This window comes from Diadema setosum, chromosome 17, assembly GCF_964275005.1.
Source record: "Diadema setosum chromosome 17, eeDiaSeto1, whole genome shotgun sequence".
In the NCBI taxonomy this organism is placed as follows: Eukaryota; Metazoa; Echinodermata; class Echinoidea; order Diadematoida; family Diadematidae; genus Diadema; species Diadema setosum.
This window is the reverse complement of record NC_092701.1, coordinates 29,838,367-29,910,455: the sequence shown is the minus strand read 5'-3', so window position 1 is coordinate 29,910,455 and position 72,089 is coordinate 29,838,367. Positions and strand designations below refer to the sequence as shown.

Sequence of the window (72,089 nt, the reverse complement as noted above, 5' to 3'; positions counted from 1 at the left end):
CCATAGCGGCATTTCTAGTCTCTATATGTCTTCATAGTATTAGATTCATGATATTGATATAAAACAGGTCTGTTACGGCACATTTTGGTAAATCGGCACATTTTGGTAAATTACCAAAATGTGCAGTTACCAAAATGTGCCGTCACTAAATAATTACCAAAAATGTGCACATTTTGGTAATTTACCAAAATGTGCCGATAGTGCACCTGACGGGATCAACTGTTACCAAAATGTGCAGTTAAAAGTGGATTTGCCTGCACATTTTGGACAATCTGCACATTTTGGTAACTGAACTAAAAACCCATGGATGGGCTTGAGATTATTCATAATACGGTCAAGGAATTAAGGTGATATGGTCCTGCTGCAGCAGTAAAGACAGGCAAGACATTTATTTAGCTCATCCGAGCTGAAGGCTCGAGTAAGCTATTGCGATTGCTTTTCGTGCGGGTATGCTGTGTGACCTACGTGCCAGGTGCGTGGGGCTGACAACTCAGTGAAGGAATTCCTCTGAAGGAATGGCGGAAGTGCCACAGAATGTCATTAATTTGGCCGAATACGGGGACTGCGAAATACATGCGTGGGAGTTGCCTGCGAGGTGCTGCCGCTAAGGGCCTCCTACTGGAGTTCTGCGTGTACCTCTGCGGGCAATTCCCATGACTCACTCATATCGAGAAATACGAAAATAAAATCGAAATTGAAATTGAAATTGTAATTGAAAATACAAATCTGTTTAGGAACTCTTGGATTTACGCCAACTCCAGCGCCAGTGGCAACACGCCAGCTCTCTAATGGCTGCATTGTACGATAATGTACACAGTTCTGAGAATTTACCAATCTCAGTTAATCGTGGGTAAGAAGTGATCTGAAACTGCCAATACCTTTGCCATTTTTCATTGTATGAATGAGCATTATTCTTCGTGGACATGTTGGAAGACGAAACAATAAAAGCCTATCTATATTTCTTTTTATCTTTTTAAACTCAGGTTCTCTATATTATGGTACGTGGAAACTCGGGGTGTTGAAAGAACATTGTACAGCATCCAGTTGGAGAAGCGCCACCTACCTTGTCAGCGTCTATATTGGTTCATCATCCCTCAACATGTTCAAAGTAGGACTTATCTCTACTCTGCTATAATCCTCTCAGATTCGCTGCTTTACTCTGAATAAATAATGCTTATATTATTCCGTGCAGTTAGTTACCAATGTTTATACTGAACATGGTCGATGGCGAGAAAGCGATCAGTATGGGATGTGTGTGTGTGTGGAGGGGGGGGGGGGGCATTTCATAATTCTTTTTTGTCTGTCATTGTCAGACAAATTTGCGCTCATCCAATCGGATACAAGGATTTCATCATACAAATAGTGAGTGGTCAAGAGTGCGATGGTACAAGATTTTGCACGAGGTGCAGGGGCGGATCCAGGAATTCCGTAAAGAGGGGGCGTGTTTACAAAATTAAAGGGGGGGGCGTACGCACCCCTCCCCCATTTTTTTCTTTTTATTTCTTTTGCTTCAACAAAAAAAAAAAAAAATAAAGGGGGGGGGGGCGTGCGCCGGTTGCGGTCCTCCCTGGATCCGCCCCCGAGGTGAAAGATAGAGGCGCTCTATTCAACGAGGCGAAGCCGAGTTGAATAGTGCGCCTCATCTTTCACCGAGTGCGACATCTTGTTCCAGTGCACGAGTAAAGACCATACACTAATTATTTTATGCCACACCTCGGGCGTCAACGGATGTGGCCCACACAAATTCTTGAATTCGGCACAGAAATAGCAACCATATTCCGTGAAAGATGAACAAGTAGCTGCACAGTCAGTCAGCCGTGTTCAGTCGGGAAAGTTCGACACAGGTTGCACCCGGCCTTTTTTTTTTTCACTGCTTGAGTACGACGACGCCTATTATGCAAATACATTATTGTATTCTTTAAAAAGATTTTTTTTTTCGTAGTGATCATTGCCTTTCCATGAAAAGAGTATCTTGTTTGTGTGTGTTTGTGTGTGTCTGTGTGTGTGCGTGTGTTTGTTTTGTTTCATAATGCAAGAAACGCTCAACCGAACATTTTTTTTTTATCAGTGTTGTGTCCCTCTGACAAAGATGCCCTTTCGACAAACGATTTCTCAATGTTGAAACGAGAGAGCGTGAAATGTGATATGATTATAGGCGGTGATGTGAAATGCTATTTAAAAATGAATGTCAGGATGTAGCAAACGGCAAAATGCAAAGTAAAGGAGGCAGGTGGTATGACGCGGGTGACGCATTATCCATTCATCATTCGGCAGTTTTACAGCAGCGAATTAGACGCTAATGCTTAAACATATTTTTATGCTCTTGATACTGAGAAAACCAGAAGAGTTACTACTTGCGAGTATGTCGTACGAGGGAAATCGCACCCCCATTCAAAGCATCTCTTTAAAGATCCGTCGGCCATGATTATTTTGTCTGTAAGTTTTTCAGTCATTTCTTATCCACTGCACTGCAAGCCGGTCGCAGAGGAATCAGCTGCAGCCATGGATAGTCCATAGTCCATAAATAATATTGTAAATGAACAGAGTGATTTTTGTTTAAAACTGATGTATTTGTTGAGAGGGTAGTATAAAAAGAGTATAGATAATCCCTTTTATTAGGAGCTTTAGATATGATAACGGTACATTGTTCTAGATAAAGACTAAGCGCACCGCGTGACAGCTGTGGACATCATAACCCTTTGGATATTCCCTTCGCTGCCTTGAATAAAGACTAAGCGCACCGCGATTTTCTGATTTTCTGATTCTCTACAAGCTTTGGAAATTCTTGTTTGGACATTTTATTTGATTTATTTGATATACAACCTCAACCTGCCGCGGCATATGGGAGACGAAACCCTGAACTTTCTCACAACTGTTATTTGGACATTTCGGGTAAGCAAACATTTTGGGCTTCTCTTCGCACAACTAACACCCACCTAATTAACCATTTCGTTTTCCCCGCCAAATTGGCATCTGCCAATGATGGCGGCCAGTGCTTCGCATACCCAATTTGATGGGGACTCTGCCCCTTTTACTGATCAGGAGGGGGACTTTCAGACCGTCGGATCAGCTAGAAGACGGTCAAAAAAGCGTAAAACGCGCGAAGGTAATAGCCAGAGTGTGGAAAACCTTTCTTTTAAAGGGATAGTACAGTATTGGTGGAGATGAGAATTGGGCTTTTAACTTTTTGCGAGATACCAAGAAAACACTTATGATATAGTACAGAGCATACCATTTTAAGAGGAATTCAAAGTTTATTTGATGAAAATCGGGTTTGGAATGACCGACACATCAAAAAACAAAGTAAAACAAAGCGATCGTAATAAAGTGTGGGTCCCACACTTTATTAGAATCGCTCTTTTTTGATATCTCAGTCATTTCAAAACCAATTTTCATCAAATAAACGTTGAATTCCTCATAGAATTACATGCTCTTTCATATTTTATAAGAGGTTTCTCATTATCTCACCAAAAAATGTTAGAAACCTGAAATTAGGTCTCAACCGAAACTATACAATCCCTTTAAGGCAGATTCGTCATCCGGATCTGAGAATGAATTCCAAGATGTCAGTACATTTTGTACCCCCGCCACTGATTCGAGAACCCCAAATCTGAAAGTGTTTATTAACCCTATCAGCAAAGAAAAATCCCTGAGAAATGTCAGCCCACTTACAATCGCAACGTCTGTTCAAACTTGCTGTGGATCACCCCCAGAATTTATCAAAACTACAAGGACCGGAATCCTGGTGAAATGTGCCAATGTCAAACAAGAAAAACGACTCCAAGAAATCCAAATGATAGGAAATATTCCTTTAGCAATTAATAAGCAGCCAAACTTACAGAGAGGTGTGATATCAGGAGTACCAACGGAAATGTCAGAAAAAGAAATAGAGAAGGAATTGAAAAGTCAAAGAGTAACAAGTGCTAAAAGAATTGTGAGGAAAGTAAAAAAGAACTCAGACACTGACATGGGAGACGAACAGGAAACACCAACACGCAGTGTAATTCTTTCCTTTGATGCAAAATCCCTCCCAGAGGAAATTTCGCTATGTTTTCAAAGAATGCAAGTCAAAGCATACATCCCTCCCGTGAGGAGGTGTTTCAATTGTCAGAGTCATGGACACACGGCAGCAACATGTCGTGCAAAACAAAGATGTGTCAGGTGCGGGGGTGAACATACGTTCGAGGCCTGTACCAAAAAGGATCAGCCAAAATGTATCAACTGTGGAGGGTTACATTCAGCCGCATATCAAGGCTGTGAAAAGGCCAAGAAAGCGAACAAAATCCAGAGAATAAGAGTTGAAAACAAATTAACATACGCACAAGCAGCAAAAGCATTCACCGAAAAACAACAAAACCACGACACATCCCCAACTTCAAATCAAGGAAACGACATCAACACAGACAAAAGGAAAACCCAAACCATTGTACAGGCACAAATTCACAGAAATCCAGAACCCAACCCATCAGCTGCCGAACACAACCCCGCCAAGTCTCGGCAACTCCCACAAGTACCTATGTCCAAACAGCCAATTCCACCAAAAACCTCGCACAACGAAACAACAATGGAAGAAAAGGCTTCACCCCCAACACTGCTGAAAGAGAACTTCCTAACAACAGACACCAACGAGCAATTGATTCTTTTCCTCGTCAAGATCCTGGTTATCTTCGTTAAAGACCGGTCAGAAATACTCTCTTTCATTACCACCGCCGCTGACCAGTTCTCACTGCTATCTCACCAGGTACAAGCAAGTTAAAGGGAAGATAAACCCCAAGAACAATGTGGATTGAGTGAAAGCAGCAACATTAGTAGAACACATCAGTGAAAGTTTGAAGAAAATCGGACAATCGATGCAAAAGTTATGAATTTTTAAAGTTTTGATGTTGGAACCGCTGGATGAGGAGACTACTAGAGGTTATGACGTATGAGTGGACAACAATACCAAGAAAATATAAAGAAAATTCTGCAAAAATCAATTTTTCATGAAAATTACAAATTCCATCAACTTGATATTGATATATGTTAAGGGTAGCAATTATTCCCCCTGCTTTCTGAAAGCGGTTGTTCCATTGTTTTTTCATAATTCTAGAAAAGTGAATTTTTGTTGAATTTCCTTTATATTTTCTTTGTATTGTTGTCCACTCATACGTCATATCCTCTAGTAGTCTCCTCATCCAGCGGTTCCAACACCAAAACTTTAAAAATTCATAACTTTTGCATCGATTGTCCGATTTTCCTCAAACTTTCACTGATGTGTTCTACTAATGTTGCTGCTTTCACTCAATCCACATTGTTCTTTGGGTTTACCTTCCCTTTAATGAACCTTATCGTACCCACCCTCTTCATACTACAGTGGAATGCGCAGGGCATGCACGGGCATGGGGATGAACTGGTAAAGTACTTAGATTCTAAAAGAGAAGAAATTATTCATGTGATATGTATACAGGAAACGTGGTATACAGAAAATCAAATAACACACATCCATAATTATACCTGTCTTTCAAAAATCAGGGACGCCCGTCTTAGAGGTGGATGCGCTATCTACGTACATAATTCCCTGAATTATGATTACCCGAGCTTGAAAATAGATTGTGAAATGCAGTTGATAAATATTTATTTAGATGATTGTATCATCTCGATTATTAACTATTATAATCCATGTAATAAATTGAAAGAAGAAAATTTGAACGAATTGTTGAATTGTGTAAAAGATGTATCACATTTATTAATACTTGGAGACTTTAATTCCCATAATAAGTTATGGGGAAGTGTAAGAACAGATGGTAACGGTCGCATAATTGAAAACTTTCTTATGCAGAATGACTTGGTCATTCTAAACGATGGATCTGGAACTAGAATCGACCCGCATACCGGCAAGATATCTCGCCTTGACCTATCCATCACTTCACCGTTCCTAGCAAATAAATGTGAATGGCGAGTTTTATCTGATAGATTCGGAAGTGACCATTTTCCCATTAGAATATACCTGTATCTCAGCAATAAACAATTTACATGTGATTCAAGTTATCATCCCACAAGGAAATGGTCCTTTAAGAGAATGAACTGGAATGAATTTGAGTGTATTAGTGACAAACATTTTCGAAAATTTAATTCAGAAACATATAACAGATTAGATGTAATGGAAATTTATGAATTATTTATGAAGTCTCTTACAGTTGTACTCGATGAGTGTGCGCCACTGTATAAGAAATGTAAAAGGAATCCTGTCCCTTGGTGGACAAAAGATTGTTCGATAAAGATTAAAGAAAGAAACAGAGCAAAAAATAAGTTAAGAAAGTGTCTCTGTGAAGAAAATTTGAAACTTTACAGGCAAAAGAAAGCAGAAGCCCAAAGAACAATAAGACAAGCAAAACAAAAATACTGGCAGGCCTACAGTGCAAAACTAGATAGATTTACCCCAACCTCGCAAATTTGGCGTTTTGTTAAAAGACTAAACGGTTTATCAGTGAAAAGACCTAATAAGCTTCCTGTTTTGATCATAAATGACAGATTCATAATCAAAGATGAAGAAAAGGCAGATGAATTTTCAAAAAGTTTTATTTCCATGGGGAGAAACAATACTCATAATAGAACGGATAGAGAAATTGATGAAGAAATTAACAGCCTCCCTTTTAGGGAAACAGGTCATATGATGCTTTCAATCAATGAAAATTTCCAAATGAAGGAATTAGAGAAGGCCCTGCAGATGAAATCTTCTACAACACCTGGGGAAGATCAGATAGGATATCAGGTACTGTATACAAGAACCTTCCAAAAATAGGCAAAGACATGATGCTTTCTATAATGAACAAAATATGGGTGACCGGTGAAATTCCAGCACCGTGTATGCACTCAGTGCTGATTCCAATTTTGAAGCAAAACAAAGACCCGACAAAAACACTTTCATACCGCCCTATTGCTTTAACATCGTGTTTTATAAAAACAATGGAAAGTATGGTAAAAAAACGACTCCAGTTTTATTTAGAAAAGTATACTTTTTTGCCTCCAATACAGAATGGATTCAGAAAGGGACGCTGTGTAGTAGATAACATTGTTCACCTGGAAAATGATATACAGAAGAATTTAGAAACAGGAATAAAGACAACAGCAGTATTCATAGATTTAGAGAAGGCTTTTGATTCCCTGTGGGTCAAAGGACTTTTATTCAAATTGAGTAAACTTGGACTGAGGGGTAACATACTCCTTTACTTACGTAATTTATTGTTACATCGTACATTTCAGGTACGTGTAGGAGATCAGTTATCTCCCGCGAAGGAAATCAGTCATGGTCTTCCACAGGGTAGTCCACTCAGTCCAGTGTTGTTTAATGTAATGCTTCATGATATCCCCACTTCACCCACTGTGCATAGTCTGTTATATGCAGACGACTATGTAATTTGGAAACCCGGAAGTGATTTGAGAGAATCCAGCAAATATGTCCAAGAATATTTGAATACGCTGAATGATTGGTTTTCATCATGGGGCTTAAAAATATAATATGAGAAAACTGTTCCAATGTTGTTTTCTCGCTCAAATAGAGAAGAGCACCTTGAGATAACGCTTGATGGAAACAAACTCATCCCTCAGAAAGAACACAAATACTTAGGTGCCATATTTGATAGTAGACTAACTTGGAAACCGTATATAGATGATATAGCCCAGAGATGCAAGAAAAAAATCAGCATATTGAAATGTATAACTTACTCTCATATTTGCACCCATGGTTCAAGAAATTTTACAGGTGTATAGAGCCATTATACGTTCCCTCATGGATCATGCTTGTGAGGCATACGACTCCGCATCAACAAACGTAAAGAATGTTTTGAATTCCATTCAGTATCAGTCTCTGTTAGTCTGTGCTAGGGCAAAAAAGGGAACCTCTCTCAGAACCTTACAGGTAGAGTTAGGGGAAATCCCTTTAGATTTACGTCGTGAAATGTTTAGTGTAAGATTTAAAAAAAAACAAAAAAACGTGTTGTTAGTATCCCGAATCACCCTCTCGCAGAACAGTTGGAAGATTGCTGACAATTCAGTGTTCAGAAAGGTAAAAACACACGAGAACCTTTCGCACAGAGAGTATTGAATTTGTCGGAAGATTTGAATTATAATGTAGAACAACTATTTATGACAACTCCAATGCCGTTGTGGCACTATGAAACGGCGGTAGTATCCACGGAGTTAACTGATTATATTTCAAAGAGTGATCATATTTTGTATCAAAGACAGCGAAGTTTAGAACTGATTAATCAAAAATGGGCGAATTATCTCCATATATACACGGACGGTTCCAAGTCTCCAGACAAAGGAAAAGTAGCTGCGGCTTTTTATGTCCCACATTATAATCACGTAGAATCTAAGAGACTCCAAGACAATATTTCTTCATACAGAGCTGAATTAGTAGCCATTGTGCTTACTCTACACTGGCTAAACCAACTGCCATGTTTGCAAACGGGGGCAGTGATATTCTCCGATTCTCTTAGTGCTATGCAAGCAATAAAAAATGATCGGGAAGAACAGATCGTCTACGAAATATTGATGTTGTATATACAAATGTACGCCATGAAGGAACTCAGGTATATTTCGAGTGGATCCCAGGTCACTGCGAGATCCATCCAAATGAGGTGGTAGATAGAGCGGCTAAACAAGCCTTAACACACAATCAAGTGGAACTTCAAAACCAAATAAACAAGAGTGAGTCAAATAGCATTATTCGATTGTATTGTATGAAAAAATGGCAAAAAAGATGGGAAGAAACAATCTCCCCCCTAAAAAACATACAAAATAATGTATCAGTGACATTTAAATGTGTATTAAAGCAAAAAAAAAAACAGTGAGACAATTTTGCACTGTTTAAGAATGGATAATATTGGCTTAAATTATAATCTTTTTTTATTGCAGAAGCATGATACCGGGCTTTGTGAAAGATGTGGAGTATCAGAAACCACGAAACATTTTCTAATCGAATGCCCTAGATTAATAATAGAAAGGACAATGTTGTTAGCAGAAACAGATTGTAAGGAAGTAAAGAACACTTTGAGACTTTTAAATTCATCAGAATATTCAAACCAAAAAGCATTGGTGGCCTTCGTAAGAAGGACACAGAGATTCTCCTTCCTATAATTATTAGATACAATAAATCGTTGAAGATAATATTATGTACGTATGTATCTTATATTGTGTAACTGCAAGTGTGTGTATGTTTGTATGTAAAACAAAAATGTACGTAAGAAGCATACTATGATCATCTGCACCTCACCAGAAGCCCAGAATGTCTGCTTTGATTTTTATGTTATGATGGTTTCAAAATTATTATATTTTGTTTTTTTGGTTTCAGTAATTCAATCGGAAAAGGAGACATTGACATTAACAGATATCATCCCAGTCTTGGCCGGTATTGGAGGGGCCTAGGCTTGCACGCGCGCATGAGCAAGCTGAGAAGCCTGTTCACGACGAACCGGGCTGGCCAGAAAATACATTGTACACAAAAACGGCCAATGATGGGTGGGTGACAGTCTGTTTATAAAATCTCCACAATTGCAGCAATAATGCAGCGAAAAATTTTGAATTAGTGATGAATAATAATAATCATAAAGATATTATTTTAACAGGCATTAGGCGTAAATATTCATAAATGAATGATACACGCCAAAAAAATCAAAATAAACAACAACAACAACAACACTAGAACACCTGTGGACATACAGAAGACAGTGCTCTTCTTTGTATAGCGGTTAGTTTCGATTCAGAAGTATAGGGATATAAAAACGAGACCAAATTGGTTAAAAATTCATTTATTATGACTCAGCTACTCATTTGGAAATGCTATCATAGCTTGATAAGCATATCTATGCCCGACAAACAAAATGACACCAAAAAGGTTTTGCCACCTCAGGTGGTACCAATAACCCATTTTTCGGGTCTTGGCCCATGGACTAGGAGTGAATGCGCTCATGAACGAGATTAATTATCACCGTAGGTGGCGCTATGAGCGAACTCACTTTGAAAAACATTGAACAAAGACATCAAGCGGCCCAATCGGTGCACGGCAAGAGATGACAATACAGTAGATGATGTGTGATATTCGTCTTATTATATATTATCGTATCCGATAATTAACTGAATTTGTATGAATATAATAATACCAACAAGTGCATCTTACGATTTCGTTTCCCTCCACAGGAAATGTGCCAGACTGCATGGATTCCTGTAGTCATTGCAGTTCTCCTGTGGCTGATGTCACTCCCATTAGGGCGCTGCGTCGCAATGACTGGTATGTGTTCTTATATCCACTTTTATAGGAAATCCAGAAGCAATCGATGCGTTTAATTTGTTCAAAAGACTTAAATGAGAGACAGCGGTGTCGAACTCTGATCATCAAAAGCACAAATGCACTTTTTTTTTTCTTTTGGTCATCCATGAAAAAACTGACAGCTACTAGTATGTGAAGGATTACAGCCATTTGGAACTTCCGTGATACATTACATGCGTTCGCATGAGTCATGCTTCGCACGAGTGAGTTGGTATTGAATTCCAAAGATGAGAATTAATGATTGCGTTGATACAAGAGAGAAGGCCTGAGAAAAATGTGGCAATCAAGCGTCACCCAACTAATGACTTTGACGCAAATAAGCTGTGTTAAGAAAACGGTAGCTGTGAATAATGATATGAGGCCAATTATACCAGAGAAATTTCTGGTAAAGAGGTAGAAAAACATAGTTCAGCAATACATATCGTCTGAGGTACAAGGTCAAGGGTTTTAGATCAAGTTCTCCGAGATATTGATTGAAATGTCATTTCTCCACCTTAACTTCCATGCGCTAATCATTATACGGCTGTCCATTACTTGTTTACTGTTCTCTATAAAGGCATCTACGACTTCACATAAAGGTGATTTGTTCATTTTTTTTTTGTCTTCGTGCAGTATTTGGAAACTCAAAGAATAAGAATAACCTATATGTTTTGTATATTATATAATACAATGGATATGTTTGACTTCCGTTTCTTGATTGATCTCTTTCGATGCAATTTATTTTTTAACAGATTATGAACTTGACTGCACCGAGCAAAGAGTGGTAAACTTATATTCTCTAAACTTTCCAGAGCGGTACGAAAATAATGACCGCAGGACTTGGAGCGTTAGAACCACTACTTCCTCGAGAATAGTATTGCATTTTACGTCGTTTGACATAGAAAAAGATAAAGACTTTCTTCGTGTCGTCGACCGTCATGGTCGGGAAATAATATACACCGGACGACGGTCCTTCCCACCGTACGTGTCTGGCTCAGGTCACATCACTATCAGATTCCAGACGAACAGAGCGGGCAGAAGAAAAGGCTTTAATCTAACTTTAGAGTGCCATCAGCCACAAGGTTAGATTGAGTCGACATGCAAATCAAGCGGCGCATTCCATCTCAAATCATAATTATGCATTTTGACTTTAACTCATTGATAGTGAGTAATACCAAGAAATGAAAAGTGTGCATTATTATAATGTTATGCAAGAGATCAATCCTGGCGGTAGCCTTTTGCTCGTATGATGTTGTGAAGTATGATAATGTGGACTAAATCAAGTTGCTCTCTATATATGAATGATTTATCAGTTCATAAATAAGATATTACATAAACTGTCGTATTAACGATGTGCTATATTTTGGCAGAATGAAATGCTTATTTCAACCAAGTAGCAAGGATATTTGACAAAACATATATAATAAAATGCAGAAGATAGTTCTCTGACAGGATTTTTGGTAATCCCGTTTTACAGTGAGACAACCCAGGAATACCAAAAATAGCTACTACAAAGGATTGAAAGGAACTTCACAAACAAATGCCGGTTGAAGAACAACGAAACAGAAAATGAATTTATGAATGCATTGTACAGGCGAATTGGACTTCCCTTCCAAGTCCACAAGTTTCATTGTGGATTGACTTCAGAAGTGTAGGTATTGCTCTTATAATCATGTGGAAATAAATGCGCATGAATAATGCATGTTATGATATTTTATATGCAATCATGTCATACACATAGAACTAAGATAACAACATCATCTTTTCAGACGACGCCATCGCGCCCGTGCTTGTAGGCGGTCCCGCTCCTAATGAAGGCTGGTTGACTATTAGAAACGGCTCCCAAGCCTTACAACTCTGCAGCGGCAACCTACCCATTGCAGACACCGTTTGCCACCAGCTGGGCTTCCCTGGAGCACGATCTCTTCGCCCTCGAGAATGTGGGAAAAGGGATTGTGGGTACCAACATGGCAATACCCAGTCGATCATAAACCCGACGTGTTCCAAATGTGAGTTCCTCGATTATCAAATACATGTATGATGGAAATGATTAAAGGTCCTGTTAACCTTTGAGAGCAGTGATTAAAAAAAATGGTCAAGATATCACATTTGATGCATATTATGTGTAGATCTGTTGTATCACACAACATCCTACCATATAATATTTTTGCAATTAAGCCTAAAATATAAGTAGATATCAGTATTCTCATTTAACCATAACTGTAGACGGTTTAGTCTGGAAATATTTTTACTATAACTATTATTCACGTTTTGTGTATTTGACAATACTTAACATCGATTATATGGATTCAAATTATTACAGTGTTTACAGTTTCTATCCCTAATTCACATTTAAGAACTATTCTAAAGCACTTATGCTGGGTTTTTGTTTCTTCTGCAAATTGTAAATTATGCTTTTTGATTATTTTTCTGTGGTTTAGTGATCATCTTATATAATGGCTTCATGTTGCCGTTAATCTGACATGATCACCAGCAAAATGGATCATATTAATCCATGATCATGATCTTTTCTTATTATTATGATACACCCTTCAAAGCTTGAGAATGGCGTTTTGATAGTGACCTTTCATTTCTTTTTAAGATTTCCCAGAATGAAAAAAAAAGAAAACAGCAAACTCTGATAACTTACGCCTATAATCTGAGCTTGCTAACCCAGAATTATAGTACACTAGGCATACTGTTACTCCAGTGTACACAAGACGATCAGCTGCATTTATATGGCTGTATATGCCAATCGTATTATTGTTTCTCATTCTTTGAATTCGGACTCTATGCTTTCTTGATACGAGCATACCCTTGCCAGTCAGGGCTTAGAACTTGTCCGATATAATGTTGGGAGCAACTCTATTATAATCATTACAAACAAAAATTACCATAGTGGAGCAATCATGAAAAAATAGCAAGCATTGTATTGTTAAAAGATGCCATCTCAGGCTCAATTTGCTATTGTTATTATTTCTTATTTGCTGATCGTAACTTGATATTTCCTAAGGCCATAAGCCTGATAGAACAAAATATCTTCAAGATTATTAATGAAGATGAGTAACCTCACGTGTGTATATTATGTTATTCACAGATGCTTTCAGAGTACAGGACTGTACTTTTCGAACCGACGTGTGCGATGTTTGGGAGGAATATTACATTGTCTGTCAAAGTAAGTTACTTTCTCCCTTGATATAAAACTATATCTTCCTCTGTCCATACATGAATTCGATAGTGTGGACGAGCGAGAGGTACTCATTGTGTGGGTATTCCTCCTATATTTCACTTTATTTAGTCAGCATTGAGGGATAAAAACTGACATTGTGGGATAGAATGTGCTTACTGAAGAAAATGACGGGGTACTCTCATAATGTACCTGTTTCAGTTCGGGCTGTGCGTGTGTGTGTGTATGTGTGCGTGTGCCTGTGTTTCAAAAATACACATATGTATTGGGGAGATCAGATTATGTTGTTTGAATTCATTTATTATTTATCTTTTAATTGACTTGCAAAAATACATTGCAGAGTGTAAAAAAACTGTTATCTGTACATTGCCTTTAAGAGGTGTATTAAAACGCTTGACATCTATACATATACTTAGGAGTTAAATCTTATAGAGCCTCGCGGCCACGAAGACATTGTAGCGTGTCGAAATAGCGTTAAGGCCACCAGTGGCAGTTGTAGTGTTTAAAATATATGTGAAATTATGAACAAAATATTCTCGATCTTGTAACAAAATGTACTTGTAAAAATTATGGAGATGAATTAATGTTGAGAACTGAAACGACGCAAATAAGAAGTCTGGTAATGCTCTGATTTTATTCTGAGGACAACTCAACCTCAGCAAACTTCGATGAACATATAATTTACATAAACAATATTTACATATATTCAAATTATCTTATAGCAACCAATAGAAATAAATGGAACGGAGGACTTCAATAAACGGAGGAGTCCAATTCAATAAATCAACCAATAAGTAAAGAGAAGCATGAGATGATGGAAGCAGGAGGGGGTGATTACGTAAGAAAGGGAGCTGTCTGGGCTCAACTCAAGAATCAGGTGTGGGATGGAATGAATTAACACACCTGAATAGAGAAAGAATGAAGGTGACAAAACTGAAGAAGAGTAAAGGTATCTGAAGTGATGGTCATGGAGGTGACAACTGAATATCATTAACTTAACTGAATTAATGTAAGACTGCAAGGCAGTGCTGAAAAGCAAACTAATGCAAATTAATACAAGGTCTAGACAGACAACAAAAGGAGTGTAAACAAACCAGAAATACAGCAAAGTAAACAACCACAACATAACGGTCCTACAACATTTAGTGTCGCCGGAGACATTATCCTTTCGGGTTACTTGTCCGTATACGTCCGCCGCGTATTCAAATGAAACTTGGGATAATCTATATGTACGAGTGGATGAAACTATACTTCTCAACTTTTGGATGCACATGCTCAAGGTCAAAGGTCAAGCGTCAAGGACATAAATCCCGAAGTTTGTTTCACTCAAACATACTCAACGCCAGGAGGTATTTTCCTGAAACATAGTGTACGAATGGATTAGATAATGGTTTTTTAAGGAAAGTTTTGGGCCCTTAGGTGAAAGGTTAAGATCAAAGGTCAAGCTAAAAATAAAAGTGTGAAACTTGATTAAACAAACTAAAAGCATTTCTGTAAGTATACTAAAGTCAGTTAACGACCTATGAAGTTGAATGCGTTTCATATGCATACTGCACGGAAGACAAAATTATTCATGAGAATAAAGATGCTCAATTTTTTTTTGTTGCCACAAAAATAAAAAACGGAAAGCTGAAAAGTAACTTTAATTTGGAAAGGAAAGGATCATGCAATATGGTCTACATAAGTCATAATTTCGTTCTAGCCCCGTCGAGAGGCAGTGAAATTCTACAGTATCACCCAGTTGGCGTGTTGCACATGACCCGTCGACGTTGCCGATCCGTGCACCCACCCTCAACTGGTCACGTGATTGCGTTGTGACCAATCACCGAACAGTATTTGAGACTATTAAGATAATTGCCTATACAACACACATACCTCTTGTAGTTGACATGAAGTATCTTGATGAACATATTTAAATTCTTGACGATCATTCAACATATCCATTACATTAAGAGGCTTGTATTTCTCATTACTTGTGCTATAATAACTCATATACGATTATATGCAATCACACGTTTCACCTAACTTCCTGAATATGGGATAAGAGCTATATGTAGCTGTTCCAAAGGGACAATAGGCCGACATAATGATTTGAGAAAAATATTGAAAGAATTGCGAAAAAAAAAAAATCAGTGTTGATATACACAAAATTTTGATACCAGTGTAAGGAAGATGGTATGAGGAAAGACTGATATGTGCAAACAATAATGTGTGATTGCGTATTACTTCTTGCAGAGCCTGGATATAAGGGCTGTTATGACATCGACACCGATATACAAGCACCTGGAGAACCAGTCAAGACCGTGGCAGCATGTTTATCTCGCTGTGAAGCGAAAAAGGAGGAGACTCGCCTTCTAGCCATTCACACTGAACAAAATCTCTGCCACTGTGTGAATAAGGTTGACTTCGATCTCGTCAACTACCATGAGTTCTGTCAACCTGGTCTCGATGAAAACGAGAGACTTGGATCCATCACAGACTGTGATGTGTGCTCTAGGTCTGTGGTGTATGATGGTACGTATATAAAAATTGAGGTGTTTTATTGCTTGAATACTACAGTGGCTCGTTCCCATTGTCGTAGGCTCCTCTACGCAAGCCACGGTTGGGCCATTAGAAGTTGATCGTGAAAGTTTCACAAGCTGCGCCGCGTTTTACCCCGTTCCCACTGCCGATCAGATCAACTCGATCAAGCGAGATTAATCCCGATCACCTATTGGTACGTTCCCACTGCCGATCAGATCAACTCGATCAATCCCGATCAAGCTTTTTTAGCCTGGTCGGGCTCGCTCGGCATTGGTATTCGGGGTCGATCTACCTTGATCGGCATCGCTCCTGCTTCCTTCACGATAATTTTGGACATGTCCAAAATATTCGAGTAGGAAGCCCGAACACCAACAGCTCGGGTAGTGATCGAGAAGAGATCGAGCTGATCGGGAATCGGTCGTATAGAAATCTAGTGTGGTCGGGACCGATTTTTCCCCGAGCTCAGTTCCCGATCATCTCGAGTTATACTCGAATGCTACACGATTGATTTCAGATCATCTCGATCCAGAATTCATCAGTTTCATGAATAACTCGACCGCTACACGACCGATACAGGACTGCTATCGATTGATACTCGACTAAACTCGATCATGCTTCGACCGGCACTCGATCAAATACCGAGCACTTTTTGACAGTGGTTGCAGCAGGTGCAGACGTACTTTCTTAGTACTCATTTATTGTTCAGGTATTAAGAAAAAATATATGAAGTCCTTGGTCACGTTAAAAAGTTAAATGTCGTCAGTATCTTCAGCCACTCCTGGCCCACTGAAGAAAAGAAAAGGGCCACGAAGAGAGAAAAGACAACAAACCCTAGACAGCAGACATGGCAGAATTAGACTCTCCAGACAAATATACCAGAAGAAAGAAAGGAAACACAACTGAAACTGAGAAAAATTCGGTATTCTGGCAATATGACTGTAACGTGAAAAGAAATTTTCTAGATTATCTGCTTTACTTATAAACTGAGAAATGTTTCTTGAATTCTTTTGCTAGCTTGTCTGTTTCAAAGTTGAAGTTGGTTACGTTGATATAAAATCTATTTCTTACGTGACGTGTTAAAACAGTATTTGTAACATAGATTCATAAATGCTCAGTGACTTACTTTACTTTTATTTACGTAGATGTTACACTTTTGCTTCGCTTAATAAGTTTTTTTTTTTTTTATTGAGAGTTGTATGTACATTGCTTGAAGTCCACCTTGATATCGATTGGCTGAGTTGACAAAAAAATAAACAACCAAGATTTTCATCTTGCTAGTGTAAAATGTTATATTGTTTTATTTTCATAATAATGTACTCTGTTCCACATATCAGCACACTTCATCATGTTCATGAATTTAGAAATTAATGATACATATATTTTCTTTTACACGCTCTTGGGCCTATACTTTATCAATGACTACATACATATTTTCATTCACTTTTTCATTCTTTAGTAATGAGAACAATAATGACAAAGATAACACGACTCATTAGGGTTGTACAATAGTCAATTTTTTTTTTCAACTCTATATAATGGTGCATTTATGGGCATATAGGCCTATGTTTCATTTTAAACCAAATTAATTTCAGCCCACCTATATGTAATGCACTTACGAAGCGTGGCGGTGTAACATTTTTTTTTTTTTTATGAGACATCAAACTTAGATTTGTTATTCTTCACATCCACTGCAAATATCGAATCCATATGAACGAACCTATTATATCATACATGGTGTCCCGGCAGACAGAGTGCTACAAAACTGTCTCTTATTTAAAAAGATATGAGCGACTGAATGAAATCGTTACATTATTCAATAGAAAGAACACCTCAAATTTTATTTGACACAATGATAATCAATCTTTGTGCAGGCGCTTTGATCTCCATGAAAATTTGTGATTTACAAAATCTGTAACTTTGGGCACTGATATCCTACTTGACTGAGCGATAGTGAAGCCGTAAAAACTGATAACGAATGCGTCAAAAATAGCTACTGAAAACGGATAAAATGAATGAATACAACCGAATGCATTTTTTGTACCTTTTTGGGCTCACAAACAGTAGTGATCAGTCTTTGTCATCTTTTTTTTTTTTCAGGAAAAATGAATAGAATCGAAACGCCTGCACGAGAATTGATGATTGTGGTTTCAAAATAGGAAGTGTTCTTCTATCAACTATAGGTTTTCCCGGCCAATTTCGCACTTTTGTCAGTCCAATTCCTAATTGCTGCATTCAATTTAGCAAAATATACCATAGATGACATGTTCGGTAGTTCAATTTTATGATCTCTTCATTCAAATTAATTTTGGAGCATTCAAATTACCTTTAGCCTCATTCTCATTAACACTTTTTCAATTGAAATTCGTAAAACAAGCACCATTTGGTTATTCGCTCATTCATTTTACTATGATATAGTCACGTGATCACGGACATGCTGCTCTCGTTCATTCCAATTCATTTTTTGGCAATCAATTTAACATCTTTTGCAGTCAATTTAGCACGCATGCTTATGGTTTGCTTCTTTCTTTATTTTCTTAACATAGTTATTGTTTTCCAAGCGTCATTACATTTCATATTTTCGTACTCATTTCGGAGATTTTGGCAACATTTTTTTTTCTTTAATGTGCTTAGTGTCTCTTCAAGTCCGAAGATAGTGCAACCTGTGCATGGTCACAACTTATCTCGCCGTTGAGCGCTTTATTCCGTGTGTCGGCCAGTTGTAGGAAGTCAAGGTTATGATCATCAAATATTCCTATAATTCTTTTTCTGTCCCCTTGAGAAATACGTCTGTATCTAACTTGTGCCGTCATGACTGTAAGAAGATGAAGTTAAACTAGAGTATTGGTACATGTAGGCCTAAAATGTCATGTATGAAAGAAAAGGGGCGTTACAGAACAGCAAACTCAAGTTATATGATATGGTCAAAAATACGACACTTTTACTGCTTAACAGTGCGTGGATGAAAACAATAAGTCACATAGAAATACGCGTTTAAATGTTATCACCTTTTCAAAAAAGAAATAACATGACGTAAATTTCAATGATTATGTTAGTTTGTGACAGAGCGAGTGGATCAATCCTGTGTCATACATGCACCACAAATTGATGATATTGAATAGACATTTCATTTTACAGCATATAGTTAGTGCATCAATACTGCAGCCGCCATATTGGCTCTATGGTATAAAAGGTGATCATTCAGCAGAAAACTGTTTTCTCCTTTGCAAACCATAACATTAAGGGATACAAAGAAATTGTTGAGTTCGCAAACCATAATATAAAGAAATATAAAGAAGATGTTGAGTCTTTGGAAATTTGTGGAAAGTTTCGGCTGTTTCCCCAGTACAGACTGTTACAATCAAATATATAAGAAATGTCGAGTCTGGGGAAACTTATGGAAAGTTTTGGGAAGGGTGCTAGCCCCAGAGAGGAGGGAGAAGCACCACACATATATACATGGGATTTTCCATCATGACCAGCCAGGTGGTAGTGGACAGTCGCTAAGACAAAGTAGAGTGTAGTCTAGTGGTCAGCCTGATGGTCACTTTTGAACAGGCATGATCATGGCCTAAAGCCATGTAACCGACAACTGATTGGAGGATGGTTTGCATAAATTATTAAGGGGTGGAGCATGTAAATGCTATTATATTCATTATGTTGTTGCTAGGTGTTGCTAGGTGGTGCTAGACAAAATTTTCCATAGCACCATGTGCTGCACCCTCAGAATCATTATAAATAGAATGATTTTGTTCTTTGAAGTTAGTTGATTCGAGCATTCATGTATTCATCGGTCACTCATTGAGTGGGAGATACCCACTCTCTTATACCGCACCGGAAGACTTGTGAACTTCATCTACAAGACAATAAACGACCATCTTTGTACATATTGTACATCACTGTCTGCTTCGAAGTTCTTCAAAGTGTCATCGTGTGGTTGTTGAGCGTGAAAGGTACGCCAGTGTGCTGAGAATGCGGCATTGCTGAAAACCATCCAGTTACATTTGGTGGCAGCGGTGGGATGAACTCCCAGTACCTGAGCAACAATTAATACCATCAGCTGAGACTCTATTTCTGCGCTGTGTGAACCAGAAATATTGCCTGACCCGGGAGAAGCTGAGTAGCAACCGTGCTGTTGGTGACAAAGTTGCTTTTAAACACTGTCTTGGGACTCGAAAGCTTTGTGTGCGAGTTCCAACATCGAGAAAGACTGGAAAAGCAGAGCCCAAAACTTGTATCAGTCGTCTGCAACGCAGTTGGGGTGTCGTCAACACCGACGTTGGGCAACGAGGTCCAGCCTGTGGCTTTGCAGACAGACGGGAGATCGAGGGGCTGACTGAGACGACATCGTGCACCGGAGTGAGCAGTCGTCAGGACAGAGTCTGGAACAAGACTACAGCAGGGGACAGCTGGCTGACCCAGAGTGACGGCAGCAACGGTGACCACAAGGAGCCAAGACCAGTTTACTGATAAGGGGGAACGAAAGGCTTATCAGAGGGGTAAGTGAGTTTCTCTTAATTAGTCAACTTCAAGGCAAGGCAGAGAGAGTGGACACACTATTGTGATACATTGTCTCCATATTGTATGTATAGTGAAAAGGTTGCATGTTAATCAGTTAGGAACATGGAGGAAGAGGGTAACCTAAGTCAGTTAAGGATGCAAGAGTTGAGACATAAGTGTGAAGAGTTGGGGCTGTTACATGAAGGGTTGAATAGGAACCAGTTGATCAAAAACATAGAAGAGGCAAAGGAAGAGCAGGCTTCGCCTCTGCCAAGTGCACCAGTCATGAGCACAGATAAGAATACGACCCAAAACACTGCTGCGCGCACTGAGTCTGATACAATGGAAGAAGCACGCATGCAATTTGAACTTGAAAAGATGCGGATGCAGGTGCGCCTTGCTGAATTAGAAAATGCCAAATTGGAAATTGAGCGCAAGGGGACCAATGCAGGGTCTTTTGGTGTAGATGGGGGCATCAGAAGGATGCCGATGTACAAAGAGGGAGAAGATGTTGATGTGTTTCTCCGTGCTTTTGAGAAGATGGCGCAATTAAATGAGTGGCCAAGGGAGGTATGGGCACTACAGCTCGCTCCCTTACTGACAGGTAGAGCTAGGGAGGCATACTCAAGACTGTCACTTGAAAGTAGTAGAGTGTACGATGAAGTCAAATTAGCCATCTTGCGTAGGTATGACCTCACACCCGAGGCATATAGGGTCAAGTTCAGGGAACTGAAGGTGGATAGGGACGAGACCTATACTGAGTTTTCCGTAAAGCTGACGGACCTTCTCGGGCGGTGGCTCAAGGGGGCGGGGGCTTTAAACGATCTAGACAGACTAAAGGAGGAGATCCTAAAAGAGCAAATGCTAAAACAAGTGCCTTTTGACCTAAGGGTGTGGCTCCGAGATCATGAGCCAGATACACTGGGTGACATGGCAAGGCTTGCCGACCAGTATGTCATCAGCAGAAAAGGGGCAGGTAAACCACAGGGACACTGGGGAAAAGCAGGCCCTAATCACTCCCCTAAACCAGGTTGGAATTCGGGATCAGGAGGGGGAAAAGGAGAAAGTAAGCCAAACCCTCAACAGAATAAGAAGCAAAATGAGGATAGGGGTAACTACAGAGCAAAGGTGAGGTGTTACACCTGTGATAAGTTTGGTCATATCGCAGTAAATTGTCCAAATGCCCACAAATCTGAGGTCCAGGCAGAGAAGAAGGGGAATGACAAATCCAAGGAACACGGTCCCACCTATTTCTGTAGACCTGAGCCCCACCCCAAACTAAAACCATACATTAGTGACGCCAGACTGGGGGACAGACATGTACGTTTGCTGCGTGATTCGGGGTGCACTCATTCTCTAGCGAGAAGTGATGTTGTAGATCCTACATTCATTATCCCAGGTGAGACAGTGAAAATGAGAGGTCTCTTTAGTAAGAAAGAGGTACCGATTGCACGTGTGCATCTCATTAGTGAGCCATATGGGATCAAGAAATGGATCCGTGTTGGACTGGTAGATGAGATTGAAGTTGATGTTCTGCTTGGGAATGAGGTGCTAGATGAGAATGACCCTGACTTAGACATCCCCGACTATGTGAGTAGAAAAGAGGCAGGCTTAGTGGTAACAAGAAATCAGGCCCGTGAAAAGGAGTTAAAAGAAGAGCAAACTAGAGCAGAAGTGATCAGATCCAAAGTTCAGGTGAGGGACTTGTTCGGGGAGAATGAGCAAGGGGAGGCTGCAGATAGCGGCAACGATGATGATGAGAGAGAGGATGGTGCACATGAGGTGAATGATGTGAATGATGTGCACGATGATGATACAACTGTGGGGACAGGTGAGTCTGATACCACTAGTGACAAGGCAGCAAACGGAGGACAGCCACAAGGAGAGAAAATATTCCCCACTCACTTAGACATTGGTAGAAAGGAATTGATTCAAGCCCAACAAGATGACCCCTCATTGAAATCAGTATGGGAGAAGGTAGAAAAGAAAGAGGGAAATGAGGGAAGATGTCATTTCTATGTCGAGAATGGGGTACTCATGCGAGAGTGGTCAGGAAACTCTAAATCAGAAAGTAGTGAGGTGTACACGCAAATAGTAGTACCAAAGGGGTATAGAACAAGACTACTGGAGGTTGCCCATGACAACCTAACAGCTGGTCACCTCGGGGTAGGCAAAACACAGCAAAGATTGATGCAGAATTTTTATTGGCCTGGTATTTTCAGAGATGTGGCAGAATTTTGCAAGACTTGTGGTCCATGCCAAAAGTGTGCAAGCCAGACAAGAGGGATTAGCAGGGCAAAACTAGTCTCGGTGCCAGTCATTGGCAGCCCCTTCAGAAAGATAGCAATTGACATAGTAGGGCCACTGCCTCGTAGTAAGAAGGGAAACAGGTACATTCTTGTTGTGTGTGATTACGCAACCCGGTATCCAGAGGCAGTACCCCTCCCCTCCATTGAGGCGGAGAGAGTGGCAGACGAGCTGATAAGAATCTTTAGTAGAGTAGGGATCCCCCATGAACTCTTGTCAGACCAGGGGTCAAATTTTATGTCCCTACTCATGAAGCAGCTGTGCAGTAGTCTAGGCATTAAACAGATAAGGACCAGCCCCTACCATCCCCAGGCTAATGGCCTAGTTGAAAGATTTAATGCCACCCTGAAAGACATGCTCAAACCCTACACACTGGAGGGAAATGTGACCTGGGATGACCTCATCCCATATGTATTGTTTGCCTATCGGGAGGTTCCCCAAGAATCTACAGGGTTTTCCCCTTTTGAGCTCCTGTATGGACACAGAGTAAGAGGGCCCCTAGATGTGATCAGAGAGGCATGGTTGGGAGAGACAGTGCCAGAGGAAGGGTTAGTATCATATGTGCTAAATTGTAGGGATAGATTAGCCAACATCACAACAGCTGCCCAAAAGAACCTTGCCCAAGCCCAGAAGAGGCAGAAAGTCTGGTACGACAGGAAAGCCAGGACAAAAGACCTACAAGTAGGCGACAGAGTGTTGGTCCTCCTCCCATCAAGCAGCAACAAGCTGCTAGCCAAATGGCAAGGACCCTATCCTGTGATACAGAAATTGAGTGATGTGAATTACGTAGTTGAGATGGGGGACAAGAGGAAGAAGCATAGAGTATTTCACACAAACATGCTGCGAGTTTGGAGAGAGCGAGAGGAATGCGTGACGTACACGGATGTGGATGATGGAAATGATGACGAGTACCTAGACCAGTTTATAGAGCCATTGACACAAAGAGGGACCTCTAGTGAAGTGGAACTCCCTGACTACCTGACAACACAACAAACCCAACAATTAGGTGACGTCATTCATGACTTTACGGACATCCTAAGTGACAATCCCGGACGGACTGACAGGATTGAACACGACTTAGTGACATCCAATGACCACCCCATTAGGCAAAAGGCTTATCGACTACCTCATGCTGTGAGAGAGACAGTAAAAAGGGAGCTAGATGAAATGCTTGAGGCAGGGGTAATTTCCCATTCAGATTCCCCATATGCTAGTCCCTTAGTAATCGTAAAAAAGAAGGATGGGTCACTAAGACTTTGCGTCGATTACCGAAAGCTTAATCAGGTGACAGAGTTTGACGCCTACCCTATGCCCAACATTGAGGCTATCATTGATGAGTTGGGGAAAGCCAAATTCATGACAACCATAGATCTAACCAAGGGATATTGGCAAGTCCCTCTCACAAAAGAAGCAAGGAAGAAATCTGCTTTCATAACCCCATTTGGCCTTTTCGAGTTTAATGTCATGCCATTTGGCATGCAAGGCGCGCCAGCAACTTTTCAGAGGTTGGTGGACCAGGTGCTGCGCGGCGTGAATGAATTTGCGACAGCATACATAGATGATATCATCATCTACAGCGAGTCATGGGATGAACATCTTGCTCATGTGCGGGAGGTGCTTGGTAGACTGCGAGCGGCTGGCTTGACAGCAAAACCGAGCAAATGCAAGTTTGCACGAAAAGAGGTATTATACCTTGGCTTTGTTTTGGGTGAGGGATGTGTCAAGCCAGAGCCTGCGAAGATTGACGCAGTTGTGAATTTCCCTCAACCAGTCACAAAAACTGACGTGCGCGCATTTCTAGGACTGACTGGATACTACCGTAAATTCATCCCTAACTACAGCAAAGTGGCAGCCCCACTCTCAGATCTCACTCGCAAGAACGAACCAAGGTTAGTTAGGTGGAACAGCAAGTGCAGTGAAGCACTGGAGGTACTCAAACATGCACTAGTGAAATACCCTGTGCTTAGAAACCCTGACTTTGAGAAAGAGTTCATTGTACAGGTTGATGCATCTGACAGAGGTATTGGGGCAGTGCTCAGTCAGAAAGATGAGAAAGGGGAAGAGCACCCCATAGCCTACATCAGCAAAAAGTTGCTACCAAGGGAACAAAGGTACGCCACGATTGAGAAGGAATGCCTGGCAATCGTGTGGGCTATCCAAAAGTTTCAGCCGTACCTGTTTGGGAGGAAGTTCCTTGTACAGACAGATCACAATCCACTCCGATGGCTCCATCAGATGCAGAACCATAATGCTAGGTTAATGAGATGGTGTCTACAGCTGCAGGCTTACCCCATGCGTGTAGAACACAGAAGCGGGGCTAAAAATGGAAATGCGGACGGTCTGTCACGCATGTAAGCTGTGACTATTATGCAATTATAGCTACTCCTAGTTGTGAGGAATTTGCTCTCTGGTAATAGAATTATGAGAAAATGTATGTTAATGCCTTGTATCTCAGTCATGATAATGATGTTGGTAGAGAACATAATATAGTCCTGTATAATATGTTAACATCACAAGTTAACCCTCTGCCTTGCTGTTGACTATAAGAGAACTCTCTACCCGAAAACCCCTTTACCTAACGATGTGAATTTGAATTTCATCATCACTTGGACACTAAATACCGTTAGGCCAAGAAGAAGGATTCCATAAGCATGGATGCCGGACTGTAAATATTTGAACGGCTGCAAGATGAACGCTAAGAAGTTTAGTGAACATTGTTCCTGTGGCCAGGATTGAGTTGTCATCATTCTACACATTGAATAATGCACTACTTGTATAAATGATTTGAATTTTGATTAATCACTATCCAAAGAATTATGCACTTAATGTGGAAGGAAAGTGGCGATTCAAATGCTACTCGCTCACAGCTGGCTCTCATTTTGCAGGTAGAGATGAACATTTATAATTACCATGTGTATTCTGAGCATTTTCAAGTATGATAGTATGATGTGCCCATAACACATATATTGAGCAAGTACAAAACATGGTTTGAATTTCTGACAGTTCAGTTGGTCAGATGACAAAATAATAATGAATGTGTGTAAATAAGTATAATTACTTTATGTTTAATTCTCTCAACAGGGAGCAGAATTATCTCTTGGTGTACAAGATGAATTTAATGTGACTTTGACGCATAATCATTGGTTAATGGAAATGGGTATATGAAAAAGAATGTTGATCTTTATCATTCCACCCCATTTACATTATCTTAAGGAGGGGGAAGTTTGTGACAGAGCGAGTGGATCAATCCTGTGTCATACATGCACCACAAATTGATGATATTGAATAGACATTTCATTTTACAGCATATAGTTAGTGCATCAATACTGCAGCCGCCATATTGGCTCTATGGTATAAAAGGTGATCATTCAGCAGAAAACTGTTTTCTCCTTTGCAAACCATAACATTAAGGGATACAAAGAAATTGTTGAGTTCGCAAACCATAATATAAAGAAATATAAAGAAGATGTTGAGTCTTTGGAAATTTGTGGAAAGTTTCGGCTGTTTCCCCAGTACAGACTGTTACAATCAAATATATAAGAAATGTCGAGTCTGGGGAAACTTATGGAAAGTTTTGGGAAGGGTGCTAGCCCCAGAGAGGAGGGAGAAGCACCACACATATATACATGGGATTTTCCATCATGACCAGCCAGGTGGTAGTGGACAGTCGCTAAGACAAAGTAGAGTGTAGTCTAGTGGTCAGCCTGATGGTCACTTTTGAACAGGCATGATCATGGCCTAAAGCCATGTAACCGACAACTGATTGGAGGATGGTTTGCATAAATTATTAAGGGGTGGAGCATGTAAATGCTATTATATTCATTATGTTGTTGCTAGGTGTTGCTAGGTGGTGCTAGACAAAATTTTCCATAGCACCATGTGCTGCACCCTCAGAATCATTATAAATAGAATGATTTTGTTCTTTGAAGTTAGTTGATTCGAGCATTCATGTATTCATCGGTCACTCATTGAGTGGGAGATACCCACTCTCTTATACCGCACCGGAAGACTTGTGAACTTCATCTACAAGACAATAAACGACCATCTTTGTACATATTGTACATCACTGTCTGCTTCGAAGTTCTTCAAAGTGTCATCGTGTGGTTGTTGAGCGTGAAAGGTACGCCAGTGTGCTGAGAATGCGGCATTGCTGAAAACCATCCAGTTACATATATATATATAGGTATTTGATTGCCCATAAGCGAAATTGAATGACTGAAATACCCCTTTCGCCAGTGCTGGCGAATTTGAATGACTGAAGAGCACGCGCCAATTTGAATGCCCGTTTTACGAGTTCGAAAGGCACACGTTATGTGCAAATCTCATTGATCGGAATGCTAAATTGAACGAACAACTTGCAATTTTGAATGACAGAATGTGCAGTGATGAGGATTTTCGCTAAATTGAATGAACCTTTTATCAAATGGACTGACAAAAGTGCGAAATTGGCCGGTAAAACCTATACTAAAGATAATATTTCGTTCATTCATGCTTTTGCAATTAATAGTCAGTTTTATAGCACTCTTTTGGGCCACGCCGTATTCAAGCATAAATACTGAGTTGTCTCATATAACCAAACGAATACTGTAACCAATTCTTCTTTCACTCGATCACTGTACGAACCTGCCGACCCGTTCGATGCAAGATCTTACACAGATCGAGTCATGTCGAGCTGGTCTAAGAAGTCTAGTAGAAATCGAGTATTGACTGTGTAGCGATCGTGTATTGATTGTGTGTAGATCGGGATGTTCGAGTAGAGATCTGTGTGGTTGTCGAGGAGAGATTCTGGAGATGTCGGGAATGGTCGGATGTGGATCGTAAAAGATCGAATAGCGGTCGGCAAGGGATCGTGTTGAAAGACGATCGAGCATTTGGTCGGGATTGGTCTGGTAAAAATAGGTGATCGGGATTGATCTCGCTTGATCGAGTTGATCTGATCGGCAGTGGGAACAGACCAATCCCGACCAAATGCTCGATCGTCTTTCAACACGATCCCTTGCCGACCGCTATTCGATCTTTTACGATCCACATCCGACCATTCCCGACATCTCCAGAATCTCTCCTCGACAACCACACAGATCTCTACTCGAACATCCCGATCTACACACAATCAATACACGATAGCTACACGGTCAATACTCGATTTCTACTAGACTTCTTAGACCAGCTCGACATGACTCGATCTGTGTAAGATCTTGCATCGAACGGGTCGGCAGGTTCGTACAGTGATCGAGTGAAAGAAGAATTGGTTACAGTATTCGTTTGGTTATATGAGACAACTCAGTATTTATGCTTGAACACGGCGTGGCCCAAAAGAGTGCTATAAAACTGACTATTAATTGCAAAAGCATGAATGAACGAAAGATTATCTTTAGTATAGGTTTTACCGGCCAATTTCGCACTTTTGTCAGTCCATTTGATAAAAGGTTCATTCAATTTAGCGAAAATCCTCATCACTGCACATTCTGTCATTCAAAATTGCAAGTTGTTCGTTCAATTTAGCATTCCGATCAATGAGATTTGCACATAACGTGTGCCTTTCGAATTCGTAAAACGGGCATTCAAATTGGCACGTGCTCTTCAGTCATTCAAATTCGCCAGCACTGGCGAAAGGGGTATTTCAGTCATTCAATTTCGCTTATGGGCAATCAAATTCCTATATATATATAACATAATCATTGAAATTTACGTCATGTTATTTCTTTTTTGAAAAGGTGATAACATTTAAACGCGTATTTCTATGTGACTTATTGTTTTCATCCACGCACTGTTAAGCAGTAAAAGTGTCGTATTTTTGACCATATCATATAACTCGAGTTTGCTGTTCTGTAACGCCCTTTTTCTTTCATACATGACATTTTAGGCCTACATGTACCAATACTCTAGTTTAACTTCATCTTCTTACAGTCATGACGGCACAAGTTAGATACAGACGTATTTCTCAAGGGGACAGAAAAAGAATTATAGGAATATTTGATGATCATAACCTTGACTTCCTACAACTGGCCGACACACGGAATAAAGCGCTCAACGGCGAGATAAGTTGTGGCCATGCACAGGTTGCACTATCTTCGGACTTGAAGAGACACTAAGCACATTAAAGAAAGAAAAAATGTTGCCAAAATCTCCGAAATGAGTACGAAAATATGAAATGTAATGACGCTTGGAAAACAATAACTATGTTAAGAAAATAAAGAAAGAAGCAAACCATAAGCATGCGTGCTAAATTGACTGCAAAAGATGTTAAATTGATTGCCAAAAAATGAATTGGAATGAACGAGAGCAGCATGTCCGTGATCACGTGACTATATCATAGTAAAATGAATGAGCGAATAACCAAATGGTGCTTGTTTTACGAATTTCAATTGAAAAAGTGTTAATTAGAATGAGGCTAAAGGTAATTTGAATGCTCCAAAATTAATTTGAATGAAGAGATCATAAAATTGAACTACCGAACATGTCATCTATGGTATATTTTGCTAAATTGAATGCAGCAATTAGGAATTGGACTGACAAAAGTGCGAAATTGGCCGGGAAAACCTATAGTTGATAGAAGAACACTTCCTATTTTGAAACCACAATCATCAATTCTCGTGCAGGCGTTTCGATTCTATTCATTTTTCCTGAAAAAAAAAAAGATGACAAAGACTGATCACTACTGTTTGTGAGCCCAAAAAGGTATATACAAAAAATGCATTCGGTTGTATTCATTCATTTTATCCGTTTTCAGTAGCTATTTTTGACGCATTCGTTATCAGTTTTTACGGCTTCACTATCGCTCAGTCAAGTAGGATATCAGTGCCCAAAGTTACAGATTTTGTAAATCACAAATTTTCATGGAGATCAAAGCGCCTGCACAAAGATTGATTATCATTGTGTCAAATAAAATTTGAGGTGTTCTTTCTATTGAATAATGTAACGATTTCATTCAGTCGCTCATATCTTTTTAAATAAGAGACAGTTTTGTAGCACTCTGTCTGCCGGGACACCATGTATGATATAATAGGTTCGTTCATATGGATTCGATATTTGCAGTGGATGTGAAGAATAACAAATCTAAGTTTGATGTCTCATAAAAAAAAAAAAAATGTTACACCGCCACGCTTCGTAAGTGCATTACATATAGGTGGGCTGAAATTAATTTGGTTTAAAATGAAACATAGGCCTATATGCCCATAAATGCACCATTATATAGAGTTGAAAAAAAAATTGACTATTGTACAACCCTAATGAGTCGTGTTATCTTTGTCATTATTGTTCTCATTACTAAAGAATGAAAAAGTGAATGAAAATATGTATGTAGTCATTGATAAAGTATAGGCCCAAGAGCGTGTAAAAGAAAATATATGTATCATTAATTTCTAAATTCATGAACATGATGAAGTGTGCTGATATGTGGAACAGAGTACATTATTATGAAAATAAAACAATATAACATTTTACACTAGCAAGATGAAAATCTTGGTTGTTTATTTTTTTGTCAACTCAGCCAATCGATATCAAGGTGGACTTCAAGCAATGTACATACAACTCTCAATAAAAAAAAAAAAACCTTATTAAGCGAAGCAAAAGTGTAACATCTACGTAAATAAAAGTAAAGTAAGTCACTGAGCATTTATGAATCTATGTTACAAATACTGTTTTAACACGTCACGTAAGAAATAGATTTTATATCAACGTAACCAACTTCAACTTTGAAACAGACAAGCTAGCAAAAGAATTCAAGAAACATTTCTCAGTTTATAAGTAAAGCAGATAATCTAGAAAATTTCTTTTCACGTTACAGTCATATTGCCAGAATATCGAATTTTTCTCAGTTTCAGTAGTGTTTCCTTTCTTTCTTCTGGTATATTTGTCTGGAGAGTCTAATTCTGCCATGTCTGCTGTCTAGGGTTTGTTGTCTTTTCCCTCTTCGTGGCCCTTTTCTTTTCTTCAGTGGGCCAGGAGTGGCTGAAGATACTGACGACATTTAACTTTTTAACGTGACCAAGGACTTCATATATTTTTTCTTAATACCTGAACAATAAATGAGTACTAAGAAAGTACGTCTGCACCTGCTGCAACCACTGTCAAAAAGTGCTCGGTATTTGATCGAGTGCCGGTCGAAGCATGATCGAGTTTAGTCGAGTATCAATCGATAGCAGTCCTGTATCGGTCGTGTAGCGGTCGAGTTATTCATGAAACTGATGAATCCTGGATCGAGATGATCTGAAATCAATCGTGTAGCATTCGAGTATAACTCGAGATGATCGGGAACTGAGCTCGGGGAAAAATCGGTCCCGACCACACTAGATTTCTATACGACCGATTCCCGATCAGCTCGATCTCTTCTCGATCACTACCCGAGCTGCTGGTGTTCGGGCTTCCTACTCGAATATTTTGGACATGTCCAAAATTATCGTGAAGGAAGCAGGAGCGATGCCGATCAAGGTAGATCGACCCCGAATACCAATGCCGAGCGAGCCCGACCAGGCTAAAAAAGCTTGATCGGGATTGATCGAGTTGATCTGATCGGCAGTGGGAACGTACCATTTGTAATGGTGGTCTGAATACTCGTGGTGATCGCACTAGATCGTATCAGATCCTGCCAAGCGGTGACAATCGCGTTGAAAATTATCTACGATCACCACGATTATTCCACGATCCAGAATACAGTTCCAGTCATGGCGCAAATTGTGATATACTAAACAAATATCACATGTAAGATCGGCTAAACTGATGTCCTGATCGTGGCGTGCGTATAGCGGATCGACATTATAAATTATACTATAGTGGGAACTAGCCATTAGATCTACATCTTTCTTGTTGGTTACAGGGACGGACAAGTTCACCTTCATAAACATAAGGATTGAGAGAATGCATGTACATTAGTAGAACACATCAGTGAAAGTTTGAGGAAAATTGGACAATCGATGCAAAAGTTATGAATTCTTAAAATTTTTGTGTTGGAACCGCTGGATGAGGAGACTACTACAGCTTGTGAGTCATATGCGTACAACAGTATAAAGAAAATGTAAAGAAAATTAAACATATTTTCACTTTTTTCGCATAATAAAAGAGCACTTGACTTGCCTCTTTCCAAAGGCAGGGGGAATGATATTACCCCTAACATAATGTCGGTAACGAGTCAAGGGAATGTGTACTTTTTTCAAAAGATGAAATTTTGTGAAATTCTCTTTGTATTTTCCTTATATTGTTGTACGCATGTGACATCTAAGTTATTCATACAATGCAGTAGTCTTCTCATCCAGTGGTTACTGCATTAAAACTTCAAAAATTCATAACTTTTGAACGGATTGTCCGATTTTCCTCAAACTTTCAATGATGTGTTCTGCTAATATTGCTACATTCTCTCAATCCTTATATATGTTTATGAAGGTGAACTTGTCCTTTAAGGGGCTATGAACAATGATACTGCGTAATTATCACAAATTGCGTCACCTGATGATATGCCTCAGGGACGGATCCAGGAATTTCTTAAAGGGGGCCGGGGGCGCAATGCAATGGCTCGTAATGACTTGATTCATAACCTTTCTCAGAAAGAGTTTCAGTTATCAAATTTTTATCTTCTAAACTACATGTACATCAAGATTACCCACTTACATGAATAAATTGAGCCACATTATCCCAGCCCTATGTTCTCTTTAGTGCTGCCAGTTGACAAATGCATGTAACATTCAATTTCTGCACGTTATTATGCAAAAAGCATAACAGTGTCTTTTCACTAAGCTTTCATGCAGCCTTCAATCTTTCACCATAGAGAAACTCCGACTCCATGAATCTGAGTACTGAAGTCGTGCATTTTCAGACACATGCCCAAAACATGGGAAAGAAACAAAATAAAAAAGGAGGAAAATCTATAATTCTCGCGAAGTTTCCATGCAGAGGTCTAAATAGCGATAGCCATTTTACAGATTTGTGTCCTTCTCCCAACCCCTCCCAACTCTAGTTTCAGTTGGTTTTTGCAAGAAGCCTAATGACGTCATCAATGGTGAATGGATGGTTAATGACACGAGGTACGGGTCAAACATCACTGCGAAGTGTGCATCAGGCTTTGCCCTGAAAGACATCGCAACTCAACAATGTCTTGAAGGCCAGGGCACCATGTATAAACCCGAGTGGACTAGACCAGCGCCCCTTTGTCAACCCATATCACCAGGTAGGGACAATTTGATTAAAATGATAATAATAATGTCAAAGATAATAAATCTGCTCTTAATTCTCTTTTCGATTATTGTCGTATGTGGCATCTCACAGTTAACACATCTAAAACAAAGATTTTGATTTTTTCACGTGGTAAGATTAGAAATTCTCCAAAGTTTATGTTTGGTGGTGAAGAGTTAAGTATTTGCTACGATTATACTTATTTGGGTATTACTTTTAATTAAATAATTTATTTAAGAAGGCTATTGATAAACAGGTTTGCCAAGCATCACGGGCTGCCTACGCTATGAAAATGAAATTGGAGTCCTTATGTCTACCACTTGACTTACAATTACAGTTGTTTGATCAATTGGTCCTGCCTATATTATTATATGGATGCGAGATCTGGGGATTTGAAAAGTTAACACAGATTGAAAATTTTTATTTGAAATTTTGTAAAAGTCTTCTTGGTGTGCATAGGAAGACCCCTAACTGCATTGTTTATGGTGAATTGGGGAGATATAAATTAGAGTATATTGTTGCAAGTCGTATGCTTATGTTTTGGTATAGGATAGTTCATGGAAAGCAAGGTAAACTGGCTAGCATAATGTATTCGTTTTATTTTTCTCTTTTTGAAACTGGTACTTACATCCTGCCATGGCTTGGGAAGATTAAAAGTATTTTTGATAGTTTAGGATTTTCATACATTTGGGATAACCAAGCACAGGATATGGAGTTTTCTGTGTTTAAGAAAATTGTGTCGCAGAGGTTGAATGATACACGCCAACAAGTTTGGCATAACGATATAAATGTGAATTCTCAATGTATTGTGTATCGAATATATAAGCAAAAGTTAGTGTTTGAAGATTATTTGGTGCACCTTAATCCATGTGATAGAAATTTTTTTATAAGCTCCCTATAGTGACTGGAAGGTATGCAAATATTCCTCGAGAGGATCGAATATGTCAATGTTGCTCCCTGAATCAGATCGGGGATGAATTTCATTATTTGTTTCAGTGTCCAATATTTGAAAATGATCGTAAACAAGCCATGAAGAATTTTTTTTTGGAAACGACCTAATGTATATAAAATGGATCTTTTATTTAACCACTCTACGTAAACAGTGTTGTTGAAATCAGTAAAGTTTTGTAAGGTAATTGTAGAATTTTTTGATAAACTTTGAAAAGATTTTCTTGCGTGTGATTATGAGCATTTATAAATTAACCCTGTTAGAGGGTGATGTTTTTTCTTTTTTTTTTTTAGCTCACATGTATTGCAGGCACAGTGCCTGTTCTGGAAAGTAGATAGTCTGATGTATTCGTATATTCATCTCTATTCCATGTACATGTATATATCTTCATTGCATGTTTAGTTTGTCATTTAGATTGTTATTCTTGCCAGTTTGTATCCTACATGTATTTATTTTTTACTCACATACCCCAGGAGGGTGATTGAGTTAATAAACTACAAACAAACTACTACAAACTGCAGGTCAAATAACCCAAGTGTATAGTAACTGTTCTAACGTAGGGGATGCAAGTGAACAGGTTCCGTTACTCTAATGTCGAGCAATAACTATTTCTCATGAACTTCAAGTAAACAGTGGTTATTGACTTTATTATTGTAATGCTACATGCAAGGGCTCCTTGAGTTGGTGTCGAATTCCCTGTAACGACCAGATAAAAATATGATTTATTTGTGGATTGTAGATATTGAATTTAATTAGCCAACTTTTGACAAGGTAACTTACACGGTCAAAGAAATGTGGATGAACATGCTGTAGACTACTACATTTTTAGGCATAAAAGGCCAAGAGAATTCATTTTCAAGGAAATATTTCTAGTATATTCCCTCTTTATATTCAGAATGCTTCATCTTTTGAATCATTTAAAATTCTTCTCAAAACTCACCTGTTTAATCAGTTGTATATTTTTTTTTTCGTGGAGGCGCACACAGTCAGTTATTAAACACTGTATCATTGTATCACATGTATTTTTTTTTCTTCTTTTGTTACTGTTATGCTGGTTCTGCTAATGTTTTGTGTTTTCTAGTCTTTTTGTATATGAATAGCATCAAAGCGCTTAGAAACACCGGTATGAAGCGCCATATAAATGCAATTATTATTATTATTATTATTATTATTACTACTACTACTACTACTACTATTATCATTATTATTATCACTATACATGGGCAACAACAACATGAAAACAAAGCAAAAAACTGCACAACTCGGGACTTGATCATACCCAGAAGTACTGCGTAGTAAATTTTGATATTATGGAGAACAAATTTTTGGAAATATTTGGAAAAACAGTGTACTTGCTGTACTTTGTTTAGTGTTATGTTACTTGTCCTTTAGTTATGTATACATATTTATTTTCCTTTACATGTGAAATTTGTAATGGAGACTGTTGCAAAGATTTTTATGCCGTAGTGCATGACAATAAACGATCTGAATCTGAATCTGAATCTGAAATGATTGACGGGCCTGCCCCACACTTGAATTTGTCAATTGGGATTAGGATATGATAAATAAAGTGAGTGTGTAAGATAATACAGCATTCCAGTCGACTGATGCATGCAACAGGTGATTGCTGCAGCTTTTAGGATGTCTAAAAGTTTTGCTTGTTTTGCTTCAATGTTTTTGAAATGTAGGAGAACCAATAGACGGTGATAACAGTGGTCGGCCTAAGAGGAAAATACCATATTGGGCCATTCTGATTCCAGTCCTTCTCCTCATCATCATCTTCTCAGTAGCCACCTACAAGTGAGGCACTCTTTTCCTGCTGTGGTAGTTTTCCATGATTAAAAGCTACAGATTTATTCCAGTTCTATTCCAAAACGTTCTGAACGGCTTCCTTTCATGGATCAACAAATTGTTAAGGGGGAGGGGGACACTTGATTTTGATTGATGTTAATTTTATTTCTGAATTCCTTTTTCATACATAAATGAAATACAAAGTCAATTGAACAAACTAATTGAGCACAGTATAATTACTTTTTTTTTTCCCCGGACACAATGCAAAATGAAAATAAACAAACTATATTTTGTGCATACATTATGCAAGCATAAGTTACAGTGATATCTATTGCTTAAAGACAAATTAGGCAATTCTTGATATACAGAAATTCAGGAGACCATCATCTTAAGCAAACGCTTGACGAGGACAATGACTTCAGAAATGATTGTCTAAATAATACAACATTTTAAGAATATGACATAATAATAGGTCACCACTCATTGCGTGGCGATAAAGAGAAAGGGAGTGAAGAATGAGGGGAAGTAGTGCAGTGGTGCATTGTGCAAGATTTGAAGTGTTTGCGTGGAAATGAGTTGTGAATATGTGTTAATGTTCATGAATGTTTGTTGTGTATATACGGTCAGTTCGGAGCCCTTACTTTAACAATGGAAATGAAGAAAAAAAAAAACAAGATAAAAAGTATCATGTTCTAATATTCGGATACATATTGAGTTTAACATCATATCTTTAAGCTGTCTTTAATTAAATAAATAGATCTACATTGTCTAAGGTTATCTGGTAAAAAATTCCAAACATCAGGGCCATGATGTTTTAAGGATTTTTGTGCTAAAACAATTCTTGAGTTTTCAAGATGACAATCAGATGAACGGCGAGTTGGGTAAGAATGAGTATTGAAATTAGGAATTAGGAAATCATTGAACACCGAGTGACCGTCGTTGGTTGAACGCGTATTTGTGCATAAAAATTGCCGTTTGGAAAGTATGAATCTCATTAATCTTCAATGTTTTTAATTGAGAAAACAATGGGTCAGAGGGAGATAAGTTGTGGGCGTTTGTAATCAACCGCATAGCTCGTTTTTGTAAAAGTAATATTGAATTTGTTTTAGTTGTACCACAATTTCCCCACACAATAATACAATACGTGATATAGGGTAACATCAAAGCATTATAAACAAAGATTTTTGAGAAACCAAATTTCTCATAATAGGTAGTATAAAATTGCGATGCATCTCGAAACTGAAGTATGAGCATTGTGTATATGATCATTCCATTACAAATTTGAATCAATGGCAATACATAAGAATTTAGCAGATGTCTTTTCAACAATTGGCTGTCCATCACTATAATATACAATAATCACAACAATTGATATAAAAAAAAATATGAAGCTTAAATCTAACAAAATTTGTCTTAGAAATATTAAGTGTCAGTTTATTACATAAAAACCATTGGGATATATTACTTATTTCCAAATTTATTGTGGTAATAAGACTTTCAAATACTTTATGAGCAAAAAGTATAAAACTAAGAATCGATGATGAATTTATGATAGAGGACCCAGTATGGATCCTTGGGGGACATGTAATATTGGATTTGGAGGATTCTGAGGAATGAAATGCTACATACATTGTATTGTTTTCTGTTGGATAAATAATCACAAATCCAGGATAGGGCGACACGTCGGATACCATATCTCATCAGTTTATTAATCAAAATGTCATGGTTAATGGTGTCAAATGCCATGGACAAATCCATAAAAACGCCAATTAGATGCTCTTTATTCGCAAAATATTCTGTCACCTTATTAAGTAATTGGACAATAGCATAATCGGCAGAGTGTTGTTGTTGTTGTTTTTTTTTTCTGAATCCGAATTGGTTAGGGACAAGCAAATGATTGGTATTTAGGAAAATATACAACCGTTTATGAATAACTTTCTCTTTCTGGCACTCCTGTATGCTGCGCTTTTCTACTTTGCAATTCAATCACCTTTTTACAGCATGTGGAAAATTGTCCACAACTCATAACCAATTGATAATCGTCCTCTTAAAGTTCACGTAGTTTCAAAAGCTTTTCCTCACTCCCTTCCCGAATTTGATGTTTCCACTACTCACTATGCTAGTAAATCTTTAATTATTGATCGTAAATCTATACATTTACGTGATTTTAAAATTATATGTTTGTTCCCACATCATGGTGACATTTTAATGAAAAACAAATGTCACAAATTAGCCGTTGAAATCTGGACAGGGGTTAGCTAGGACATCAACCAGATTTTACAAAAAAAAAAAAACGAAAAAAACAAAACAGTTGAAATATTCTTCGGCCATATTGTCATTCGCAGTTTTCTCGGCCCAAGTAACTGCAACTTTATGAGGATACCGTAGGCCTACTGATTGATTTCTTATTGAAAAGTAATGTTACCGTCTTTTTAATGCTATATTAAGTTTCTCTTTATTCGATGTAGATCCCACTTCCCTCTGCTCTTGTAATGTGCAAAAACGTGCTAATTCACACTTACCACTGCAGTGAACCATGTTTCTCATATAAAGGAGCTGATTTCACATGGGTATTTCACTAACGCATTGCATTTTGGTTGTGCTTTAATGTAGGTTCAACATCCGGTCAAGCCTGATGTCAAGAGTCATCACCGAACTGGATCACGGCAAGGTAATATCATCTTCATTGAAAGATGATTAAAAAACCACTAAAAAGTCATCGCGGACTCATGGGCATAATACAAGCAGCAAAATTATAGGAAATAACCCTCTCTCGGCTGCAATAATTATTATTACGAAATCTGTAAGCATATTACACCCACTCCTCTATACAGTTTATTACAAAATCGGTATATAAGGATCTCTCCTCCATTCTGTTGTCGAATTTTTATCAATTGATTAGAAATATATAACAGAACTGTAGAGTTCCTTAGAATTGGTGAAATATAAGTTAGATATGCGCAGGTAATTTCAAAGTTTACATAATTTTTATATAAGAACAGATAGGGTACCGAACTGGATCACGGCAAGGTAATATCATCTTCATTGAAAGATGATTAAAAAACCACTAAAAAGTCATCGCGGACTCATGGGCATAATACAAGCAGCAAAATTATAGGAAATAACCCTCTCTCGGCTGCAATAATTATTATTACGAAATCTGTAAGCATATTACACCCACTCCTCTATACAGTTTATTACAAAATCGGTATATAAGGATCTCTCCTCCATTCTGTTGTCGAATTTTTATCAATTGATTAGAAATATATAACAGAACTGTAGAGTTCCTTAGAATTGGTGAAATATAAGTTAGATATGCGCAGGTAATTTCAAAGTTTACATAATTTTTATATAAGAACAGATAGGGTACAATCAAACAATATGTAAATAATATGAGATGTCGAGATAACTCGCATTTATCTAGTTGGCTTTCTCGAAAATAGTTGTTGGTATTTGGGTGGGTTTTTTTTTTTAATGAATAGAAAGAAATGAAACTTTATATGAATATACATGTATATCAAATGTTTATGCAATATATTAAAAGTTTTATAGTTCATACTTTGTGCTCATTACGGTCTGCAATATTGTTCTGCATGTACGTCACCAATAATCCTTTGCATCCCATTTCCATTGAGAGGTACTCTTTGCATCAAGCTAACAAAAAATATATGAAAACGTGAAAGTCACTGAGATTTCATTATTACAGTTGCCATTACTTTTGAGTAAGGCAGAATGCTGCCCGTCGACTGATCAATCTCTCTATTTACTTAATTTGTTCACATATTATCAGAAAGGAGCAGGGATCGAGGGGAGGGAAATGGAGAGGTACTTCCAATGCAACAGACCGTTGATCAAGAGATGCCTCATGACAACGATCCAAACAACGTATTGCCCATCTCGGGAAAATCAGGTGGACATAGGTCATCCTTTGCCTGCGCATGAGGTCAGCAAAGACATGAGGATCTCGATCACCCCTCCAAGCTATGGACCGCTGAGCAACATTATATGGCTGTGACTCCACTTTGTCTGACTATCAGAGATTGAGTTGAGTTTATTTATTTAACCACGGTAAAAAGCTTGCTATCAGCTTAAAGGTTTTTTCAGCAAGGCCGTGAAATGATAACAAAAACATCTATAGAAATCATTCAATGTAGAGAATGCAAATAAAAACTTGAAATAATCATTATAACGAACGCCTTAATCTCCCGTCGGAAAAAAAAATGCATATATGTATATATATAATGGAAATAAGTGTTTTTTATTCAGGGAAATGTTAATAGCTAAATCACGGAATTTAGCTTTTATTCCCTGTGTGCATCAACCGTGTGTTTGTACAAAGTCTAGTGAGGGGGAGGGTGTGGGAGGGGATTTCCCCTCCCGGTCGACGGAGCTTTTGCGTTTTCAGAATTTAGATAAAGCGATCTGAAGCACACTTTTTTTTTTTTAATATTCGGAAATTGTCATCCCCTATAAGTGTACTAAGTCTATACAAGGGACCAAGCAATGAGATGTTGGCAAGATACCTCTCCCATATTCGAGGGAGGGTTGTTTTTTTTTTTTTTTTTTTTTTTTTTTTTTTTTTTTTTTTAGAACTGAAATTAGACAATCTGGCGCACACTTAGAAGAATTAGAATTAGAAATTTGCCAATAAGAGAAGTGTAGCAAATCTTTGGAAGGAGACAAAGTAGGAGGATGTGGGAGGGGATAAGCCCTATTCTCTCTCATATGCACGAGGGGGATTCTGTATTTTCTGATTGCGTTTTGGTGGACACATTTTGTGGCATATTTGGAAAACTGTCTATGTTCAGTATGTAGCCATAATCTATTTGTATGCATGGGGAGAGGGAGGGGCAAGCAGGGAAAAAGCATGGGAAAGTATCATTTCCACTCTTCCCGTACGAGGGAGCTTTTGCCTTGTTTAAGTTGAAATTGAGATAATTATCTCATACGCATATTTGGTGTAATATTTGGGAAATTATCAAAAAAAAAACAAACAACAACAAACAAACACACAAAAAAAACACCTGATCTGGGGAACTAAGCGAGGAAAGGGTTGATTAAAAGGGGATAGGTCCTACCCCTTGTACATGAGGGAACTTTTGAGTTTTCGGAATGTAAGTGATAGGTCTTGTTCACTCAGATTTAGAATTTTTTGTAAATCTGAAAAGTGCACTAAGGCTAGGGAAAGGCGCACGGGGGGAGGGAGTTGGGAAAGTGTATCCCCCTCCCACTGGAAGCAAGAGAGATGTTGCAATTTTAGAATTGAAATTCAATGATCTACCACTCACTTTTAGTGAAATATTGAAAAATGATGATCTTACTTGGTAAAAGGTTGAAAGGACGGGGGCGTCACAACATGATTTGCATCTTCCTTTCCTCCTATTTTGAAGAAGCTGCAGTGTGACAAAAAAAAAAAATCTACAGATTATGGCAGAATACTTTTATCTTTCCGGACAACTGCCGGAAGCATTTTTACGTGAATATTCTTCATAAAAATGAAACTAAGAACAGATAACCTATAATCTCCCCCCCCCCCAAAAAAAAAAAGGAAATACCTGAGGATATGTGCTTGTATCTTTACTTGTATCATCAAGATGTTTATGTCCATCAATGTAAAGATGAAAATCGTTAATCATTTTGTGTGTGTGTGTGTGTGGAAGGGGAGTGTCAGATGTCAGAGCAGTGCCTTAAATAAAAATGGTGTTGGTAAAATAATTTTTTTTTAATCAATGGCAAAGACTAGGAAGTTTTGATACTCATATGCCAGTTGTAAAGTAAACATGTCTGGGAAAAAACATAAATTTCATAACAATGTGCTATAAAAGAAAATATACAAAAATTGAGAAAGAAAAGAGCGTTTTGTGTATATATATGAAAGAAATACAATGTTATTATATTTGTGACCGTGAATCACAAAACGAACACAAAGTCGCAGCCCTTGATTTTGCGTGAGGACCTCAAAAAGGTGAAACAGGTCAACCAAGTCAATCTTGAGGTTTTTTATACTTTCTGAAAGACCTATTCTTCGTCTACATTATTCATAAGTTTGGGATAATAAAACGAACAGGAAAGTCTGTTTTAAATAGTTTTTCTACAACCCTTTTTTTTTGTAGAGTATAATATGTTGGCTAAGAATATTGGTGTTATGTATGAATTAAAGTCAATGCCGAAAGCGTTTTTAAAAATGATTTAAATTCAATTGTTTTACCACATTTTGTGATACGGGACTATAATTTGGGGTTATGCATCAAAAACCCAGATGAACAGAGTTTCAGAACATGCAATACGTATCGTACACCGTGCTTCATATCTTGTCCATTCAAAGCCAATCTTTCGTTTGTATAAGATGCTGCAATATCATGATATTAATCTTTTACAGTTGGGTATTTTTATGTACTTATGTTACAAAAAGTTACTTCCAGAATCCATTTCAGATTATTTTTCGTTGAACAGCACTATCCATAACTACCAAACTAGAAATTCTGCAAACTATCATTCATATCACATGCGCACCTCATTTTTTAAAGATTCTGAATCAGGGTCCTCGTACATGGCATTCTATTCCTATAGAGAAATTAAAGCATCAAAATCTTTTTAATGATTTCAAAATTAGATATAAACAGTTTTTATTCAAAGATTATACACATAGATAATTCAAGGCGTATTTTGTTGTTGCTGTTTTTGTGTTGTTATCGTCTATACCTCCGTAGTTTTGTCTTGTAATGATTGCAATGTTTTGACTTGTTTTGTTTTGTCAACTTAACTGACATTAAAAAAAAAATTGTGTAGGCGTGCATGTTAGAGACATGGTTCAGCTACTCACAAAGGCTTTTTCCTTTCTTGCTGCTTCCCCCACCAATGGCATTGACTTTGTATGTAGTCATACTCCCACATTATTTCTAATTGTATGTTGTAATATATCTTATGATTTTTTTTTCTATTTGTATCTCATCTTATACCTTCATGTTAATGCTCTATATATTTTTAATGCTTGGTGCAAAATAAACTAAACTGAAAACTAAACTGAATTTCTTGATCCATCTCCACCATGCTGATTTGCATTGTGTACACCATCCCCCTTCAGAAAAGTACAGTCAAATTCAGCCCCAAGTGTCTGTATACTATAACTCACTAGAAAGTAAAGCTGCAAACTTTGGATTCCTTCTGAAGGCTCATTGACCATGGGTGCCTTTTTTCCGATCACAGAATGAATGCCCGGATCCGGCTTACTCAAAAAATAAAAGTAAAAGCAATGATCCTTTCCAATGCAACTCAAACTGTCTTTTATGCCGAAGATTTACTGCAAAAAATATATATGTATATAATTATTTCTCGACGTTTTATAACACCGTATATATTACATACATGCCTCCATACATACATCCTCCGACATCAATTCAAAGAGAACTTTCAAATTACATATCCAACATCAAAATCCATCGATATGGGCCTGTGACAAAGAACAAAGAAGAAAAGTGAGAAAAGAAAATTTTTTACTGGAGATGAGATGATTGACGCCTTTCTAACTCCAGAAGAAACTACAAGTATCAGATTATGGACATAAATTGAAAATATATATTGAACGAATTTACAGGCGAATATCGCAACCGAAAAACACATCACATCAGGTGTCGCGTCCCTAATTAGCCGTCTTCGTATCTTATACCCGCAGAGAGTTCGAAGCGTTGTTTGTAGAATGCTGCAAGGACGATACACTATGATTATGATTTAAACTTAGGCGCATGTACAGGGAGTTACAAGCCCCAGTTACCATCTTCAAAGCCTTACAAAAAGGGATCGTAGGGCGAGGGCCCATACACACTAAGAAATACGGGTTCAAATTTGAACCCCAAAATTGTCCCTATACAACCCTAATGGGTGCAACTTTGCACCGCAGTAAGCAATTTGCACCCTTAGAGGTGCAATATGCTGAATTTTGAACCTGCAGGGGTGCGCATTTGCACCTTCAGTTTTGTGCTAATCAAGGGTGCAAACATGCACCATAAACATTGATACATTGTCAATTAAACATTTGGACCACGAGTACCAAGTTTTTTGTACTCGTAATATCAAACTTACATTCTAATGATGTCCGCATCTTTGTAGGTACGAATATAAATATTAAGATATTTAATTTTCTACTTGCATGATAAAAGGTACAAAATGTGCACCGCAGGGTGCTGGTAAAGGGACAAATAGGGTGCAAATTTGAACCTTTATTTTTTAGTGTGTAGTGTTGGGTTAGATGGGGATTCAGGCTTTAACTTTCTCGATATGAGATAGGCCTATTCAAAAACCACTTAGGGACTACACGTAGGGACCTACATGTTTTCCTTTTTCATTTTTCACAGTATGGATGGTGTAGTTTTGGTTGAGATGGCAATTCGGGCTTTAATTTTTTGTGAGACAATTAGAAACCAATTACTGCACACAAAATATCAAAGAGCATACCATTCTAGACGGAATTCAAAGTTTATTTGATGAAAATCGGTTTTGAAATAGCTGAAATATCTTAAATCAAGAGGTCCCAAAAGATGGGACCCATGCACCTTTAATACTGTAGGACTACTTTGTTTTGGTTGTTTCTAGGGTTACAGCTCGTTATTCCGAAGGTTCATTATTCCGAAGGCTCTTCAGTCCGAGGATTCCTTATTCCGAAGGTTCGTTTTTCCGAATTTCATTTTCGGATGAACAAATCTTCGGAATAACGAACCTTCGGAATAACGCCACAAATGTTCGGATTAACCAACCCTTCTTCATTTTCGGATTAACGAACAGCACCCGTTTCTAGATATCTCGGCCATTTCAAAACCAAATTTCATCAAAAACTTTGAATTCCGTCGAGAATGGTAGGCTCTTTGATATTTCATATAATTGGTTTCTATATATCTCACAAAAAGTTATAAGCCCAAATTGCCATCTCTAACAAAACTATACCATCCCTTTAAAGGTCTATCTACTGTGAAAAATAAAGAGGGAAACATGTAGGTCCCTATATGTGTATAGTCGCTTATCGACCTCTGCGGAAGAGGATTGTCAAGAAGATTTATAGACCTGAAGACATTCACGTTCAGTGGCGGTTCGGGGGGGGGGGGGGCGCAACCGGCGCAACCCCCCCCCCCTTTATTTTCCGTTAAAAGTAAAAGAAATAAAAAGAAAAAATGAAATGAAACCCGGAAGTGGCACCAGAAATATTAGTTGCGCCCCCCTTAACAGAATTCCTGGATCCGCCCCTGACGTTTGTTCTATGGATGCCACTTAGTCAACTAGCATTTTATTTAAGCACATGTGCATATGACTTAGAGCTGCTCAGGAGCCCTGTCATCATAACTCGAAATCATGCCTATTTGATAAGCGATACGAGGCCTGGGTGAAGTATACAACTCCCTTACAGATCTCGGAGGTCAGTCTAGCTGACATTTTAATCGCATCATCAGTGTGCAGTCAACGGTAAGGTGGTGCAGTGAAATCTATAGGCCTATCTGTGATTTTCGTGGTACTGCGTATTAAGCTAGCTGTACCACCGGCTACTGCAGTTCCACGAGGACCTTTAGGCCTAACATTAGTGTGCAGCAATTCTTCGTGTGGCCCTCTGTGTGAGTATTCTATGAAGTATTCAAGGTCAAACTAAGAAGGTGTGAAATGTATCATGATGAGTTTGAATACTGTAGGGTGTATAGGTAAAATTATATCGAGCCATTACCTGAGTAACCTGACACATTCTTGCAAGTTATCATAACACAAAATATGTACCAATCAGGTAGGCCAAGGCCCTATGTATAATTATGTAGTTTTATGTCATTGCGCGAGGCAAGGGAACTCCTTATATACCCTATAGGACACCTGCCCCGTAGGACGCCTTATGGCGAAACAATGCTTTCAAAAGAATTGTGAAACGTCATTGCAATTCATCAATCTCTCACCATTAGGCCTTAAGTGCCAGAATGTCCTTCAGGCCTAGGGCTCTATTGGTAAATACCTGTTGGCGATGGCATAGGCGATGAGCAAATGCATTAATATATTACTGTCGAAATTTCCATGATCATCCATGGATTACGAGTGAAGGCCTATGTCACGTGCGTGGATTCCGGAATTTAATTGAATCCTACTCAAAGACCAATCCTTTCATGATGCCCCCCCCCCCCCCCCCCGAAATTCCCCGAACAGAGTTCGGAGGATATAGATTGTAGGGCATACTGGATTTTGCCTTGCTGCTCTTTTCTTTTCCTTTTGTCACCGAGATCATTCAGGCTAAGCATGATTTAGAACCCACTGCTAGATTCATGGTGCTCATGCCGATTGCTATTAAAACCGATCTCCGTCACCTAAACCAAAATTGTCCACCTACCCACTCTAGGTCCATATAGCGCCAAAGAGACAATGACATGAATGAGGGTGAAATATGTACCGGTACCTATAATATAGTTAATAGTAGGCCTACTCGAACGTTTCCTTCATGAATCTGTAATTCGAAGTGGTAGTAGCGGGGTTGGTCCAATGTCTATAAAGTTACATTGAAAGCTTTTAACCTAAACTTAAAGCAAGACCAAAGAGACTAAAATATAAAAGATAACCCAGCCAACACATCCACGTGGGGCTCATTTGGGTAAAATACGGGTTGAAGTGGGCTGTCAATAACGGGCCCATGTGGGCAATATGGGCTACTTCATTGGCCCCAATTGGGGCCATGCAATTCAATGGTTTGTCCGCGGGGCCTGTAATGGCCCCACTTGGGCTTGCCCGATGCTACGCTGGTGGGCATCATAATGGGTACCAGAATATGTTTACCCTCATTTAGTCTATCACTTTCTAGTTGTAAATGGGCTTGCCCAAGTGAATGCCCCTCTTGGGGCCCATGTGATAGACCCATGTAGGACCCACACGAGCCCAAGGTTTTCATATTAGCTCGTCTGGGGAAAAGAATGGATTGAATTGGGCATATTACTCTTACGAGAGTGTGTGTACAACCACTGGCGTAGCCGGGGGGGGGGGGCGATGGGGGCGGTCGCCCCCCTCCCCCCCCCCCCCCTAAGATTTGGACCGGGGATTTGGGAGGCGGAAAAAAAATGCGTGTATACTGTATGCATGCACGGGTCTCCTTTGCAACCTTTCATCAAATAAGATCATATTTGTTTTTTTAAACTTTTACTCAAAGTGTGCACCAGATCGTTGAATTTTAATTCAAAATATGCAAAATCTCTCGTGCTTGGGAAGGGGTATCCCCCTCCCAAACCATCCCCCTCTGTGGCTCTTTCCCTAGCTTAGTACACTTTTTTAGATTTACACAAAAAATATGAATAATTCTGAGTGCACAAGACTTATCACTTATATTCCGAAAACTCAAAGTTCCCTCATGTACAAGGGGAATTTCACCTTTTAATAGACCCTTTCCTCCCTCAGTCCCCCCCCCCCCCAATCAGTTTTTTTTTTTCTTTTTGGTGATTTCCCAAATATTCCATCAAATATGCGTATACGAGATATCTCAATTTCAACCTTAAAAAGGCAAAAGCTCCATAGTAAGGGAAAGATGGAGATAACACTCGCCCTCGCCTTCTCCCTGCTTGCCCGCCCCTCCCCCCCCCCCCCCGCCATGCATAGAAATAGACTGTGGCTACACTTTGAACATAAACAGTTTTCCAAATATGACACAAAATGTGCGCACCAAAACGTTAAACTGCAATCAGAAAATTATACAGAATCTCCTTCCACAGACACTTCTTTTCTGATTGACAAATTTCGAGATATTCCAACAAAAGTGTGTGCCAGATTATTGAATTTCAGTTCTAAAAGCTTAAAACTGAAAAAAAAAAAAGGCTCCCTTGAATATGGGAGAGGTATCTTGCCACCCATTCATTGCTTGTTACCCACTATAGACTTGGTACATTTTTGGGAATGACAATTTCCGAATTTTCCACAAAAAGTGTGCCTCAGATCGCTTTATTATTCTAAAAGCGCAAAAGCTTCGCGAGCGGGAGGGGGAATCCCCCTTCCCCTAAGCTCTACCTCACTAGACTTTGTACATACACACAGATGATGCACATTCGGAATAAGAGCTAAATTCCGTGATTTTAACACTTCGATGAAAAAGAATTGCACCAAAAATTTGCACCAGATCGCTGAATTTCAGGTCTGAAAACGCAAGAATCACTTTCGTGTGGGAAGGGATATGCCCCTATCTACACCCTCGTGTGCATGCTTTTTCTGTTTGCTGAACAGACAGCGTTCATGATATTCAGTGTAAGAATTGATACAAGAAGATTATTTAAATGATACCATTTTATAGACAAATTGTTCAAAAATAATCTACATCAAAATATACTGTTACCTTAAACAAGTGCAACTGTTTCACGTCGATAAAACGCGCAAAAACATGCATCAAATTGCACCATTTACAACATCAAAATACAAAAATTCTTACCGTGGGAGGGGGACGCCCCCCTCCCACACCCTCCCCTCCCCCTCGCTTGCTCCGCTCGCTCGGGTTCAGTCTCGTTCATGATATTCAGTGAAAAGAATCAATACAAGAAGTGTATTTAAATTATACCATTTTATAGGCAAATTGTTCAATAATAATCTACATCAAAATGTACTGCTACCTTAAACAAGTGGGACGATATATGTCGACAAAACGCGCAAAAACATGCATCAAATTGCACTATTTACAACATCAAAATGCAAAAAGTTCTTACCGTGGAAGGGGGGACACCCCCCTCCCACACCCTCCCCCCCCCCCCTCGCACACTAACCGCCCCCCCCCCCCCCCAAGATGAAATCCTGGCTACGCCGTTGTGTACAACCACATTCAGGGATAATGCCCTAATCCTAATCCTACCCTAACCTAATCCGAATGCCCTACCCCTATCGACCTATTTCATACTTCCGAACCTGATGATTCTGTGTCACAGTTTTTTACATACATGTACTTGCAAAAATATATCTATATAATGCGTGAAGACATGATTACTAAAATTGGATCACCAAAATTTCTCATTTGAATATTCATGTTGCATGAATATTCATGATATATGTTCTTTAGGTCCTACCAGTATGTGGGGCCGCTGTAGGACCCGTGTGGGTAGGCCTATAGAAACCTATAGGCCAACAGGGCCTATAGAAACCTATAAACCCAACTGGGATTTTCAACTGGTATCAAATTTTCATGTTTGATTAGTGATGAGGATTTAAGTAGCAACCAACTGCATAGGCCCTACACACACACACACACACACACACACACACACGCAAGCACACTTACAATTGCACAAGCACGCACACACACTCACATAAAAAAGGCAGGGCTAGCCGTACAAAAACCCATCATGCTCCCTACTGGCCCTGTCTGATTTGCCCATGTGAAACCGAAGTGGCTAGCCCATGTGACACCCATTTATTATCAGCTTTTCCCATCTCTGCCCTTGGCTGGCCCACAAGGGCCCCTTGAAGGATGACCCTCGAGTAGCCCTTGCCCATCTCCAACCCGGCTTGCCCAACTTTTACCCATATTTGCCCGCGTGGGCCCCTACATGGGTGTGTTTGCTGGGTAAACAATAGATATGACTATTTTATACCCAAATAAACACAGAAGAAAGATAAGTCCAATCATGACAAAAGGCCTAACACAGAGTTAACTTTTTATGCAAACGCTCCTAGAACCTATAGATCCTTTGTGTGTACAAGATAATTGTTGACACATAAGTACTTATGTTTTATGTGAGAAAAAATGTATTTACAAGTTCTGTTGGAGATGAAAAAATGAATGAATGAATGAATGAATTAATTAATTAATTAATTAATAGTGGGGCCTACCATACAGGCATGAGCGACAGGGCCGGGCCATTGACCGCCGGGGGGGAGGGGGCGCTTCATGGAGCGTTTTTGTCAGTTCCGTAAATTCTTTTCTGACAAACTGTGAAAAGCTTCTGAAATCCTTGTAACTGATAGGCTAAACGCAAATTTGTCAGAAAAAAAAAAATATCAGGCACGACGCTTCCTTCATGAATTGAAAGTCCAACGCATGAAGTCTTCAGACTTTCGGGCCCAAGCGAGGTTGACGAAAGGCCGGCCGTCTTCGCTACGATTTGATAGTCCTTGGGCCTTCTCTAGATCTCTGCTAGCTTGTAAAAATAATGAGGGAGCTACCATTTAGGTAACTATACACAGCCCAGTCGCTGTATAAATAGCGCTTCGTACAGCGTCTGGTCGAGCTACCATTAGGGAGCTTTAGATTTCCGTGACGCGGACGTTCTGCATATGTGCAAAATCGCTTATAAAAATTGATCGATTTAATAATATCTAACGTCGTCTCGAGTTTTCACTATACGCAATTTGGGCTATTTTTTGTGTCCGCTCAGTTCACGACGCAAACAGCTATTTTATGCACTGATCAACATACTGGGGGCACCATTTTACTTTTTATAGGTGCGTCCTCGCATATTAATCTAAAGCTACTATGCAACACGACGCAGGAAGAGGAAAACGGCCAACGCAATCACGCGTCGCAAATCAAAAGCCGCTAATACCATGGACCTATACCTAAGATAATACCGCCTAGACCCGGAGCGTATAGATGCATGTAGATCCAAATCCGGGTTCCAGATCAGGTCTACCAAAGCAGTTTCATCGGCATCCAAGTTTTACGGTCCGTCTTCAAAAACCCGTTTTAGACCGCCCCTCTAAAACCAGTATTAAAGAGGAAGTCCACCCTAAAATAGATAAAATCTAGACGAAAGAGAAATAATTCCCTTCAGAACTTTCTTAAAAATGGCAAGAATCGGATAAGAATTAACGAAGATACGACATTTAACAATTTTACATTTTGAGGAGAACATTTCTTGGACAGTCCTTATGAATATTCAAATAAGATAGTTGATGTCACGCTTTCACAAAGTGTTTTCTATTTCATACAAAAAAAAATAAAAGAAATATCATAATCATTTTACCTGTATAATGAATATAAAACTTGCCTTTCAAAGAGGAATGTTGGTATTTTTTCCCTTCTGTTGTTGCCAGATTTATATTCTCTCATTCTTCTTCATGGCAACTCTCTACATAAACCTCATACAAATAGCATTCACAAAAAAAAAAAAAAAAAAAGTTCCATACATGTGCGCGACAGATATGTTAACCTTTTTGAAACGTAACACCGGGACAAAAATAATAATTAAAGAAAAAAAATCCATCCATAACTTGGATTTGCGGTTGTATTGTGGATGGGTTTCTTCCTGAATGTGCAGAAGAAACAGTCGCAGTGTAATGACAAGCACAAGGGAGAGAGGGAGAGCGAGAGAGACTGTGTGGTGCATAACATTATTTTCTATCTTAATGCTTCTCTCTACGTCCAATCATAATGACAGGACTGACAGACCTGATGCAAGATGCCCGAGGGGCCGTCCTTGAGGCGCTGGTGCACTCAATGCAGGCAGTTCGTGGGCAGAAATATCACGCGTATTTGCGGATCGTCGAAGGCGATTGATCACGCAAAATGGTGCCGCGCCACTTTGTCGAGGGTGGAAGTCTATGGAAAGCAGCTCTTCCTGCGATTTAGCCACGATTCGTCGCGTGGATCCTGTGCAAATATCGAGGGGGAATCGACCTGGATCAGATGTCATTTCCTTATGTGGGGGAGTGTCAGGGTCAACGAATATAGCTGCAAGCCGTCAAAGACAAATCGCTTTCCTGAGCCTCGACTCGTGTTGTTCTTCAGCAGAGACGAGTATCTTGTGTTTTACGGCGGTAGCTTCCATGAGGTAGAGAGTCCACCGGAAGATCACGGCACCGACATCTTGAGTGACACCTTCGATGTCGACGGCGCAGTAGCGAACATCATGCAAGACACACCGATCGCTTGCACCTTGATGGATCAAGGCAAGTTCAGTGGCCTCGGCAACATCATCAAAAACGAGGTCCTGTTTGCGACAGGCCTGCACCCGATGACGCCTGGAACGAGGATATCGCGTTCTAAAGCCGAGGAGGTTGTCAGACATGCCGTGGATTTCAGCAAACGGTGGCTCACTTGGAAGATGGAAGAGCAACATTCTGTCAGATTCGGCGACTGGACCAGTATCTACAAGAAAGGTCTCTGCCCAGCTGGCCACACAACAAGGAGGTCTCTGTTCGGTCCAAACGATATGGAACGGATTACATACTGGTGCCCAACATGTCAACCAGAAGTTTGCTGTCGAGAGATTGCCGAGGAACAAAGTAGCGTTCAGACTTCTGATGACACTGCAAAAGACCTCTCAGTCAATTCCATGGTGATGACAGGTGAGCGCAAGTTCCTGCCGTCCGAAAGTCCTTCACATGCATCGCCAGGTCGCACAGCGTCAAGCTTTGATCTGCAAGACTCAGACCGCCCTCTTCAGTTCGCGACGGAGGAGCCCCGAATAATCAAAGACGAAGAGAGGGAATCAGACGACGAAAGTGTTCTTGCATGGCCGCAGAAGAGGGTCAAAGTCGAATCAATAGACCCTACGACCACTTCATACACCCATGCCTCTGAGTGCGGGGTGAGAGACTACCCAGAGGACATGTACATTGGAGGCAGATGGAACACGCAAGAAGAGGAAGACGGTAATCAGTTGATATCGATTGCGACGTCGACTCTCCGAGTGATGATGAAGAATAAACCTCGAATAAGGCTGTGCAAAGTTGCTGTGAATTCAGACTTATCTTTTAACTGAGAAAGTTCCTCTCAATCGCGTCTTCAGATTATTTTTGGCTCACTGAGTGTAGTTTGTCGTAACCTTTGATTATCATGCTTAATCTTTGGCCTTTTTTATTTGTTATGGATAAACATGTTTTTTTTAATTGTGTTTAACATTTGTTTAATATGTTACGCATCAACGACGCGACAGCAGGCTCAGTGGATGGTTTTTAAATCGTCCCTTTGTTTTGTCTTTATGTTAGCTTATTTCATTAGGTCGTTATTCTTTCATTCTTGATTTGCAGTATTTTAAGTTCGATGGTTGGCTGAGTTTGATGGTATGTTTCCTTTAGCCCTTACTGCTCCTTTCTGAATTACCCGTAACTAAAATGAACAATAACTCCATGATAAAGTTTACGTCGGTAAATTACAGTGAAATACAGAGAATGGTAGAAGTCTAGTACTTTTAGTTCATCAATGACATTTTGCGAAAGGAAGCTTTCCCGGTGTTGAATTTTCAACCGGAAACGTAAATTTCATCATCATTGCTTGTTTCTTTGTTTGTTTGTTTGTTTGTATATTTGTTTGTTTGTTTTTTTTATGTACCAACATATACGGGAGGGTTATGAGGGGATAGGTAGTTTTTGTCTCATTTGATTCACAGAGATGGTTTGACTCGAATTTTGAAGCTCGAAATTCCGTCACTTGCTTATCCTGTGTCTGGTTTATTAATGAAACATAGCTGTTCTGTTTTTGTTTTGTCATTAACTAACGTTTCAGAGTAGTGTTAAGTTGCATGGTGAGGGACCGTTCAGTCTATTAGCTGTTTGCTTTAGTTAGCATTGAGATTTCTCATTTTTTTTTTTAACACATAAGGTCCCATATAATAAACTTATTGATGATTGTCCCGTGTGAGATGATGTAAAATGTTGCATACACCATTCGTGTCAATGAGCACCTGTGTACATAATAATTATTGTATACGTGCATCGGTTTGTGTTTTTTTAATTTATGTATTGTGATCTGAAATGATTATGTTAGAATGTACCCTATGTATACGATGAATCTCTTGAACCAGGAAAAATCATTACGGACCATGTGCAGACATCGTATATCATGCATAGTACGTTCATCCACTTTGGAAAAAAAAAAATGAATAACGTGACATCGATACGAGAGAATTGATAACCCCCAAATCAGGAGGTCAGTATATCGCATGCGCGTTCCCGATTTTTCGGGAAAAGGGGTATATTCTAGGAGGTCGATTCTTTCAGTCTTTCCCGACATTTTTTTAAAATTAGGATTACGAATAATGTATCATAATTATACTTATATTGAAAATGATTAACAATCCTGAATATAAAGGTCTGTAATAGGGTTTGCTTCAATCCCCGAAAATTCCGAAATAGAGATCGTATTTTCTGAGTGTTTGCCGTGATTTTTCCCGAATGTATTTTCTGTGCATGTTTTCTGGCCTTTTTTGCAAGTCATTTCACTAAACCATGTATTGCGCGTACATCACGCTCAACCACTTTGCCATACAGCTTCACTTTTAAAAACATGTGAAAGGGGGTACTAAGTAATTTCGCTGGCTTCCCGTCCAAAAGCCCCTGATAAAGGGTTACAGTCCTAACCATTTTAATCCTCAAAGGGGGTTTTCCTAAGACGAATCTGTAACAAGCAATCTACTTGTATATGGTTAAGGGGGGGGGGGGGCGCTTTAGGTAAAACTGAAGCGTATTGAAAGGAATTGGTCTCGGTTAAAATATTTTGTATCGTATATGTTAAATGAGAGTATACGTATAACAGTCTATATCGTGTAAGCTTGTATCATGACCTTATGACTTCATTATTTTACCTTTACCGTTGCATGGCCTGTTCATGTTTGTCCATTAAATCATAATAATTACTATATAGTTTGAAATGTTATGTGGCGTTTATGACGAAAGCATCTCCTTATATTACGTTTGACTTTTGCGATTTGGTTCGCGTACTTTGTCTGAAAAAGAAAATCATATGTTCAGAATAAAAGAAAAAAAATAATTCTAGTTTATTAAAAAAAGTGTTCGAACACTTTATGTTTTGGCTCTCTCATCTGTCGTATATAGTGTGATGTGCACTATTACCTGTGTGCATATGCCTGTTTGTATGGGAAGGGGGGTGTCATGTCCCTATGATGTCAGAAGTCGAAGTCGAGGACAGTACTCCTCGTAGTTAGAAAATTATGTGTGTTTGTCAGATGGGAAAAAAGGTAGAACTTTCACTGATTTTTTTTTAATCAAATGTTAAACGAAAGAGACGTAAAGGAGTGCGGGATGATGATTCTCCCATTGATTGACCAACCACTTTTATCTTCACTGACTTTCCTCTTTTGAAATGAAAAAAAAAGGAGAAACTTGTATACTTTACATGCTTTAGGGTAACCTTTCCAATTATGTTGTTTAGCAGTAACCCTATGACAAGAGAGCATCTTAACGGGAGTAAAAAGGTTGTAGTTGCATAAGCGATGAAACGCGTTATAACGCGTTTCATCGCTTATGAACGCGTTAATGATTTATTGTACATTGTACACTGATGTACAAACCACTGGGAGAGTTGTAGGTGATGACATCATCACCTAATCAGCTCACTGGCAATAACAATGTCTGTTGTTGCAGCCAATTCTGCTATTCTATACCAAAACCTGTCAAACAAATAATCTATATATAATTATACCAGAACTTTCTTTATTAAGTCCGACTATTAACACCTGAGGCCCCTGACCGTGTTCGGTTATGCACCACGGCGAGTAAACGTGCACGTTGACACCATACACTAAAAACAGGCACATACGAACACACATAAAACACTTTCTAAAAGAAGCCCCCACCTCCCCACCTCCCCCCCCCCCCCACACACACACACACTTTTTAAACTCGTGGAAAAAATCGCGAAAAATTTTAAAACATCGTTCAAAAATCCGTAAAATATCCGACTTTCAGAGGGTACCAAGGAAAACAGAACTAGCACATAAAAACAAAGCAAAACAAGGAAAATAGGCAAACGCATTCATGATGTATACGCTACACATAATGAAACAAACATGATCAATTAAGGATATCCATATAAAATTACTATATAATATACTTCGCTTAGTTTGGAATGAAAGACACGAAAACAAAGAAGATTTCAGGAGAGAGAGGGAGGGAGGGAGAGAGAACGAGACATGCTCATGGGAAGAGAGGGAGAGAGGTGTATGCAAAGAAGGCTGCATGAGATGAGTATATAGAAGCGTTATCCATTAAAGGGGATGGCTAGTAACTGATCAGTGGGAATCAGTGGAAATGCTGGGGGATGATTGTGCCAATTCTTGTTGGACTCATTTAAGAGTACATTATATATCTATTGTTGTGTGAAAGTTATTTGCTTCAGAACGGTCTCATATTCAAGTATAAATGTGCTGTTTAATGCCCCGTCACTGTGCAGGCATGCTAACCTGGAGACATTAAACTGCACATTACTTGAATATGAGACCATTCTGAAGCAAATAATTTTCACCCAACAATAGATATATAATGTACTCTTAAATGAATCCCACAAGGATTAGAACAATCATCCCCCAGCATTCCCACTAATTCCCACTGATCAGTTACTAGCCATCCCCTTTAAAAGCGGTCCAGTGCATTGTAAAACTTATAAACGTTGTTTTTTGTTTCAACTCAAATGGTAACTTATTCCAATAAGTCTTAATCGGAAGTAGCACGAAATTCATTTCATTTCATTTCATTTCATTTATTTCCACTTTCATGATTGGTTTACAAACTTTGCATTAAAAACAAACAGGCAGACAAACAAACAAACAAAAATACATGGTGTCAAATATGATAGTGGCGGAATCATGGGAAGCACAAAGTAGGCTTATTGAAAATGATCCCTTAAGAAATATTGTGATGTAAATTATGTAATCATTTATAATCATTGGTTTGTAACTGAATTGAAACAAACATGAATACAAAATACGATAAGATTTACAACTTGAATCAATAAAAAGAAACGGATACGTGTAGATATGAAAATAGAGAAGAAAAGAAGAAAACTCCATATTTAACTATTCGTCAGCTTGTAACTTAATTGCATCAAAAAGATGTTGTTTATATAATATTTTAAATTGTCTTACGGTCTTACTGATCCTGAAAATTATATTCAAATTATTCCATAAAATAGTACCTTTGTAAAATATTGATGACTGCGTACATGATGTGCGATTTAATGGGGGATGAATACTCTGAGCATTTCTGGTATTATAATCATGAATTGAACTATTGAGGGTAAAATAATCAGAAAATACATCAGGGAGAAAACTATTATTAAGTTTAAACATAAATATTACAGACTCTAATGAAATTAGATCTTGAATGGGTAATATATGAGTTTCTAAAAACAGAGGTAAACTGGGGGAAGCATATGTTGAATTGGTTATTAAACGCACTCCCCGTTTTTGTAATTTATGAATTCGATCAATATTCTTATTAAAAGTGAATCCCCATACAATATTGCAGTAATTGATATGTGGTGAAATCAAAACATGGTATAACATTTTAAGGACATTCCTAGGAAGATACTGTAATCTATACAAAACCCCTATGTTTCTTGATATAATACTGGCTATGTAATCAATATGATAATTCCAAGATAATCTTTCATCTATAATTACTCCTAAGAATTTTGTGCTTACAACTCTATCTATTTTCATATTCTTAAAATACAATTGCAAATTGTGGTCTGTTATAATCGCATACCAAATGAAATATAATGAGTTTTATCTATATTCAAAATCAACTTATTGGCTTCCATCCTGTCACTAATATTACGCAATTGTCTATTGGAAATTCAACAACGAATTCCTTACATTATACTGGAAATGTAAAACAGATATCTAACACTCCCAGGCATGATTCAGGACAAAGTTTGTGAGCAAATTTTTTTGTGTGAATGTGTAAAGCATGCTTATCAATATGCTAGAGTAAGAGACGAAATTTCATCTCTTATCTATATTTACAAATGGATAGTGTTGTGATTACGATGTCACACTTGACAATCCCTTAGAGTTTAGACCTATAAAACCTCAAACATCAAAGAAAGCCAATATCTATAATGGAATGGGCAGTGTAGGCCTTCAGTAGGGTCCTACATCACAATAATGTATGACAAAAAGAAAAAAAAGTGAGTATCATAGTAGAATATGATCTTTCTGTAACTTACAGAGCTAAGTCTCCATTTACTAGTACACGTCTAGAGTGGATAACCACTTTGGGTTATCACCTTTTAGAACTGTGATCTACTATAGTATGCTTTCCAGGACAGATTTACTTAGTAGGTCAATTCATGTGATTTTTTTTTTCAGAAACAAATACACTATGGAATATGTCAAATTACCCTGTGCAAGCAATCATATCCCCATTGAATCATCTTACTAAACTTAAAAAAAGTTTGGAAATCTGACTTCAGTTGTAAATTTCTCCAGTTTGTAAGCACTACGCAATACATGCTTGATATCAATGAAAAGATTATTAAATTCTCTATAAAATGATATCCTACTCATTATGATTATGCTATCAAGTAAAATGTTGTACTCAAAGGTGTCTGATAAGGTCTGCATTGAAAAGTTGCAAAATGAACAAGAACGGTCCTTATGAATGAGAATGATTGTTCTGAGTAAATAGAGAACATGTTCTTTTGTGTTATGTATTTTGTTCTCAACTGGTCAGCCATGAAGGCAAATTTCAGTAGACATCTTAACTTCACATTCAAGTTTTCAGTGGTGCGGTGCCATGCCAGGCAATTTTGATGGCTCATCAAGTTGTTATGGTTGTACATCATGCCACGTGTAAGCAATGTTCAAAAAGCCCGCTCCAAGCAGAGATGCTTCAAAAAGATGACAACGCAAGACCACATAGAGCGAGACTTGTGCGCAACTTTCTCGAGAGAGAGGGCATCACTAGAATGGACTGGCCTGCATGCAACCCCGACCTCAACCCCTTAGAACATCTTTGGGATCAACTTGGCCGAGCTGTGGGGATGCAACGACATTGGCAGGACTCCGTCAGATACTTGTTGACGAGTGGAACACCATTCCTAGGCAGCGAATCACGAAGCTAATCAACAGCATGAGGACACGGTGCCAGGCGAAGGTGCAAGCACTTGAGTCGTTCACCAGATACTGAGCCCCGATCATGTTCATTGACAATATAAAGACAAAGTAAACATAAAAGTAAAGACAAAATAACGACAAAATGAAGACAAAATTAAGATGAAACTCCAATTAATAAAATCAAGACCATGATTTTCACGAGGTTCTGTGAGATAAGAATTGCTTGAGTCACGCGATTGTGTGTGTGTGTGTGTGTGTGTGTGTGTGTGTTTGTTTATCTGTATGTTTGAACGCATACATGTTTTACTCCATAAAAATGCTGATGTTACATAACAGTAAATGTAACAAATAAAGACAGAATAAGCTGACCAGAAAGAATATAAATTATTAGTGGAAAAGTGAGCAAAGAAAATGGGATTCCATCGGGAGTCGAACCCGAGACCTCCGGATTGCTATTAGACCGGAATGAACACCAAAGAAACAATGGGGAACTCATAACGAAGAAACTCCATTAGGGACGTCAAAAATTGGGTCATTTTGCAGCTTTTAAATTCTGACTTTACCTCATATTTGTAAGCGCTGTACCTCCATGTATATGACAATCATAACAAGTATGGTATCATTTTCAAGAGAATTAAACAATCTTTGTGTGGTACTAAGCACAAATGAATTCTTTCTAAGGAAAAAATGAGAAATTACTGACCAAACTCAGATTTCCAAACTTTTTGAGGGGTTTAGAATGTGTGTTTGTGTGTGTGCTGCAGTTCAAGTTGTAGGAAGTGATGTTGGGGTGTGGTACATACTTAGTAATCTAGCGATCAGTGGGTACACGTGTAGACAGAGATCGTACACATTGAGTGTACGATTTTTGGTGTAGATCTTTGTGTGGTGCACATAAACAAACACAGAGAGAACTCTTCTGTATTACACCAAAGATCCTGTTTACACGTGTGTGTGATTGCGACATCGTACACATGTGTGCACCACGTAATAGTCCGTTGATTGTGTGCAATCGAATGTGACCAGCCTAAGTAGTGGTGCAATGACTGCTGTTTTTGTTTTGATAGTTGAATGTTCTCAACACCTCAGCTGGAAGCGACAGTAACTAGAAATACGTTCGTTGGTGAGATATGCCTACCTACCGGTGCGGTATTGTATGATGATTTGAATGATACCTCTATCATCGCAAAAAAAGAGATGCGTCGTTTGCCTGTAGTCCCGTGTACTTATCTTCGTGCTGTGTAATGCCGTTTAGTGATTGATGGGTTGGTGGGGCCCGGTTTTCCAACACAATCCACAGCTCGATGAATTCTACTGATTCCTAGGTGTAAAATTTAGGTCATCATGGCTGGGCCGGGCAGGGTTTTTTTTTTTTAGTTTTACAAAGTGAAAAATGTGAAGTCTGTCTTATTAAGATCAACATGTAGAAAACTAGAACCAGTGCAGTGAAGTTAGTAATTTATGTTAAATTATTCATCAACTGTTCAGCCTAGCCTCCGCTAGGGGCAGGGCGCAGTGACTCAGATGTAGGCCCTATAGTAAACTGTCTCTAAATTTATAAAATTTTATATCTTTTTTTTTTTCTTTCACATATGCTTAAATTTTTATACTATCAATCAGTGTCATTTTAATTTCTTTTTTTATGATTCTAATGTAAAGCATCCGTATCAGCCTTCGAGCTGCAGTGCTGGTTTGTTATTTTATTTCTTTACTTTGCACAATAAACCACATTGAATTGAATTGAATGTAGAATCTAGCTGTCTAGTAAAAATACTAGGTCTATATAGGTCTAGATCTAGTGTAAGCAGAATTACTGTGGTGTACAGAATCATGAACGACCTTGTTGCAGTCCATCCAGATACATTCTTTACAATTAACTCATCTATTAAAACCAGGAAAAATCATGATATGTACTTCCAAACATACCGCCCTAGGGGCAACATCGACAAATTTGCATTTGCCTAGAGATCCATCAAACCTGAGTGGAACAAACTTCCAAGTTCTGTAGTTTGTGCAGTCTCACCTGAACAGTTCAAGGAACTCTTAATGACCCACCTTAAAATCACACCTTGTGATTAAGCCCACACCCCTCCTCTTCATATCATGCACACAAGTTATATTCATCTTTGTGATAGGCTGCATTATATAGCCCTTTGAAGATTAAAGAAGAAAAAAAGGATAGGCCTATATCTACATAGTAGTAAATTATTAGCTAGTAGGCCTACTAGTAGTACCGGTATAGAGGACACTGCCCTGTTCATTCTTTTTTCTTTTTTCTTTTCTTCTTCTTCTTCTTCTCCTTCTTCTTCAGAATGACATTGAATGATTAATCATATTGACAATTCACTTCACATCAGCTGAGTTCAATTTCTCATTTATCAAAAGTTTAGTCTTCTGTAAAAATTTGCTTGTGAATATTTACAATATTCATATCAGTTGACCAAGTAAAGTTTATGTGGATTGAGTGAATGCAGCAATACACATCAGTGAAAGTTAGAAGAGTCAGACTATCCATTCAAGAGATATGCATTTTTAAAGTTTCAGTGCAGCTATTGCTGGCTGAGAAGACCACAGTACTGTCGGTTAATTGGGTAATGTCTGGCAGAGCATTTCTTACCTGATTAACCAGAAAACACATTGATTTCCAAATTCATAGCGCAGATACCACATACCAGCACCAAAACTTTTAAGGTTCATATCTTCTGAGCAGACTGTCTGATTTTCCTCAATTTTACTGATGTATTTTGCTAGTTAATATTGCTGCATTTACTCAATTCACATGTATTATCGGGTTTCAATCCCCTTTTAACTTCTATAAGATCAACTGAAATTTTTCTTTGCAAAATTTACCAACACTGTCAACAACTTGGACGTGAAATCTGGACCTGTTTGAATGGGCATGAAAATGACACAAATATTAATAGATTTGGCAATAGTTTTGTCGTAGTTGCCTCTCATTTGGGTGATTATTTTGATATCTTTCATTTCATTTATTTCATTTCCGGCCAAAGCATCTTTGCCTTGATACATTTAATAATGTGTTGATGCAAGGAATGTGATATTTTTTTGTCATGCCATAGACGGTTACAGCTCGTTATTCCGAAGGTTCGTTATTCCAAAGGCTCTTTATTCCTAAGATTCGTTATTCCGAAGGTTTATTGTTCCGAATTTCATTTTCGGATTAACCAATCTTCGGAATAACGCCACAAATTTTCGGATTAACGAACCCTTTTTCGTTTCGGATTAACGAACCTCTAGGTGTAGGGAATTGCGTGTTTCGGATTAACGACCCTTCGGAATAACGAACAGCACCCGCCATAGACAATGCAAGCTGCTAGACAGCATTTATCTAAATTCTATCAAAGGTTTGATTGTGTACACATTTCACTTTTCTTAATTTTGTGGTACAGTTTGACATGCACCAGGGGTGTATCCAGGATTTTTTCTGGGGGGGGGTCGTAATCAAAATTTTTGGACCTTTGCCTTTGCGAGGGAGCGGAGCGACCGAGCGGGGGGAGGGTGTGGGAGGGGTGTGTCCCCCCTCCCACGGTAGGGAGTTTTTGAATTTTGTAGCTTAAAATGGGGCCATTTGGTGCATACAAAAGTGACTTTTTCGGCATGGCAGTGCGGCTTAGAAATAAGGTAAATTATGGCATATTAAAACTAAGTTACGAAATTTACAAGGTTTTTGACAATTTGCTGGAACACCGGTCACTTTTTTTCCCTGTTGTAGGTCTATATAGAGTAAAAAGCCCTCAAAAAACAAAAATGTCTTTTACAAAAAGTGGACCTTTTGAAAATTTGGGGGGGGGGGGTCGTACGACCCTCCTGACCCCCCCTTTCATACACCCATGTGCACATTGAGTTCAAATGTGACTTAGTGCCATTCTGTTATGTTTTCATGTTCATACCAGTATTTCCAAACCTTGCATGGATACTAGTACTGTTCTGGCAATGCAGCCATCTCTGTGGTGACCATGGCATGTATACACGATGCTGACGAGATCATTCCCAGACTTTGGCTTGGAAGCGGGGAGGCAGCGGAGTCGCCGTTTTTCCTTGCTGACCACAAGATCACCCACGTTCTGAGCGTCATTTTCCACACCGTCAAGATTCCACTGGAGTCTGTTCAGCAGAAAGTCATCTCCATCATGGACCAACCGGGGGAGGACCTCCTGGGTCACCTGAACGAGGCTTTCTCCTTCATCGATGAGGGTCTGGAATCGGGCGGGGCAGTGTTGGTTCACTGGTGAGGTTACAGTAGATGAAGGTGGTCATGGTCATGTTGCATAAAGAGGCTACATTTGTGTGCATTCTACTTCCTTGAACTTTTGTCTTTTTCTGACAATTTTGCACCTCGTAGTTTATCTGTATCCTCCGAATTGGAAGGATGAATAGAAAGTAGGAAAAAAAGAAAGAAAATGAATAGAAGTAGACAGAAGTATGCATGTATTTGCAAAGTAATGTGGTGTTTGAGTTTTTAACTTTTAAGCATGGCCAAGAACCTTTTATTTACCAGTGTCACAAATGGACGTCACTACATTGTATTCACCCATCTTAACATGTTTCTGTTTCAACAAGAGTATCATCAATGTAACCAAACATGGGAGCATCTACATCATGTCACGACATATAAGCATTACAGATGTGATTTATTTTGCTGCTTGTAAAGGATGTTTGCAATTTGATAATCAAGACTTTGTGTCTTTACTAGAACATTGATCTGTACTAATCCAAGTCTTGTTAGTGATTTTCTTCCTTTGATAAAAGCTACATTTTGTATTGATTTGAAATACTAATAACTCAATCACTTCTATTCAAGTACCATAGTAACATTTCTACATGTGGGAGCATCTTTATACTGTAAACATTGATATTTTCGCATGAGTAATTTGTCGTGCTGAGCAGCTCAAAATCATATTTGCAGGTTCTTGAATTTACACTGTCCAATTGTCAACCCATTCAAAATGTGCAGAGGAAATTGTGAAGATATTTTTGTGGCTTTTAGAATTTGCGCTAGCCAGAAGTAGCGCGGAATATGCAAAAATCAATGTGTACACCATGAAAATTTTTGCATTTACAGTAGTTAATTCATTTTGTTGTTCTGTGACTGTAAGGTGTCTGCTTGTTCCAGTTGTTTCATTTTGAAATGTAAATTCACATTAGATGTCTGAGAGTAAAATTTCCATTTCAAGGAATGCGTTTGAAACATCTGGTGGGAGGTTCAGAGGCATTTGATGACTCGTCTGAAAGTCGAATTATCCTGACAAGTCTTGGTGCATGGTGTTTTTTATCATTTTTTCCAACCTGCAAGTTTCTCTCTTCCTGGCTTGCTATTCATTATGAGCTTCCTTGTGGAGACTTCCATGATGAGCTTCCCTGTGGAGACTTCAATAATGAGCTCCCTCATGGACACCAATATATTTCATAGCAACATGAATTATAATGTTAGATTTATTTAAGATTTATTGTGGTCAGATTTGATGTCAGTATTGTTTGGGACAAATTGTGTTTTTTAATAGGGTCCCATTTGTTGTTGTTTTTTTTCTAACACAACATGAACAGTGCTATGGGTGTATCCAGGAGTTCAGCCACAGTGATTGCATACATCATGAACAAGGAGAAATGCACACTCAACGAGGCCCTTTTGAAGGTTAAAGAGAAGCACTCTCAAACATGGTAAGTAACCACAGTGCAGACAGGTGTTTTAGTAGCACTGTTTAGCAATATTTTCAGTATGAAAAATGTAATACAATGTACTCATAATAATAGCAACTTGTTATACAGCGCATTTCAGACTTGATCTTGACCTTGACACCCCACTGTCCTGCAAACCCCCCCCCCCCACACACACACACATACACACACACTGAAAAATGTTCCACAGCCCCTATTATATACCATACAGTAAACCTCCGCTTTTCTGGAAAGCATTTGCTTAGTGCACCAGTTTCATCCACCTGTTCGTAAGGAGATCATTCTTTTGCTATTACATGGCCTATTTTGTGGAATAGGTTGCCCAACAGACTCTACGCAATTTGTAAAATCCTTGAAAACTTTTTTTTTCTTTGATGTATAGGGTGGAAGTTATGCCAAGCATGCAGAGTTTCTCTCTGTTTAAAATGCGCTACATAATTGCAAATTGTGATTATTTTTACTCTTGCCCTCCTCTCAGCCCCAATGAAGGTTTCATGGAGCAGCTGAGGCTGTTTGAGGCAATGGGATGCCAGTGTAACCCAGGCAACTCACTCTTCAAGCAACACCGGCTGGCGCACCTTGCAGAAGAGATTCAGAGTAAGTCATGGCAGCCAGTCGAAAAGGAAACAACGAAAATGCCTAGCGTGACTTTTGGAGAGTGCTAATTTGTCTTTCCATATTATGTGTAAGAGCCAACGTGTACTTCTCAAAGCGTTCAGTATAATATACAGGGGACTGCCATTGTAACAAAGTCCTCAGGACTGGTTGTTTTCATTCGTTATTTCAAAATTTCATTTTGAAATGGTATAGTGTACAGAGATATATAGGTGATGATTTTGGGACCTGATTGTGGTGGGTTTTTTTTTTTACTTCATTGTAATGAAAATTTCATCACACATGTGTTCGTTGTAACAGGAGTACACTGTTGAAGATATGCCCTTGAAATAAAACAACAAGAAAGTGCAACATAATGTCTGCTGGAAAGGCCAGAGTGCAGGACATTGTTGCTGTAACAAAATATCACTTAACCTCTGTATCTTTGGAGCAATTTGTCTTATAATTCTAGTTCTCAAGAATGTCTTTATTCAGATTCTTTGTGATGGAGCTAGGAGCTGGATGTGCTCTTTCGATGTTGTACAAAAATTGAATTTCTGATTTTCCCAAATCTTTCACTGGATCAACATGTAAATGCACTTGCACAAATAGAAGGGTGGAAGACAGAGTTAGTGGGTAGTACATGTACAAGCTAGAAAATGCCAAGCATTTGAGCTAATTTCAGTGTTAACACAGATTGTCACACTATTTGTCTAAGAAAACAGTAGAAATTATTTCAGGAAGCTATTGTCGGAAAGATTGCACGTCATTCTTGTTTGTATGATGGGGCATAATGTCTTTTCAATTTTCACAGTGAGAACCGATCTACCAGAGGACCTCCTTGCATCAGATCCACACACCGCAGATGATGGCAGCAACGACGCCCTCTATAGGTGTCGGAAATGCAGGTAATCCTTCGATCAGCTCTCTTTCTCTTCTCTTTTTTTTTTTTTTTTTTGCTCGTTCTTTTTATCCTTTCTTCTTGCATTCTTTGTTGCTTTGTGGGTTTCCTCTTTTTTTTTCTTCATTTCTTTCTTTCATTCTTTCTTTCAAAATCAACAGCTTCATTTTATTTTTAAAGACACCATTCCATTTCTGCCTCTGTAAAAAATGAATGCAGACTTTTGTGAGAATATTGATTGACAGAGGGAAACTAACAGAGAGAATGAGTTTGTGATTATGTCACCACCACTGGGTAAGTGATGCAGCTATTGAAGAAAAAAAGAAAAAAAAAATTAAGGTATCGTTTAGGTTTGAAATTTTACACTTTCTTTCAGAAAGATATCCTTTTTAAAACACAACCCTCACTTTTCCTCACAGGTGAATTTAATTTGTTACATGTTTGAATACTCGTGTCATTTCTTTGTTTTGTGAGACAGAAATAAATAAGGGTGTTACCTCGATGAACAGACACACATACTCATTGTTCCTTCTATCCAAAAATAGTAGTGCAATTCTAAGTCTCCATGATTCTACTGGAGGCTTCTTGAAATTTTCTTGAAACTCTTTCTTTTGAGTGCTGACTGAAGAATAAGTGGTGCCAACCTCCCTGACTTGGAAATTGTCACGACCTGGAACCCATCGAAATTCATGTAAATTATAAGCATCATCCCGAGAGCTCTCTGAAATCTCAGTGATATTGATGCGGAAATGTTGGCAACCGTGCAAGCACTACTTGAGTAGATAAATATACACACACGTGCACACAAATACGACCAACCACAGATCTAATTTCACATTCCCATCCCTTTTCCAAAATGAAATTATCCCCCAATCACTTTGGTACATGTACATGCTTAACACATGCAGCATACATCTCCAGGTGTGAGAGGGTTAGGCCCCAAGGTGTTGAGTCTCTACATAAACTCTTTTGTTCTTATTTCTTGTTTTATAATCTCTCTAAAAAAAAAAAACAGTTGTCTGTATGTTTGATTCTTTATAATTAGGAGGGCGCTGTTCAGACAGTCCAGCGTGATTGCCCACAGCCAGGGTAAAGGTCTGAGCAGCTTCGGCTGGCACAAGCAGGTCAAGCAGCAAGGACAGAGTCCACAGGTCAAGGTCACAGGCCAGGGAGGCCGGGGGGAACACGCGTCCAGCAGTTGCACCTCCGTCTTCATCGAACCCGTTTCATGGATGGAATCATTTTTGCTGGGTGTCAACGAAGGGAAGGTTGGTATCAAAAGATTGATTTTTAACTCACCTCAGCTGAACGACTCATGAGCTACATACTGTAAAACATGATATTTCGCAGCATGAAATTTTCTTGAATTGGAGCCGACGGCCTTTTTCATGGCATGAAATTTTCTCAAAGTGCCTTTGGCATTCAATGCATGCAGAGTAGACAAGAACTTTTGCGTGCATTTTCATTTCCTGAATGTTGGCTCACGCAAAATTCATGAAATTAAGATGCACACCTACATACCTCGTTTTCAAGTATTCTAATTGTTCACTGTTCATAGTCAGTTGAGCATGAACATTTTAGCATGTACCCCTCATATGGTGCCCCATGTAAGGGGATCCCTGGTCCCTAAATCTCAAGATTTTTTGAAAAATTTGCATCAGGTGAAGTGCCACAAAGGAGAAATGATATGTTGAGGTGAACCCTAGACTCGGGGGTTGGGTCAAGGTTAGGGAAGGAATGGGCAGGAATGGGCACTCATCTTTACCATAAAACTGTTTTCTTTTCCCAAAGTTCCCATCAAAGGTTGAGGACCAACAAGAGCACCGACATGTTTGACTCTACTGTACACTCCCGTTATAACGAACACAGTAATAACGATATTCTGGTTACAATGAAGTAAATATTCAGGCTGTAACATTATCCGCTCTATGTGTTTTTATTGTTCATCTATTGGGTTATAACGAAATTTCATTATAACAAAAGAAAACTGCTTGTCCTGAGGAATTTGTTATAACGGGAGTCCACTGTATCTAATGTTGACACACCTTTCTGTTTAGCAAATGATTAATTAATGATTATTTTTTTTACCCTGGATGTAGCAGCAGAAAAAAAAATAGAATGAAACATTTGAAAAAAAAAAGGTAACTAATACTTTCCAAATATTTAGAGTTAGTACAGCCCAAGTTATATATAAATGGCAAATGTCTATTTCATATTCTATCTTGACAGATATCTTGCCCAAAATGCAGCTCTCGACTTGGTTCATTTAATTGGTCAGGTATGTGACAGTTGAAATAATTTTGACTATTAAAAACATGTATATCGCAAGACAACATTACTTCTAGCTCAAAACTATAGCATTCAGAATAAAAGAATTATTAATTGTATGGTGCGTAGACATGCACAGAATATTATTCATTATCTACCTGGTAGGAGGCAAAGCATGCTGAACAATGTTGGGATTGGAGTACTGTATCTGATGAGGTGTCCTGTAAAGTTGCAGAAAATAGAAAAACAGCCATATATAGCTCAGCTGGAAACAAGTATGTTTTTACCATGTTAAATGTGACACATATTAGGTATGTGTTTGTTTGTTTGTTTTTTTTGTTTTTTTATGGGGGGGGGTTAGGATTTTCTGTATGTGTTTGTGTAGCTGTTTGTGTTGTATATCTTTTGATTTTTGAGGAAGGCATTGTGTGTGTGTGTGTGTGTGTGTGTGTGTGTGTGTGTGTGTCTGCTCGTCTGCCTGTACTTATGTTTGTTTCATACCCACAACACTGTGACACTTGATGTTTCCGGCACAGGTCAGCAATGTTCGTGCGGCGTCTGGATGACCCCGGCTTTCCAGGTTCACCAGAATCGGGTAGATCGCATGGCTCCCATCGTCAGATGACAGGCCATTGATCCCTGGACCAGCTCCAAGAAGGATGAGACTAGCAAGCTAGATATCCAGAAAAACGATGAAAGATGCAGCTTGTAGTACAATGAAGATGTGGCTAGCGCTGTTTGATGTTGTGTACAACATGTCTGCATTATCAGGGTCCTGAAAAATTTTGTCCCCCCTGCATGCAAGATTTACAACTTTTAGGCCAGATGTTGTACGTGGACTCTTAATGTCATCTTCTGGACCGTCGGCTTGTAACTCATGCTAAGTTGCATAAGAAAAGTCTAGATGTTTTATATAGAACAAGTGATGCATATTGCCTTGGGAAAATCATGAAAGCTTTAATTTTGCATGTACACAGTAGTAATTACTCGAATAACCAGTGTATTGTTATGAAAATTGATATGATGTCTACGGTACATTTGTACTATTGTCTTGTTAAAAAGAATACAAATACACTACCAATTTCTGCCTAAAGTTAAATTTTGTGCTGTCGTGGAATAACAAGTGCAGAAATGCCAAGTAGTGTACACTGTATTTCTATGATTATAAAGTTCGCATGTTTTTTGTTTTTTTCATCCAGATGACTTTAATATACACAAGTATGCTTTTGAAATGAAATAAATGTATATTACATTTCTGATAACTGGTATTGCATGCTTTATACAAATCATTTCCCCATTCTTAAACCATGGCATGTTTCCCTTTTTTCCACTATTTTTTTGTTGTTGTGTGCCGTGGTATGTTTTTGCTGTTGATGTTGTAATGGGTTTTTGTCTGCATAGGTTGGCAGCATATCAGGAAAAGTTGCAAAGTTACACATAAAGCCCTGTGATGTAGTGTCGGTGTTTTTTGCCCACTGAGTATCAATCTCGTGGGCCTACTGTCAGACTTATGGACCTTATTTGCCTAGTGTCTAGCTCATGGGATATCTATGACTAATGGACCTTCTTTCAATGTCCAACTCGTGGGTGCCCATCTCATGGGATGACCCTAACTTCATATAAGATCATTTTGATAAGCCAATTCCTAAACCACTATCATATACATTGATGAAACGATATAAATTTTGATGTGGTGTGCAAATGTTGGCTTACCAGTGCAAGGTTGTCGCCCAATTTGAAAAGCTCTCAAAGACACAACTTTCATTTTGACCAAACGAGTGTGGCATCAAAATAGCAATCTATGTTAAAATAGCCTGGACTTGTAGCAAAAACAACTTCGGGACATCAACAGAATTTCTGCCGTAGGCACACCGACATCTCTTCATTTGACTTCTGTTTATTCCAGTAATCTGTATGGTCTTAAAGTGTGGAAGGCAATATCATGTTCTCTATGCCACATTGCCTGAGAAAAGTTTTCAACTTGTTTGGCTTACACTAGGTCTAGGGCTATGGTGACTGTTACATAATACATTGTGCAATGAAAGCCCCCAAATTGAGAAGAAAAAAAAAATGTTATACAGTGTGAATCTTGTGTCAAAAAGTTTGAAACAATAATAAGTATTTGATTCAACAGAATCTTTCTATCTTCTTCTTCTTTTTTTTTGGGGGGGGGGAGGGGGATCACTTTTGTTGTTTCTTGTTGATACAACAAAATAAATGTATGTATGTATGTATATCTGATATATTAAACAATTGTCACTGTGCCAGACAGTCTTTATACAATGTACTGAGTTCCCACTGTCACTCATTTTTTTATGTCATGCTTTGATCAATGCTTACAACTACCAAACCACTAAACAACTTCAGTGTGCCACAAACAATTGTACATTTTGACTTCTTCATTGGAGAGTTCACCCATATAAATTGAGGGGCAGTGATGACAGCTTTCTTGCCACCGATAAACAAGGAAGCTAGGTTTTTATTGATGTCACATTGCATGATGTGGCAGACATAAATCTCTACATGTACGTGAAGCTATATTAACACTGCTCACTTTCCCAAATCGCTATACATGTATTTTGTATTTTAAATAGATAACTAACCAGCACCTTTTGGGGGCAATGCTGGTCATTTGTTTGTTTGTTTTTTAAATGAAAACCATCCAGCATACTGCATAAACATGACAAACAATTCTCACTGCACAATGTTTACATGGCAAATATGTGAAGGGGCCAAACGTTAATATGGTCAATTTCTATGAGTATATTATGTGACAAAGTACATACACACCAGGCAGAAATATTGCAGAAAACCGAGCCTTTAAATGTGCATACAGTTCAACTAGTCACATGACTTCTCATATCAATACAGACTTGATACACCTCATTTTCGATACCTGTCAACATAATATCGGCAAATGTTTATCGTTTGACATCATTTGGGCACTATATTTCTTCTTCTATTGGCTTCCCATAAACGCTGATGATTTCCTCTTAATATTAATGGGACTGTCCAAACACCTTACCTAAGCCCTGGATACATTTACAGAGCACAATTCCAATGTGCAGCCACTTTATAAATTGATTTAAAAATGGGATAGGTCTAAACTATGTATTTAAAATGCTTAGCTATTTTCTTTTCTTTCAGACAACAGTCTTCTTCCTCGCTAGTACCACAACTTTTATTGTTAGCAATAAATATAGATAAATTACAACAAGGAAAATGACGCGCAGCATAACATAATTAAAGAGATAACCCAAATTCCAGACGGACATTTAACATCATGACGACATTGTGATACGTGATAATAGAAATAATGGTCTTATACTGTAATGCTAAATGATATGAAACTGATAAGAACATTCCATGAATCATCATTTTAAGTTTGCTAGTTACTTACGACCACACGAATGAAAATCATTCTCATTAAATATCCACATACATTGATATAAATAATTTTATTCCTAATGTGCCAACTTCGTACGTGAGAGGGGAAAAAAAAGACCAGAAAATAAGCAAATGATTTTTGATTTCCCCCAGCACACAGCATGATAAAGTTTGATCCTATGATTACAAAACCAATATCACACTTCACTAATGGACATTGAACTTCTGAGGTAGCAACGTCTTGTATGCAACAGTTTGGTTTGTGCATACCTAGTTTATAACATGATCAGTGCAACAAAAGGTACAGCAAAACAAAAGAAAGAGTGCATGAAAGCTCTTATTGAAGGAGGGTATGTCTTGGAGAAATATCTTGCACTGAATGAATGAAAGCTGACAAAGCTTGTACAAAGTTTGACAACTTGGTTAATCGATTAAATACAGGCAATGGTTTTCCTGTGACAATTAGCCATTACACACAAACCCTCATCCCTGTGTTGGTGAAGTGACTGAACAATAATGCATGGGATTTTACACAGAATTCTTATTTGAACACAGTTTGACAAGAAACTGATTTTCTTCCAATTTAGTATGAAAGACTTGACTCCCCTTGTCTTTCACACTGCATTAACACATGGCATTATCCTAAATATGTCTTCAGCAGAATCAAATTAAGTCTTTATCAAGAACTGTGAATTGCTTGTTAGTATTTTCTACCTGACCCTGTTGAGGAATGGTAACAGGAGTTACATCGTTGTCACATGTTC

The 72,089-nt window shown here is 38.6% G+C and overlaps 3 protein-coding genes across 3 annotated transcripts; all 3 read left to right on the top strand.

Moving 5' to 3' along the window:
• The first annotated feature begins 20,618 nt into the window (after positions 1-20,618).
• LOC140240584 (uncharacterized) lies at positions 20,619-39,721 on the top strand. Its single transcript, XM_072320345.1, has 5 exons — positions 20,619-25,140; positions 32,752-32,961; positions 35,604-35,715; positions 38,320-38,377; positions 39,497-39,721. The coding sequence occupies exons 1-5, from the start codon at positions 20,619-20,621 to the stop codon at positions 39,719-39,721; spliced, it is 5,127 nt and encodes a 1,708-aa protein (XP_072176446.1).
• Positions 39,722-51,080: 11,359 nt separating this feature from the next.
• On the top strand, positions 51,081-52,385 carry LOC140240583 (endonuclease 8-like 2). Its single transcript, XM_072320344.1, has one exon. It carries the CDS (start codon positions 51,081-51,083, stop codon positions 52,383-52,385), a length of 1,305 nt encoding a protein of 434 aa, XP_072176445.1.
• A 7,079-nt stretch (positions 52,386-59,464) lies between these two features.
• On the top strand, positions 59,465-70,087 carry LOC140240725 (dual specificity protein phosphatase 12-like). The gene is made up of 8 exons (XM_072320488.1): positions 59,465-59,601; positions 62,393-62,727; positions 64,044-64,157; positions 64,654-64,772; positions 65,584-65,677; positions 66,716-66,938; positions 67,900-67,948; positions 68,475-70,087. The coding sequence occupies exons 2-8, from the start codon at positions 62,456-62,458 to the stop codon at positions 68,561-68,563; spliced, it is 960 nt and encodes a 319-aa protein (XP_072176589.1). The 5' UTR covers positions 59,465-59,601; positions 62,393-62,455; the 3' UTR covers positions 68,564-70,087.
• The last annotated feature ends 2,002 nt before the right edge of the window (positions 70,088-72,089 follow it).

Excerpts from the sequence above, each read along its gene's own strand:
- LOC140240584 (XM_072320345.1), top strand. The coding sequence starts at position 20,619 with ATGGAGGAAGAGGGTAACCTAAGTCAGTTAAGGATGCAAGAGTTGAGA. Across the intron at positions 25,141-32,751 it reads TAAAAATGGAAATGCGGACG|TTTCAGTTGGTTTTTGCAAG; the intron begins GTCTGTCACGCA and ends TCCCAACTCTAG. Across the intron at positions 35,716-38,319 it reads TTCTCAGTAGCCACCTACAA|GTTCAACATCCGGTCAAGCC; the intron begins GTGAGGCACTCT and ends GCTTTAATGTAG.
- LOC140240583 (XM_072320344.1), top strand. The coding sequence starts at position 51,081 with ATGCCCGAGGGGCCGTCCTTGAGGCGCTGGTGCACTCAATGCAGGCAG.
- LOC140240725 (XM_072320488.1), top strand. The coding sequence starts at position 62,456 with ATGGCATGTATACACGATGCTGACGAGATCATTCCCAGACTTTGGCTT. Across the intron at positions 64,158-64,653 it reads GAGAAGCACTCTCAAACATG|CCCCAATGAAGGTTTCATGG; the intron begins GTAAGTAACCAC and ends CCCTCCTCTCAG. Across the intron at positions 66,939-67,899 it reads TGGGTGTCAACGAAGGGAAG|ATATCTTGCCCAAAATGCAG; the intron begins GTTGGTATCAAA and ends CTATCTTGACAG.